This window comes from Acartia tonsa, chromosome 14 (genome assembly GCF_053477335.1).
Source record: "Acartia tonsa isolate MP-2025a chromosome 14, ASM5347733v1, whole genome shotgun sequence".
Lineage (NCBI taxonomy): Eukaryota > Metazoa > Arthropoda > Copepoda > Calanoida > Acartiidae > Acartia > Acartia tonsa.
Window position 1 is genome coordinate 35,426,911 of NC_137273.1, and position 72,089 is coordinate 35,498,999.

General features: G+C 32.9%; 2 protein-coding genes across 2 annotated transcripts; both read left to right on the plus strand.

Moving 5' to 3' along the window:
* The first annotated feature begins 11,421 nt into the window (after positions 1-11,421).
* On the plus strand, positions 11,422-16,726 carry LOC145305682 (putative ascorbate peroxidase). Its single transcript, XM_080147393.1, has 9 exons — positions 11,422-11,500; positions 11,782-11,845; positions 12,448-12,587; positions 13,299-13,499; positions 13,638-13,718; positions 14,432-14,515; positions 15,048-15,141; positions 15,671-15,765; positions 16,495-16,726. The coding sequence occupies exons 1-9, from the start codon at positions 11,436-11,438 to the stop codon at positions 16,577-16,579; spliced, it is 909 nt and encodes a 302-aa protein (XP_080003519.1). The 5' UTR covers positions 11,422-11,435; the 3' UTR covers positions 16,580-16,726.
* Positions 16,727-20,509: 3,783 nt separating this feature from the next.
* On the plus strand, positions 20,510-30,388 carry LOC145305973 (putative ascorbate peroxidase). The gene is made up of 10 exons (XM_080147884.1): positions 20,510-20,550; positions 20,911-20,982; positions 21,817-21,887; positions 23,302-23,442; positions 23,827-24,027; positions 24,269-24,348; positions 24,679-24,766; positions 25,337-25,505; positions 28,357-28,451; positions 29,553-30,388. The coding sequence occupies exons 2-10, from the start codon at positions 20,920-20,922 to the stop codon at positions 29,644-29,646; spliced, it is 1,002 nt and encodes a 333-aa protein (XP_080004010.1). The 5' UTR covers positions 20,510-20,550; positions 20,911-20,919; the 3' UTR covers positions 29,647-30,388.
* Positions 30,389-72,089: the final 41,701 nt, after the last annotated feature.

Here is a 72,089-nt window from a genome sequence, read left to right on the forward strand (position 1 = left end):
TTAAAATACACTGAAGGGACTGCGACTTTTACAATATTCAGTAATGTTTGGTTTCTATACTTCAACTTAACAAAATCCGTTGGTACCATTTGTACCAAAGAAAGATAAGGAGGGGGGACGGAGAATGGAAGAGGTAAACACGAGAATGGCCAATGTAAGTGAGTGAGTGTGTGTGTTAGGCTGCGGGCTGTAATGACAGGTATTTATTTAAATTCGACACATTACGAGGATTATTTTACGATGATAAAATGCTTATTTTTATGTAAATACTATAGAAACGCGCTATATTTTATGCTGAATATGTGCAGCAAATAATATTTGTTTATTCTATTTAAACATTTCAATTCTTAAATATCATTCTTTCTACAGATTTAAACAATTTTTCTTTTGTCACTATACCTGCATAAACAAAGCGGTATTTGGTTAATGATTTTATATAATAAACCAAACTTTTTCATTACATTTTAGAGAAAGTTCAAAGATAAATATTAATAGAGATATATTACAAAAATATTTTCTAAGTATCAATTTTTTTGTTTTTATCTGCAAGCAAAGAAATGGCTTATTTTCTCTTAGTTTAATTGTTGCTCAGATTTTAACATTATTTTCATGTGGAAATACTCTCGGCATTTTAAACTGATTTTTTTCTAACTTAATTGAACTTTTAAGGCATAATTCTTTAAAAATTACTTAAAATATAAAAAAAGGTAAACGAAAATGCATTTTGAAAAATTAAATTCGCGATCACTTTAAGTATTGCACCACCTTTGTATGAAAGTCCTAACTCTTGTTGTTTTGGGCCTTAAATCTTACAGTTAATGTCATGCGTCTTATATATCAACAGTAGGTGCAACTTTTAAAGTTTTGGTTATGACACCTTCAAAGCTAAGTTTTAAACCCAAATATTTGATTATGAGCAGGTTTGTTACATATGCCACAATTTTTTTTAAACCAAAGAATAATTAATACTATCAAAATTTAATCAATATTAATATTTCTTCAATGTTTGTATTTTTTCAATATCTAATGTATGTTTATAATATCTTACTTGCACTTTAATTCAATTAGATAAATAAAAATTCTTTTGTATAACTAATTAATTATTTAGGATCTATTTACATAACAATTATTTTGTTTAATTACTCTTTCTAATTTATTTTACTAAAATATGTCCAAAAAGGATATTTTAAAACAATAATAGATAAAGATAAATAATTTAATAAATATAAACAAAAATATAATTATGTCCAATTAGTTGCAGCTGCAGCAAAAATCATAATGAACAGAAAACATGACACATTAATTCAAATAAGATTTTAAAATTGTAGTTCTCTCTAGAGCCAATATTCCCCAGTCCACAAAGGTCAGGAAAGAGAGACCAAGCCAGGTTCCAAGGGAACTTCCTGAATTTAAAAATGCTTTAATATTGGCCAGAAAAAAAAATATTATTTTTTTGTCCAAAATCAAAGAGGTGTAACTGAATTCAGAAAAGTAGCTAATTAGTATTATGATTTTAAATTTTATTCAAAATGAATTAGATTTTTGAAGTTTTAAAATAACTATCTCTTTAATATGAAAAGAGTTTCCTAGTGCAATTAACCTTTTGATAAAGGTATAAATAATTGTTGTTACTAGACTTTTTTTTTAAATTTTAAACTGTTTTTAACCTATTTTTGAATCGGGTGTCAAAAATATACTAGGACACCTATAGAATCAGACTGCAGAGCCCAAATTTGAATTAAATCCCTAATAAACTTTTTTTGGGGGGGGATTTAAAAATTAATTTTTAGTGTTGCTGTAATCATTTTGACTGGAGCAAAAGCCTCTTTTTTTACTTCGGGTAATATTGTGGCTTACAGAACATTTATATATAATTCACTTTATATTGATACAATAAAACAAATAATTCTGAAATCTAACCAATAGGAAGTCTTGTTTTATTTCAATTCTTTACAATTCAAAAAAAGAGTGTTTTCACAAAGTGACTTATTTCCAATGTATTTAAATAATTTTTATTTAATTAAAATGAAAAGAATGAAAACCATAAATGATACATACTTTTTAAAACTATTTTAAAAAATAAGTTTGAATAATCTTATTTTATAACACATTTGTATATGTGACAAAAATAAATTTGTTGTATTGCATAAACATTTGTTGTCATTTAACCCTTTACAGCCATTTTTTATGTTTTTAAAATAAGTGATAGAACACAAACATGTTAATGTTAATTCATTGATATATTATAAAGAATTAACTTTTTAGTGAATTTTTAAAATTTAAAATCATAAGGCCTAATTTTACTCTATACCAGAATACAATATTTATGAAGCAAAACACTCTAAAAGCTACGAATTTTACCCAAATAAAAAAAGACCTTTTGCTCTGGTCAAAATTATCATGGCAACAGTAAAAATTAATATTTAAATCCCCTCAAAAAAGTTTATTGGGGACTTAATTCAAATTTAGGCTCTGCAGTCTGATTCTACTGGTGTCATAGTATATTTTTTATATATGTTTTATAAATAGGTTAAAAACAGTTTAACATTTTCTAAATAGGTATAGGAGAATAAACTAAACCAGTAATGTCTGTATTGAACTAAAACTCAAATTCTTAGCCAACTACGACCTGAAAATTAAACTTTAAGTCTTATCTTAATAAAATGTCTAAAATAAGACTTAATTCAAATTTAGGCTCTGCAGTCTGATTCTACTGGTGTCATAGTATATTTTTTATATATGTTTTATAAATAGGTTAAAAACAGTTTAACATTTTCTAAATAGGTATAGGAGAATAAACTAAACCAGTAATGTCTGTATTGAACTAAAACTCAAATTCTTAGCCAACTACGACCTGAAAATTAAACTTTAAGTCTTATCTTAATAAAATGTCTAAAATAAGAATTTGAAAATATTAAATGCTTTACCTACATCCACAAGAAAGTTAAACTCATTATAGTTTGGGTACTCCTTGAACTTGATGACTTTATTGTTGAAGTCAATGCACACATAAGTACTATTAAGACTGTGTGGAGATGGCTCTCTAGCATTTACTTGTATACTCTGAGTTATGCAAGGTTTCTTGCACGATTTTTCAGCTGATGTCTTAAAGAAAAAACTGTAGGGAACAATGTAATCATCCCACAACTCCTTGGTATAATTTCCTCTTACACAGTTGTTTCTAAAATTGTAATATTCTTACTGTCATTTAAAAACAAATAAATAATAATTAATAATAACAGCATCTTTTCTCAAGATATAAAAATGTACAATTATAATATAACCAGTTTTTTTTAACCCAAAGATGCTGAGGGCATGGGCTAAGAAAATATAATATCATGAGAACCGGTTCTAATACACAGGATATTAGTTGGTTTCAAAGCAAAACTTAAAAAGTTATTATGAACATATGGATGGATAGGCTTAAGTGGAATTTACCTGCTTGATAGCCAGGGTGGTGTACAATTCATCTTGGGAACTAATTCTTGGTGAACCATATCATCAACACATTCATTGTATTCATAGCTCTCTGAGGCATTACAATTGGATTTCTCTGCTGAAAGGGTGAAGTCATGTATGTTTATGTCTATTGAATATGAGTAGACAGAATAACTCTCTGTATCAATCTGGATGTTGTCACCTGAATATTAAGACATTCATATTTCCACAAAACTTTATTTCAACTTTGGTTACCTTTTTGTGAAGAGAAATCAATGCCAAAATAGGTTTGAGTTGCATTGTCAGTTACAAAAATAGATATATCCTTAAACCTATTTGTTGCAACATCAGATATATCAAAAATCATGGTTCTTTCTAGTTTCATTTCAATACAAAAACCAAATCTGGAAAATATTCGCTTTTTCAGTTTTTTTCTGCTTATTGTATTGTTGGTGTTGGTAACTTTTTCCATCATTTGTGCATAGGAGAGATTTCTATGAGAACCCCAAGAAGTTCCAGTGATGTTGTCATGCTCAGGAATTCCTCTCCAAAAATGTACTTCGTGTCCATAGCCATTCTCTATCAGATTTTCTAGCCTTTGTAAAATATTTTAAAAATCAAGAAAGGTATTTTTGATGCCTATTCTTATTTTAAAAAGTATTCTAGGTTAGGTTAGGTAATTGTTAAAAATTTCAGGAAAGTACCCCTCAGAAATTAGACCCTGCAGATCGATAGCTGGGACATTAATAGTTATGAGTGTAAGCAACCATTTTTTGGTTTGTCATTTTATTTTACTATTTAACAGAATAATCATCAGTGAATCAAGGGAGTGAGGGAAGGGACAATGGACTATCATTTCATAGATAACACTTTATTGTGATATTTGTGTAATGAACAATCTAAGAACCTTTAAATTTAATTCTTGTAAAAGTGACATTTCAAAATATAAGAATATGGGTTGAACGAGTTCCAGGGATTTTTTTCTAGTAATTAATTACAAAATGGTTATGTCAGTCTGATGTACTGTTAATCTAATTTTTAAATGAATCCACTTTTTCTTGGAACTTTTTTCTTATTTTATAGTTTTCTAAATCTAATTAACACACCCTCAACAATTTCCTTCAAACTTTCTGAATAAATCTGGATTTCATGGCCTTTCAGCGAAAACTCTTAAATTGAATTAATTGTCCATCGTCCACTCCTTTACTCCCTGAATGAACCAGCTTATCATACCTGTACTGTTTCATTGGGCACACCAGTATAAGCGGAGGTTGGATATCATCCATGCTCATAACTTCTGTTGTCACAACATGTTGTGGATTTCTAAAAGAAAATATTGGTAGAATTGATTATTTTTAACTGATAGATATATGGATAGAGTAACATTGCTACATATTAATAAAACTAAAATTTATTAATTCTGGTGATGTAACAGACATTTAACATCTCCTTATAATCACCAAAAAGGCCAAAATGTTACTGCCTTCCTGTCTGTCTTTATGTCTGTTTTACTTGTAACGCTTGTTTATTTCTTAAATGAAAAGAGTTCGAAATCAAGTTATTTTTTTTTAAATATTTCTTTTAGAAATTACTATTACCTTACCACTATAACCCTGTAATTTATTTTCGGCTGAATTCTATATCTATGGTTTCTAAGAATTAAAGATTTTTGGAGACCTGCAGGATCATACCTGATATCTGAAATTGACTTGAACACCTATATTTCATATCAGGATTTTGTACTAGAGGACAATTTTCTTACCTTAAATTATCTATTGCTTCATTCAATGAGATTATGAACATTGTACTGGCTAAAATACAAAATAAAACTTTTATTGCCTTAATTCCTTTCATTTCTACAGTTCTATTCTAACTAATGATATCAATTTTCTTTTCATTCAATTTTAAAAAAGAAATATTATTGCATAAAAAATAATTTATTTTTGGAAAAACTGAATGCAAATAACATTTAAGCAATTATTTACATAAACCATGCACTGTTAAAAAGAAACTTTTTACAGTAATAAGTATCATTACCAGTTATTTCTTCTGATAGGATAGGCCATGCACAATGGTTCTCAATTTTGCACAATTTTAGGCATCGCTGAGAGATGATATTTTCTTATATTTAAGTTCACATAGGAGTTCCCTCCTCCAGGTTGTGTTTGAACTACCTGGTTTTATCTTTCCTTGGGGATACCACTTTAAGGCTTGATTGGTTGTGTCATCATGTACTTTTTATGGTAATAACTTTCATTCAAAATGAAACATTTATTTCCCTAAACAGAAATATGTAAAAGTGTATTATTAGAGTTTGTTAATATTCTGTACAATATTCGTTTCAATTAAAAGTATTTTATAACAGAGTCGTACAGAAGGGGGATGTAGGGGTGTGTATCCCTCCCCTCACTAGCAAAGTTTAAGAGAGTGGATGCACCCTCCTAGGTGTCAAAACCCCATAACACCCCATTATGTCCACAACCCCCGTGATTATTTTACTTTGGCCATTTAGGGTAAATTATCCAGTGTCTTAAAAATATCTTAATTTTATTCAGTAGGAGGTGAGGGGATAAAGTAAATGGTATGGGGCAAGTATCGTATTTTAGCCAGATGGGAGTATCACTTTATAAGAGTACATAAAAATCTGGTAAAACACAGGGAGTAAGGAAAGGGACAATGGGCAATTAATTCAATTTAAGAGTTTTGACCAAAATTGTAAGGGGATCATGGTAATATAATTTAGAACAAAATTAGTTCTAAGAAAAAATCATTCACTTGAAAATCAAATTACCAATACATCACAATGTAGTAAACATTCTGTAACCAATCACTAGAAAAGTTGTGTTTAGAACTTCGTCAACCCTTTTCATACATTTTTTACTGCAACATACATTAAAGGAGTTCTCAGATTGTGTAATACATAAATATCACAGTAGAGTTTCTATATATGAAATGAAATTTTCTTGGAAATAATATTTGTTAAAACCAGCCATCTTTTCTGTCTGCTATATTCAAAAAAAACTCAGCTAGTTAGCGGGGCATTGATGCGCTAGTACCCAAAGTCAGTCAGAACCTGCTGAATTCTTGCACATTCCCTTTAATTAAGCCAGTACCCAAAGTCTATGACTCTTAAAAATTGAAAATATTCGATTTATTGTCCCTTCCCTTACTCCCTAGGTGAAACATCAAAGTGATTATATATCGATTTTACACAGCCACTTAAGACTCAGCAGCATTCATCCACCAAAAGCTGCAGCCGGCGCCACCGAAAATTTAAATTCAGCCGCCAACATGTACAAAAAAATGATTAGTGCTATAATGGACAAGTAATTTAATAAATTACCATAAAATTATATATAAATTTATGTAAATGTTATAATAAATGTAAGCATTGAATTTCATAAATTACAATAATCAATCAATTATAAAATTTTGCATTGAAATATCGAGTATTTCTTATCAAAATAAAAGTATTTTTAGTATTTATTTAATTCATTTTATTAATGGTCTTTTCACATATACAAGTTAAATTCAATAGAACTAAATTTGATATCATTGTGTACATTTAAAATTGGTTGTTTTAAAACAAGACCGAAAATGGTCACATATCTTTAATACAAAGTAGCTTGATGTCTGTCCGTCCGTCTGTCTGTCTGTCTGTCTGTCTGTCTGTCCGTCTGTCCGTCTGTCCGTCTGTCCGTCTGTCCGTCTGTCCGTCTGTCCGTCTGTCCGTCTGTCCGTCTGTCCGTCTGTCCGTCTGTCTGTCTGTCTGTATGTCTGTATGTCTGTATGTCTGTCTGTCTGTCTGTCTGTCTGTCTGTCTGTCTGTCTGTCTGTCTGTCTGTCTGTCTGTCTGTCTGTCTGTCTGTCTGTCTGTCTGTCTGTCTGTCTGTCTGTCTGTCTGTCTGTCTGTCTGTCTGTCTGTCTGTCTGTCTGTCTGTCTGTCTGTCTGTCTGTCTGTCTGTCTGTCCGTCTGTCTGTCCGTCTGTCCGTCTCTCCGTCTGTCCGTCTCTCCGTCTGTCCGTCTGTCCGTCTGTCCCTTAAGATCTTGGTAACCACTGAACCGATCGGATTCTACTCTTCAGGGAATATACCTACTGGTCCTGTGGTGGTTTTAGGCAATTTTCTTGGGGGGTGGGACACCCCCAACCCCCTCCAAAAATAAAAAAAATCACCCCCATTTTTTTTAAATAGAAAGTAGTGGGGGCACCTTATTGGGGGTACTTCATTTTTTTTTTAAACAGAAAGTAGTGGGGTTACCTTAGTGGGGGTAATTATTTTTTTTAATTAGGGGCGAAACCGCTAGTTTATCTATAATACAAAGTAGAATGATGTCTGTCCGTCCGTCTGTACCTTAAGATCTCGGTAACCACTGAACCGATCGGATTCTACTCTTCAGGAAATATACCTACTGGTCCTGTGGTGGTTTTAGGCTATTTTCTTGGGGGTAGGGACACCCCCCCCCCTCCAAAAAAAAAATCCCCCCGCCAGTTTTTTTTAAATTATTTAAAATAGTGGTGGAGTAGGGGATCTTTAGGTAATAAAAGATTTATTAGTTTATGATATAGCATAGAATGAATACCATGTATTGAATATACAGAGAAAGGGAAGGAGGGTTTATATTGATTTGATTTTTGTTTTCCTCCCCCCTCCGGGAAAACACTAAAAATGTAAAGAGTAAAGGGACAATAAGAAAAAGAGAAAGAGATGATATCTAACATTTAAGCAATTATACTCTATTATGGTTAAATCTAAGGGAACTCTATTGGCATTTACTCTAATACCGTTACACAACATTATTTAGTCATTGAGGCAAGCGGATATTTAGAGTTGCTACGCATCTAAAACTTTATGACCTAGATCTGATTTAGTGGCTTGCACAAGGTTTTGCCTGGGGGTGTTAAACTAAAATGGAAAGGGGTGTAAGCTTTGGGGGGTGTAAAATAATAGACAATAAGAAGGGTGTTATTCTCATTTTAGAGGGATGGATCATTGGATAGTCTACCCTCTCACCTCTGATCCGAGTCTTTTCCACTGCACTGTATCAAGCCATTATAAAAATACGCATGTAAAATAGACAGTTTTATGCGTAAATTATCATAAAGATTAATTAATCCCTGTTTTATTAACCCATTCCTTCGGGCACTCATGTCATTTCAACTTGTAATTTGTCCTTGTTGTACTTTTAAAAGTTTTATTCATTAAATGAATTTTAGTTAAATAAAATTGAATACTTTTAGTGACGTTAAAATACCGGAAATTTTGATCAATATATATCATACATTTTGTATAAAAGTGGCCACTTTTTGGGTGGAATAAAACTATTTTCTACACAACAAACCTTTTTCTAGTAGTGCAAAACTTTTGCTGCTAAGAAACCGATTGATAATAACGTTTTCTTGTTCGTTGGTTTAGCAACTTTGGGGACTTGAATCAAGTTGAGTGTTTTAACCTTAAATTTTAATCTACAAAAGGGGTAATTATGTATATCATCATTGAGGATATACAATATACATTGATCTATGGGTAATTGTCTTATCCCTTTAGATTCCTAATTATTGGGTAACGTTTTGTTAAATTAAAAATCTGTAGTAGTATTTAAATTCTGGCACTTTATACAGGCTTAATAGCATTTTCATAATCAATTCTAAATAACCAACTACTTTTTAACGTTATACTGTGATTATAAAAATTTAAATAGGTAGACACAAGTGTTAAAATATATAAGAGCTCATTTTTAATGTATAAAAATTAGTGTAACCCAATTCCGTCCAGTTATTTTATAAACTTCTGAACTATAATATTTATTCTTATATAAAAGTAGCCTGATGTCTGTCTGTCTGTCTGTGTCTGTAGCGAATGATCTGAACCGATTCGGTTCTCCTTTACAGTGAAGATTCTTATAGGTCCAGAGAAGGTTTGTAGAGGGTAACACAACCCTTACAAGTATACTTCCCCTAGAAAAAAAAACAATTCCACCCCCCCCCCCAAAAAAAAAAAGAAGGTTCTGTTTAAAACTAACATTAAATGAGGATGGTCAACTACACCTTGAGTGACTTCAGGGGCTTAACCGCTGGTTACTTACATACATTAGTTGTATTTGTATTTTTTTAAAATTTAATAGTTATTTCTCGCATCGTATTTCCGTGGATATAAAATGTACAATTACATGATTAAACCAAGTTTTTTTAGCCCCAAGGTGCCGAAGGCTAGACATAGTTTTTTCCGCTGGATTAGAATCGGTTTTGAGCTATACTGAAAAATAGTGTATCGTATCATATTATTGGCAGTTTTCTACGAATATCAAGAAAAAAATCCTTAAATAATAATTTCAGTTTTAAACATATATTCTTTATTTTGATATCCGCGGAAAGCTGTCTATAAAGCAAAAAATTCAGGTACCCTATGCCCTCCCTCAAGGGGAGAAACCATTGAAACATAAAATACTAAATTTCTTAGGCTAAGTAACTTTAAGACGTTCTCTTATTTAATTTTAATTGGTTGTTTTCAATTTAATGTGTTTAAATTTCTCGGCCAATTTTCTGACGGGGTAATTCTGTTAATCAAATTGGGGGTTTATTAATATGCAAATTTATTGTCCATTGTCTTATCCCTTAAGATCCCTAATGACAATACATATTACGTAATATAACACCTGCATTTTATATTTAAATAACTCCGCCCCCTTAAACCTGAAGAACTTTAATGAGCCTTAATTAAAAAACAAGGATGACAACATCCATTATAAGCGAAGCTCTGTAACTGTATGACAGACGAACATTAACTCTTGTAGAGTGTCAAAACTGATTTTACGTAAATTTGTTGCAAAACTTCTTAAATACAGAATACTGTTTAAGGACATTATGACATTTTTATGACTTGATTATAGAGATGCTTTACCTATAATATTTTACCTTATTGTAAGAGGAATCAGTGCTCTAAAAATCAGATAAATCGGATGATTATATCACATGAAAAATTGTTGTTAAAAAGTTTTATCATCAAAAAGTTTGAAATCGATAGGACAATTCTTACATGCCTAAATTAACGAAAAAAGCTATCCGTTACAGACGGACAAACGGACCGACTCTAATTCTAGAAAAACTTTGCTTTTAAGTTTTAATTATGCGCAACTGATACAGGACCTTTCTCTTTTTTATATTTCATCCCTTTTTTCAATTATTGGGTTTAACATACAAAGTTCATTTGATCCTCAGTATTATAATAATAGTGAAAAAGATAATTTATATCTGTATAATTTTTACATTTAGAAACATTTCTACAGTACCTGGACAAAGTGTCCCTAAAAATCAGCCGTGTAACGTCATAAAATGAGGGATTATCCATCTCTTTTTTAGGGGTTTTCTTTCCCTATTCTCTTATCTCTGTCACTTTTATGACGTTACATGGCTATTATTTGAGACACTTCCTCCAGCTATATTTCTACATATTGTTTCCTAACCCTGCTGGGCTCACCTAATACGACCTAACCTACATGACTTAAAGAAATAAACAAAGGAAAATCCACAATCCTCTACTCTCAATTTTATTTCAAAGTTTGGACTATATTAGTTGGAATCAACTAATAAAGATTTATTAAAGAAACCCTAAAAGTTTTAAGCAGACGATTCATTCAACTTTAGCTTCCAGACATTACCTTTAAATCTACAGAAGGGGTATTTTTATTTATTATCATTAGGGATATACATTAGGGCACCCCCCCCCCCTAAGTTAGTTTTTTATGCCTAAACCTTGCGGGGTGCCTATATTTCGTACTTGTTAGCCCCTAACAAGTACGAAATATAACCAAACATAACCTTAACTTATAACAAAATAATAAACAAATGAAAAAACACAACTAAAAACTAAACGAATGAGAAATAAAACTTTGGGTACCAGTTTGAATAACAGTCCAATGTACCCCTCCCTGATATACAAATGTTCAATATGATAATATTATAGATAAATTGTATTCTATTTTTTTTCAGAATTATAGTATGCTGCTTAGAATAGTTTTTATTGTCATCTGTCTGACGGCAGCAGTGCAGTGTATAACACCCAGGTTAAAATTAAAATCAGTCAAAATCATCTTTAAAAGTTATTTAACGCATCGTATTACAGATAGCTTTCTGCGGATATTAAAATAAAAAATTATGAGATTAAATCCAGTTTTGTTTTAATATTTGATGAAAATTATCTATAATACGATCTTTTATTCGTGATTTTTCAGTATGGCTGAGAACCGGTTCTAATCCTGCGGAATTAATCGGCTACGAAGCCATACTGAGAAATCTAATTACTAAAATTGCTCTAATGACTGAATTTTGTTTACTATTTGAAAAGAGACCTAAGACGAGTAGACAAGGCTATCAAAAGTTTAGCAAGAAAGAAATCCGCAACATTACTTAGGAAAATATGATTATTTAAACAATAAATATAGAAATATAGATATGTAATACTGATAGCCACCTGGATCTAGTGTTGGGGACCCTTTTCTGCTTGGTTGTATCATCCGAGACTATTGGCTGATATTTAAGACCCAATTGAAAGTCGGCACGGGGTGGAGACATACAGTTTTAGCTTTACCCCTTCCCCCTATATTTACTCTAATATTTAGATGCCCAGCCAAAGAAGAATTGTGCTATAGAAATATTAACAACCCGACAAATTTGTCTAGACGTATATTAGATTTTAATCCCCCCATTTTACCCTCAAAATTCAACCCCTTGGTTTTTGCGAGTCAGGTAAATTTTTTGGACATTTCACAACAAAAATGAGAGGTTTTACCCCCAAAAATTAAGCTGGGTGATTCACCCTTTTCCATGTTACATTTACCCTCAGGGGGTAAATATTTTTGGGGGTTTACGAATTTTGTTGCGCCTTTCAAGACACTTACCCCCCCCCCCCCCCCCCTCCCCTCCATTTTAAGATAAACTATGAAATTGCTTATGGACAGAATACTATCCAATTTAATAAAAAAAATAAAGTTAAAATCATAATCTGATGGACAGACTTGCTTTCCATGACTGTATTGGTGGCTGCGACGGCTGCCTCAACTTCAACAACAAAGATAATGCTGGCCTTCAGGAGGCTGTTAATTCTCTAGAGACTATTTATATTAAGAATAGTTTCAATACTCTGCTATCTAGGTAAGAAATAAGTAACTGTGTTTAATAGTGCCCTTGGAAAATGGGGACAGATGTCACAGCTTTGGGCCTACCTATTCTATTGACGCCATAGTAGAGGGAAAAAGAAAGGGAAGGGGGAAAGAGACCCCCAAGAATGAGATGGGGTAAAGTATATTTCCTGACGTCAATAGAATAAGTAGGCCAAAAGCATCTATCCCCATTTTGCTAGGACAGTATAGAAAGCTACATGAAAATGAAATTATATCCTGCACAACAAGATCTTGCTAGCTAACCACTGGACCGATATGGTTCTTTTTTACAGTGTAGTTCCTTTCTAAAGGTCCAAGGAATGTTATTAAGTGTATCTCCACCGTCCCAAAGGAAATAGCTTGTGGAAAATATTAAGAAATATAAAGTAGTAACATTTTTGTTTGTTTGTCAGTTAAGAATTTCCTAACCACTGAACCAATTGACTTCTCTATTTTACAGAAGCTTCATACAGGTCCCTGGATGGTTTTTGGCTATTATAATTTTTCATTTATGTCTTGGGAAGGCTTTGGTGATTTATCTTGGAAGGTTGGTTGTCCCCACCCCAAAAATAGTTATAAACCTTTCCTGGACCTATGAGAAGCTTCACTGTAACAGAGAACCATATCGGTTCAGTTGTAAGCAAGATCCTCCACTACATACAGGCACAGAGACATCCTCTTACTTTTATATAACCTTTTCCAGAGCTGATTTCTGGGCCTACGCGGGCCAGGCTGGACTAAGACAAGCCATTAGCCGAACTGATGGAGTTGAACAAGCTGATCTGAAGATTAGTTTCCAAACTGGTCGTGTTGATTGTCCTACTGCTCCCTATACAGATGTTGATGTTAAACTGCCAGCTGTTCATCTCAATTATGAAGACCTTGTTGGATTCTTTGCGGACAGGTATGAAGCTATATTTTAAACATGCAAAACATTTTATTTTGAATGAAGAACACTGAACAAGCTGTAGCTCTAATGGGAGCATATATTCTTGTAATAGCTAAAATATTCCATTTCTACTGTATAATACTTTATTGTTAGGTTTGGTATGAACGAAGAACAAGCTGTAGCTCTCATGGGAGCACACACTCTTGGGGGCGCAAAGAAGAAAAATTCTGGATTCAGGAATGTAGACATATTATCATTATATCATTACATTTGATATGTTCTAGGGAACTTTAGGTTGGTCATGGATCTATTTATAAAATTTTGGGTCCCAGTGTAATTTAAAATCCAATGTCCTCTTCCACCTTCATATCAGCGCTATGATATTGTTCTAGAAACTTATTCCCTTTTTTTTCTTTTGTGATAGGGAAGCAGCCGAAAATATTTTAATCTCAAAGAGTAAATACTTTTATTAGACAGGGAGCTACATTAAATATTCTAATACCTAAAGAGAAAGAGAGAGAGACAGAGAGAGACAGAGAGAGACAGAAAGAGAGAGAGAGAGAGAGAGAGAGAGAGAGAGAGAGAGAGAGAGAAAGAAAGAGAGAGAGAAAGAAAGAGAGAAAGAGAGAGAGAATGGGAGAGAGAGTAAAAGAGAGAGTGAGAGAGAGAGAGAGAGAGAGAGAGAGAGAGAGAGAGAGAGAGAGAAAAAAAGAGAGAGAGAGATATAGAAATATAGAGAGAGAGAAAGAAAGATAGAAAGAGAGAGAGAGTGAGAGAAAGAGAGGGAGAGAGAGAGAGAGAAGAAGGGAGATATTGACTATAGATGATTCCTTTTCACAAATTTCTTCCTTTTGTAGCCTAAAACTTTTCAGGGGGGAGAAGTTGAAATAGTTTCTAATTATTTTTTGTCTGTTGTCCTATCACAATTGAATATGTTTACCCAACGGCAGAGGTTCCTGGACATCCGGAGAGGGTAAACTTTTCAACAATAACTATTACAAACTTATGCTCAGCCAATCTTGGAGACAAAGGTAGGTTTAATGCTATTTATACGGGATTTTATGATTCTCCAACCCTTTGATTTCACAACCTTTGTCTAAACGTTTAAACACTTTTAAATTTTATTTTATTCCTGTAGAGTTGTTTAGGATAGGTGAAAGTAGTGGAATCCCTAATTGCTAGAAAGAGCTTCCTGCGGGGGTTAGAAATACACTTTTTATTTCTCAGTGTTTATAATTGTGTGTAACGCAAGTGTACATAAAAAAGCATTGAATAAATCTGCGTTTTCCCTCATAATAATACCTTGTTGAGTATCAATACCTTAACCCTTATTTTGAAACAAAGTTAAAAGTAAGTTTAGGGTTTGCACCCCCCCCCTCAATCGGAGTTGGTATAAAAATAAAACTACCGCCCTAATTTTTTAAAATTTAATTAAATATAAGGGGTGATTTCCGAGCTCGCTAGTATCTTTGAGGTAACGCACCTGAAAACTCTAAAAAAAACTTCCGCTTAAATAATAGTGAAGCTATTCCTCATATAATGTATGCCTTTCTGTCTGTCTAGGAATGTCGGAAGCCAGACGGATCCGAGATGGCAGTGGAATGCTGACCAGAAGAAGACTGGAATGATGCTGAATGCTGATATCTGTATGCTCAAGGTAAATACAGACAAATGTATAGAGTTGCTGCGCTTTAAACTTCGTAGAGCTTAGCATAGGAAAAAATATCCACTCCTTTTATTTTCATTTTTCTAAATAAGGGGTGGGGAGGGTTAGTGCTCGATATGACGTAAAGCAAACAAAAATCTATTTCAATCTGTAGTAAAATTGTAAATTGTTGTATATATTTAATGACGTTTTTATAGCGATGCTGTGGTTATAACATTGTGTCTAATTGTCCTAGGAATCAGTATCTTACAAATATGATGACTTGAAAATGTTTGATGTAAAAAGCCAAAATACTAATGTAATGCCTTTCTGGTTTGAAAATGATTAAAGTCCCTCCACAGATTATGACGTCATACAAAAGAAGCCAATGAGAGGCCAGTATACAATGTAATTGACCAATGGTAAAATGTGTGCTGGCCTCTCATTGGTCATTCTATCTTATGACGTCATAATCTGTCGAGTGACTTTAATTATCTTCTTCTGGTTTTGATTAAAGAATTGATATACATTTTATTTTTAGTATGTTGAAATTGACGACGATGGTAAAAGTTACTGTACATTTGATGAATGTGGGCCTTCGGATGGTGCTAATCTGATTCACAAGTTTGCTAATAGGTAATCCTTGTAGAAAAGTAATAGGATGTCTGTAAGGCTGTGTGTCTGTTTGTACCCAAGGGATCTCGCATACCGCTGAACCAATATAGTTCTCGTTTCACAAGGATGACAACATTCATAAATCCGACGGCCAGAGAAATAAAGATTCTTATACTAAAGTAACATGATGTTTGTCTGTCTGTACCGAAGGATCTCGCTAACTGTTAAATTAATATGGGTCTCCTTTACAGGGTAGCTTCTCAAAAGTTCTGGGAAGGTTTACACCTATATTTGGGAAGGGTACCACCACTCTCTTGAAAAAATGTCAAAAAAGGCCTAAAAAGCATACTATAATAACAGTCGAGGAAGTATTAACTCTCCTTTACAAATCACTTCCCCAAGATAATACAAACAAAACAAGTTTTTAAAAATGTAATCATGAATTAGACAATAAAAAAGGACAGCTTATATATTAGCCGAGTAAATCAATTTTCTCGCTTAAGACAGACGAAAAAACAAAGTGAGTTGCATAACAACATCCAAAATTGAGAATAATATCAGGGCTCGGCAGCTGCGCGTCAGACACAAATGAGCCTTGAATTTAAGCCCCTTTGGATGTTTTGAAAAGAGGTATTTTCATATTTGGATCGGTTTAAAATTGTGAAAGGTCGATTTCCCTCACGCTTGCGGCTTAAAGATGGGTGAGCCAAGAATTATTTCATGTACAAAATTAATTTATTTTTATTTCAGTCAATCATCCTGGTTGGATACTTTTTCCGAAGCCTTTACCATCATGCAAGCTACTGGAAATTTTACCCTTACAAATATACCTTAATCCTATTGTATAAAGTAGTAGGTTTGTTTTTGTCTGATGCTTGTGATCTCAATAACTTCTGAACCGATTTGGTTCTCAATTTTAGGTAAGCTTCACATAGGTCTTGTGATTGTTTTAGGCTATTTAATTTTTAGAATTTTAGTCTTGGGATGGTTTTCTGTTTTTTTTCTAGCCTTTATTTGTCACTTTGAGTACAGAGCTCCTTGATGCTAGGGGCGTAGCCGCTAGTACAACATAAACAAGCCTTTACTTTACATCATGCAACTGGAAATTTTACCCTTACAAATATACCTTGATACAAGTATAATAGAATTAAAGGATTTCTGTGTGTCTGTCTGTGTGTCCAGAGTAGGATCTCGCTAACAGCTCACCGATATGGTTCATTTAATTTTTACTGTAGTTTAACATAGGTCCTGGGAATGTTTATATCTATTTTGGGGGAGGGTACCACCACACCTCCAAGAGAAATAGCCCCTAGACCCCCCCCCCCTACCTAAGTGCCTCTAGTGGCCTTTAGGAGAGTAGACGCTAATACAAAATAAACAACGATAAATAAGTAGCGCAGCAATATAAAAAAAAACATAGAATAAATGAATGAGAAAGACTACTTTTTAGAACTTTTTAGTCAAATGAATTTTCAAATTTTTGTTAATTAAAAAATAGTTTTGTCAATTTCCCTAACATCATTCGGACAGAGTGACGCACAGACAGACAGTACCTGTTGTGATAGACGTCCAAGCTTCAAAGGTTCGAGTAGGGTAATCTAATGTATTTTTTTAAATCTAATGGCAATTGTTGGCTGTTGTTCTATTAAAGATTAAAATGTTTTCATTTCTTTATATTTATCTATAGCTATGCTCCTAGAGGCATCTAGGGGCACTTAAGGAATGGGTGGGAAAGGATCTTAAGTGTCAGACAGACATCCTGGTACTTTTATATAACTATTGTTCTTATTTCTTTTTATTAATTTTAGGCTTATTATTGCTTAACTTATTATAAACATATTTTTCTTGATAAAATGTAAAATAAATAAAATAGATCTAAAAATTGTTATTATATTCTGGACACACAGAAAACTTTCCCGAATTTGTATAAATTTTGAGGAACAAGACTCCAGTGACGTCATATTTTTCTTTCCCGAAAAAGGGAAGGGGGGAAGAAAATCTCTTCAAGGGAAAACCCCCTTTTCTCCCATCTCTTTTTTCTTCCCCCCTTCCCTTTTTTTTCTTTCCACCTTCCCTTTTTCGGGAAAGAAAAATATGACGTAACTGGAGTCTTGTTCCTCAAAATTAATACAAATTCGGGACAGTTTTCTGTGTGTCTTATATTCTGTATTAAATATATATTGTATATAGTATTTTCTTTATTGATAAATTTGTTATTGTCCTTTATTTAATTTTTTTTTATTTTTTTTTTTTTGGGGTGGGGGGTTAAAATCCAACAATTGTTGAAATAACAAATTTTCACCTGATTTGTTATGATTAAAGGATTTGAAAAATTTAGGTTGCTTATAATAACCAAATTTATTGGCAAGTTCGTTCCTACAGTAGAAGGGGAGGGGATGCGGTGAATTGGGTGGGGGTAACGTTGTTTTAGCCAGCTGGGAGTATTATTTTATTAGGGTACATTAAAATTTTTTGTGACATTCAAGTAATTATTTATCACCTATCCCTTTTCTAACTAATGTTCATTTACACCCATTTTTAGAGCTTAATTTAGTCATATTATTGCCGTCAACTTTTTTCGCCCCAAAGCTTTAACCCTCACCCCCCAAACCTGATATATCCCTCTGCACGCTTCTGACTGAAACACAGGTTTTTACATCCTAACTAAAGGGTTGGTTGTCTGTAAAGTAATGTAATAATCAACAATTAATCGCTTTCAGGATAATTTTGTTGTTTGTAAATAATTTGTGATTAAATCCTATCAAGGATTTAAAAGGATTTAAAAGTTCTAAAGACAATGGCCGTTAAATTGATGTACATCCTCAATGATGATAACAAAATTATCCCTTTTGTAGATTACAATTAGTAGTTGAAACGTTTGTACACTCAACTTAATGAACCAACAAATCTTAATTCAATAGATGTCTCCAACGCTGTTTATCCAACAGTATTATAACTTTGGGGACTAGTGTAATAAACAGCCCATTGTTCCCTCCCTAATATCATCATCATTTTTTTCTGCATGTTTTTTTTCTTTTTTTTTATTTTTTTTCTGATGTAATATTTATTTTTTGTCAATATCATTACACAATAGTGTTCCTTTTTTTGGTCAGGGATATGGTAGTAAAGATAGATAATCTCCCCGACCCTAAAACTAAAAGTTTATCCTTAAAGTTTGGGAAAAAGAAGGGTTGTCAATTAATAAAACTGGCATTGTCCCCTCCCTCCCCTCCCTGGTTTTCATGTAGTTTAGTTTATCAGCGTAGCTACTCAGTAAGTTAAAATAATGCAAAATCATGGAAATTTGCTTTTCTTGGTGCTTTCCCAAAAAGTACCTTGTTGAGCACTCAAAACATTGTCCCCTTTTGAAACATTCAAATATTCAAGATCAGGGAGAAAAGGCGGTTTGTTTGTTTTGTTTGTCAGGTTAGGTTATGTTATATTGGGTATTGGGTAACCCTTAAGGTTAGGTCACCGCAGGGATATAACTCCAAATTGGTGTAAGGAATAAGAAATACTATCACCCCCCCTCCCTATCCCTCCACACCTTTATCTTTTTTCAAATTCGAAATTACTTAGCTGCTTTTGAACAAAATAGTTCTTGTTTTATTATTTTTTGCAACAATAATAAACAATGCACATATGTGCAATTTACGTAAATTGTCAAACAACAAGGATACCAACATACATAAGTGGCGAAGCACAAAAAATTATGGATAAGAATGCGAAAAATGTAAAAATAGATAAGAACCTGCCTAGAAGCAGTCCGACCGCCATGGACGTTTTATACTTAATTGTACTTCATATTGATGGGAGTGTTGACAATAAGTTTCAGCCTTTTATCTTTTATAGGAGCCGAGAAAATAACGTTTTAGAGGGACAGACGGACATTTTAAATTATAGAGTTGCTTCGCTATTAAAAAGGTAAAAAAATAAGATAACACACAAAAGATCATTGTTTAAATTTCATCTGTTTTTATTGTAGAAAAAAATTGGTTGACGTCTTTTTTTATTATTCAACAACATTCATTTTTTAACTGTATTGGCTACGGCCCTAGCCTTTGATACTATGAAAAAAGCTTCTCCGAAAAAAACAAACTATTATATATTTGTTAGCTTCATTAAGGAAACTAGATTTTTCAACTGCTATTTTAAATGTATTTTCTTTTTTTGTGAGCGTTTCCCTTACCAATGAGTATTCTTACTTTAACTTTAAGTCCGCCAGTCTGTCGGCTTGTCAGTGATGCAATGAGTTAATGAGATTATCGAGAAGTTACTCCTTGCAAATTAGTTTTTCCTATATCAATAATTCACATGGTCTAATATTATGCTTTTAGAACTCTGCATCCAATCTGTTACATAATTTGCTGTCTGTCTGTTAGTCTGTATGTAAGAAATTTTAATATTTTTATGTCTTTGCCTTGCTGCATATGGATGTTCTCATCCTCTTTTGATAATTACCCTTATTGGAAACAAGATGCAAATAATAAAATCAGCTGGTTTTATTTACAAATTATTTGATCAAAAGACACATCATACGATTCTAATTGAAACTACACTCTATATCGAAAATATGTGATAGGTCAAGTTTAAAACGAGACAACGTTTTCTCAGTTCACTTTCGAATACCCAACTATATTTTTTAATAGACTTTATATTTTACAATATATACTAAAATTATAATCTAAATCCTAATCTAAAGGCAAGACAAGTGTAAAATATTTATTGATTAAATTGGGGTATAAATATGAATCTTATACTTTCTTCAGTGCAGTTAGTTTTTCTGAATTCTGGAGAAAAACATTTGTAAGTACATAGCTTATATTCTTATTACTTTGTATATGAATCATTAAATTAATTCAGATACAATGAACCTTGTCTATTCTCAATTAGTGGGTAAGGCCCCGTAGAGGCCTCCAGGGGCACTTGAGGAAAGGGTTTGCTTTTAAAAAGGAAAAATAGAAAAACAAGTGGGGTAATCTTGGAAGCATGGATGTAACTTATCTAAAAAAAATTTAAAACCTTCACTGGACCTAAAAAAAAGCTTCATTGCGAAGGCCAGAGAACCATATTGGTCCAGAAGTTGGCAAGACCCTAAGCTACAAACATACAGACCCACAGATAGACCGTCTGTTACTTTTATATCCTAATTGTGTTAATTTATAGATTTTCTGAATGATTTTGAAAACTTTGCTGGTAGTCAGTTGCTTAACTGTAGCTGTTCAGTGCATTACACAAAGGAAAAAGTCAAAACATCATTTGAATATAAATAAGGAAGTAGGGTATAACTAACTTGGGTGCTTTCCCTTGAGACTAAAAAGTACAAACACCCCATCCCCTAATTACTTTAAATTAATTTAAATATTTTTCTTTATACTGACCCTGAAGATGACCCTAACCATGCGTGGCTCAATGCTTGATTACCCCCCCCCCCTCTTTCCTTATTTATAATTTCTTTAAAATAAAGGGAGCCAGGGCTAAAAAAACTAGTTTTAATCTTATGATTGTACATTTCTACATTCATAGAAAGCGGTTTATAATACAATGCTAGACATAGTTTTTTCGTATTGATGAGAACCGGTTCCTATCCACCGGATTCAAATGAATACGAGAAATATCATTAGGATGGAATATACTATGAAAACTAGTTTTAATCTTATAATTGTACATTCTATATCCGCGGAAAGCCGTTTATAATACGATACGAGAAATAACTATTAAATATTTATCTTTATACTGCCCCTGAAGATGACCCTAACTATGCGTGGCTCAATGCTTAATTCCCCCCCCCCCCTCTTTCCATATTTATAATTTCTTTAAAACAAAGGGAGCTAGGTTTTCTGTACTTCATAAGGCACTTGGAGGAAACCACCCCATCAATCTAAATAATTTAGAGTTAGATAATAAAAGGATTATCATTTTATTAATTGTTATATTTTAATTTTTACTCTAAAGATGATACACCCAAAATAGATCATTGTATTTTAGCCAAAGTTGAAAGATTATTGTACAATTTTTTTGGCTTATGCTGAAAACTTTCTATTGAAATGATGTTTAACTGTTTTACTTACTAGTGAACTGAATAAAATTGATGAAGCCCTACAACCTCTTGTTTCTTCAAGAAAATCTGCTCCAGTCTTAGTCAGGATAATTCATATGTATCATAAAACGTGAAGGATTTCATAGTAAATTCCATCCTAATGATATTTCTCGTATTCATTCGAATCCGGAGGATAGGAACCGGTTCTCATCAATACGAAAAAACTATGTCTAGCATCGTATTATAAACCGCTTTCTATGAATATAGAAATGTACAGTCATATATCTAATAATTATTCTATATCCGCGGAAAGCGGTTTATAATACGATGAAAGAAATAACTATTTCATGATTTTGTGTGATGTAATATTATATCCATATCTTCAACTGAGGGTTATACAATTTTTAAAAGCGAAGCTTTTCTATGATTAGGGTCGGTCCGTACGTCCGTCCGTCCGTCCGAGATAGTTTGCATTTATTCGTTAATTTAGGCATGTTAGAATTGTCCTATCGATTTCAAACTTTGCATGGTGATTCCTGTAGTAGTTAGGTACGATTTAGAAAGCATAGCAACTCTATAATCGTTACCAGAATGTTCCTATGTCCATTTTAAACATGTTGATTTTTTTTAACTTTTTTAATAACAATTTTTTATGTGATAAAATCATCCGATCGATCTGATTTTTTGATTACTGATTCCTATTACAATAAGGTACAATATTATGAGCGAAGCATCTCTATAATCAAGTATTAAAATGTCAGTATGTCCTTAAACAGAATTCTGTATTTAAGAAGTTTTGCAACAAATTTACGTATAATTTTGTCAAACCTTATATTTTCATATTTTGTATATTCAGTTCTGACACTCAACAAAAGTTAATGTTCGTCTGTCATATCGTTTCAGAGCTTCGCTTTTATGGATGTTTTCATCCTTGTTTATTTCAAAACAATAGGATCCTCGACTGAAGTTAATGATTAAGTTATTATTTTCATTTAGGTTATAAAAAATTTTTCTTCTCACAGATCTTTGGTTTTAGAGAGAGAATTATAATAATCCTATTATATAGAATAGTAAGCTTTTTTTGTTTGTAGCAAAGGATCTCGCTAACCACTAAACTGACCTGGTTCCCATTTACAATGAAGCTTTGTATGGGTCCTGAGATGGTTATAGGCTATTCTATTTTTTTTTATAAATAAGTCTTGGTATGGTTTTAGGCTATTTTTCACCCTTCAATACACCTTCAAAAATATAACTCCTAGATGCTAGGGGTGCAGCTGCTAGTATCCTTATACAAAGATAAGGATATCACAATATATGCCATTTGCTAATGCAGGGATAATATTTTAAAGATTTTCTCTCCAAATCTTAAAAACTTTTTCCTGGATGCAAAATAGTTCTACAAATCTTATTGCAGTCTTCAAGAGAATAAGAGCAATCAGTTTCTTATTTTATTTTGTATACCTGAATATCTTCTCGAGGACCACAAAAGACATATATTATCATATTTATTGAAATTGCAGACTTGCTTTCCATGATTGTGTTGGTGGATGTGATGGCTGTATCAATGTGAACAATCCTGACAATGCTGGCCTTAAACCAATTATTCAAGATTTGGAGGCCATCTATAAATCTAATGGCTTAAAGTTTGTATTATCCAGGTCCAGCAATATTGGCCATTTCAAAAAATTAAAAATACTTATACAAACTGACATAATTGTAGGCTTTTAACACCAGATCAGCAGAATCTTCATATGCTTTCACGTAGTAATCATTAGAAAAAACGGCCTTCAATTTTTTGGAACAGCCAGGACTATATAATTACTATGTGGGAATATATGTAGATTCAGTTAAACAGATGTTTTATAATTTAGGAGGTTCTTAATTAGATAAAATCAAATTTTATGATCAAAAGGAGCTATTTCTCATCTAATACAGAATTTGTCACTTTGAACTATTCAAACATAAAACATTAAAAGCATTATATTTGGGAAGTTATTCTAATATATATATGTAACATGTTCCTAAAAGCAATCCTTTTTCAGAGCTGATTTTTGGGCCTATGCTGGGCAAGCTGCATTGAGACAGACTGTTGACTGGACAAAGGGTGTTGAGCAATCTGAATTGAAAATAAGCTTTCAAACTGGTCGTGTAGATTGTCCAACCTCTCCCTATACCAAAGCTGATGTTGAACTTCCTTCTTCTAATCTGAACTATGAGCAGCTGATAGAATTCTATGATACCAGGTTAGAGCATTTGGATTATTCACTAAAAGTCCATTGGGACTACTAGTGAAGCCTCCAACCCCTTCTTTTTATAAAGATTTGCAGCAATAGATTACCACTGGTTTAGACCCTGAAGCATAAAGGGTTAGTGCTTTTAAAGTTAAGATAAGAAATAGATATATACATTAAACTTTATATGCCCACAAATATTAGGATAACAATGTAATGATTTGAATAAAATAATAGCTGTATTACTTACAAGGTTTGGTATGACTGATGAACAGGCTGTTGCACTGATGGGTGCTCACACTCTTGGTTATGCTCACAGACAAAATTCTGGATTCAGGAATGTAAATTGTTTTCTCGTATTTGAATCCAGTGGATAGGAACCGGTTCTCATCCATACGAAAAAACTATGTCAGATATCTAATTCCACAACTTGGCTTGGCTAAACAGTTTGATTGACAAAAGGATTATGACTACATTAAGAATTTGCAACAATTTTTAGGTCCAAATGCAACTTTTCTCATTTTGGCTTATCTTAAAGTCTTAGGATACTAAGTAGAGCTTTTAACATTGTTAAATATTATTCATCCAGCATACAATAATAATTTAAATAATTGGAGATCAATACTTGCTATATTTATTATTGAAACAATGACATCCGATACCTCAGTGGTATGTGGGTACCAAAAGAAGAAAGTTTCCAATTCAACAACAACTATTACAAATACATGCAGGAACTACCCTGGTGGCAAAGGTGAAGGCAAATTATAAACAAAATTTAACATCTAAGCACAAAATCATATCAAGGATTTTCCTAAATGTACAGAGAATTATATTATTTTTTGCCTTTCTGGGTAAATCTTTAGAAAGTTATTTAAACAGCAAATTTTACCACTAAAGTTAAGAGGATTTGATTTTAACAACCCATGGAGAGAGAGGACATAAGACTGCATATCAAGAGTTTTAATAGTTATTTCTTGCCTAACAGTATATACAGCTTTAAAAAGTTTGAAATCAGATATTTTATTCCCGAGATTCCGAACAATATCCAGTGGATTAAAACTGGTTCTCATCCTTACAAAGAAATATGTCAAGCATTTTATTATAAACAGTTTTCTACAAACATAAAAATGTACAATCATAAGATTAAAAATGATTTTTTTTAAGCTCATGCCTTTGGCATCAGGGGGCGAATAAAATGGTTTAAATCTTATAAATGTTCATTTTACATCCCTGGAAAGCTGTTTATAGTACGATGCAAGAAATAACTTATATCTCATTTGTTGGCTACAAATAAGCCCCAAGCTAAACTATTTAATCATAGGAATGCTGGAAACAACACAGATCCAAGATGGCAGTGGCAAGCAACAGTGATGGGAACCCAGTCTGCTAGTAGGCTAGTTGGGGACCTTGGAAAACCCACCCGGCGGCCAATTAGAGCACCAAAACCAGAATATTTAATGAGTCTAAATGCGGATTTTTGTATGCTAATGGTATGTACCTGGGCTTAGGAGATACCTATTATTTACTAAGTATATTTGCGATTACTTTTATTTAATGAAATCTTCCAATTTTTAACATGTTCAAAACGGCCTGTGGTATTGCATCAAGATCCATGACAGATCTATATAGGAAATAAACGTCTATAATCGAGCTCGAATCTTCCAAGCTTATGGTGTATAAAACTCATAGTGCTCCAATAATCCCTATTAAATTCTCATTGACCAGAACATTAAGACCCATTATTCTACTTTTAGCATCATAAATTCAGTTTTTTAATTCATGTTGCTATTTAAATAACATTGAAGTATTTGATTTCTATTCATAAAACAGAAAACTTAAATTTATAATATAGTAAATCTAAGAAAACTTAGTTTTAAAATGAAATGATTCATGCGACACTCCCGTAATGTGGTCAGATATTAAACTAAACATTTCAACCCTTTGAGGATGATAAATTGAAATGAAGAATATTAGGATTTCAATCTTTAAAATAAGATAAAAAAATGGAGCAAAACGTTAAATCGTGTATTGTTACATTGGGTGTAAATATAAAACTAATAATTACTGATTAAATATATATTAAAAAGATATTCTAACGTAAAATGAAAAGTCGAATCATTATGTGTAACGTATATATGAAGAGAGAGAAAAAGAGAAGGAGCAAGAGAGATAGAAAGAGAAAGGGGGGAGACCGAGAGCAAACGGGGGAATGAGAGAGAGAGAGACAGGTTTGGGGAGGGGGGAGTGAGAGAAAGAAAGAGAGAGAGAAAAGAGACGGGGGGGGGGGGGTGTAGTAACATAATGAATCATAGGCATTATAATTTTATTACAAGCTGAATTTGAAGAGATGATAAAATGAACATTTAATTGAAGAATAGGAGAATAAAATTTGTAAGGCAAAGAGCGATAGTATTTAAAAAGAGTAATTATCTCTGATAATTAATAACATTAACAAGGATGACAAAATCCGTAAAAGAGAAACATTAATCAATTCTACTAAAGAACATTTAGATTTCAGCAAAAATTTAAGTAAATATGTCATTTAATAGCTTAAATAAAAGTTATTTTATTTGGACATACTAACGTAATGGTGATAGGGCTATCAGAACTATTTGTTAGGGACGTACGGATGGACAGATCAACCCCCACTGTAGAAAAGTTTGGCTTTTAACAAGAAATAGATCATTAACATTATACAACCCTTTTACCCCATTTCCTTCCCTCTTACTGAATGAATTAACTGACCAATAAATGAGGTCCATACTGTCAAGCTATAAAGGGAATATTAACACAATTTTCAGCCATTGAATAGCAAATGAGAAAATCACTTTTTCCTCTAATCCTAGCCAACAGACGAACGGACGGACATTTTGAATTATAAATAAGCAATAAGCAATTATAATAACAAATGTCTATTATAATCTTGATTAAAAATTTACGCCATCTAATTTTTAAAGCAGCTGAGAAAACAAATATTTTAGAGTGAATTATAGAGTAAGAAGGATAATTTCAATTCCAAAATTTTTTTCCTCAGGGAAGGAGGTAACATATGACTGTAAATTACACTGTTAACCAAAGTTTAGTAACCACTTTGACTAAAAAACTTAATCAGTGTTTCGTCAGTTCTAAACAAGAAGATCCCTGAGTTTAAAAATCATCAACAAGGATGATAATGTCCATAAGTAGCAAAAATCCTAATTGTAAAAGTAAAACACAAAAGCAAAAAGAAGAAAACGCGGCATAACCGACAGACAGACGAACGATGATCAGTGTAGTGGTCATACAAATCTTCACACAAAATATTAGTAGACTTTAGACAGAATAACGGACTAAGTAAGGAATAAAACTTTTAAAGTTTAAATTAATTGACTTCGCTACTAACATTTAACAGGTAAATAAGGATGACAACATCCATAACAATAGAAGCTCTTGAATTAAAAAAAAAAAAAAAAGGCAAAGCAAATAAAAGCAAAAAGGGTGCACAACATACATACATATAAAGTAATGATGCATAGTGAATCTTTACACAAAAAAAGATCTTTGATAAAAGCTGGGAAAATTATTTAAGAGCATTACCGATAGACCGACAGACAATATTATTCTTAGAGTAGAGGTGCATTGGTCAGCAAACATAAAATAAGTCTTTTGTCTAAACCCTGAAAGATCGGGCCCTCTACAAATTCTTAACTGATCGGATTTTATACCTTAATAATTGCATTAGCCTTCTACCTTTCCAGTACGGATATTTAATATTCTCAAGAGCAATACAGACCAGCGAACAACGTGAGCTGTAGGCTAGTTATAGATATCCAACACCATTATCAGCAAGTTATACATATGTGATAATCATCTGTAAAGATGCAGATCAAAAAGCTGTGTTTTTAGATCACCGAAATCTGTTTCTTTGTATTAAATTTTTAAGAAAAACACATTTTTCAATCCCTTAATTATATAGGAATAGTAGACAATCTTTGCTAATGACTATATCATGGCATCCTTCTCTTTATAAGGAAATTTTAAAATTCTACTTTCTCTTAAACCAAATGGGTGTGGAAAGAAAAATACACCTCATCCCTATGACATTGTTAGGATTTAAGTGAATTTGAATTTAAATGTACATTTGTTTAAATCAAAAGATCCTATGATACTAAATTGAAGAATGTTATAAAATTTCACATTATGTAAAATCCTGAAAATGTTGTAGGGATAGATTATACTATTCTAGCCCTAGGGGGCTCTTATCCTGTAGGGCTAAAAACTACTAAATAATGCATTTTTTTTACAGCTATCCACTAAATTAATATCTTTGGAAACATTCTGTCTATATTCTATAATTTTAAGGATTTGAAACTTAATAAAGATGGATTTAGCAGTTGTAACATTGGCAATTGTGGCTTTTCTGATGGTGCTAACCTGGTCAAAAAGTATGCTGAAAGGTAAAGATAGGTTCTCATCTTACATTAAAGCAACAGGATGTCTGTATCTTATTTTTGTAGCAAATTAAACAATTAGGTTCTCCTGTCCAGCAAAGCGTCTTATAGGTCTAGAGAAGGTTAAAATAAAGCCTAAAAAAAAGGAGAACCCTCCAGGACATTATGAGATCAACAAACTGCTTGAATATAAAATCTAGCATTTTAAAGAAGATTTTCAATAATATAGGCATAGCTCTAAACATTCCAAAACCTACTGAGAAAAGTTTTGTTTAATTCTTTTTGTTAAACATTAAAATTAAAGTTGGGTAGGTAAGAGTCAATACTCCAGGCACTCGAGGCAAATCCACATATGTTAATATTAACAATAGCTTAGACTCTAGCAAATAAGGACTAAAGCTTATAAATAGCAGGGTGATGGAACTTCCAATTACCTTATTTAAAGATTAAATAAGTTAGATTTTAAAGTTTTTTCTTGTGAGGGTGGAAGAACCCTTCCTCAAAATAAAACGAGTAAGAATTTTTTGACTGAAAGGAAACAATTTCGATTCAGCGTTTTATGAGACTCTTTGAAACAGACACACAGACAGACATCCTGTTACTATCCTATATAAGAATGATATACTATATTAGTTGAATTTGTGATCAAATTTTTTTAAGCTGAGCCAATTACAAAATATCCTTTTAAAAACATTATTAATAAGTATAGTTTTTGGAAGCTCTTTAAAGTGCCTAAACGACGTCATATCAGACTATTAATATATGGTTTAATTTTGGATTTTTCGGTCCATCTGTTTTTAAATTTATCGCCCTTTTTTAGGCACTAAATTAAAAACCTTTAGGCCGAAAAATCCAGAATTACGTCATTTTAGAATAATGGAGAACACAGCTCAGTAAAAGTGTCGGACTGATTATGACGTAAAAAAAATTATCCAATGAGAGGCCACTAAAAATTTTACCATTGGTTCATAATGGCTTCTCATTGGCTAATTTTTTTTACGTCATAATCAGTCCGACACTTTTAGTGTGTTCATAATGGATTATTGTTATATATGACGTCATTTTCTATAGGCACTTTAAAGAGCTTCTTTCTTATTTTTGTTTTAGTCAATCACTGTGGTTGGAGAAGTTTTCCGAAGCATTCACCATCATGCAGTCCAATGGTGGAACTGTTAAGCTTTGGCCCGTCAAACCAGTCTAATAGTTATTCATCGTATCGTATTATAGACAGCTTTCTGCGGATAGTAAAACGATAAATTGTAAGAATAATGCTTGTTTTGTTAGCCCCGAAGTCCTAGGGTAACAAAACTGTTAGTAATATCATTATTTTTCATTTTACTATTCTTAGAAAATTGTCTATAATATGATGTGATACATGATTTTTTTAGTATGGATGAGAACCGGTTCTAATCCAGTGGATATTAATCGGTTTCGAAGCCATACTGGAATAATAATACCTTGGTTTTCCTTTAGATTTAAATCTTCTTTCCTTCTCATTTTAATTCAGCTTAGTCATTGATTGTTAAACCAAAAAAGAAACCTATTTTTCCAGAATGGCTGCAAAACCGATTGATGTCCGCTGTAGTAGAAGCGGTTCTCAGCCATACTAAAAAATCATGTATAGCAACATATTACAGACAGTTTTCCATTAATATTTTAAATAATCATAAAATTAAGACCAGTTTTGTTATCCTAGGCCTTCAGCCCCTTGGGAATAACAAAACTGGTTTAAGCCAAAAAAAATATTCTAATATCCGCGGAAAGCTGTCTATAATTCGTTGCGATTCATAAATATTCCTTTTCCTTTTTATTTAGCAATAGTCTTTTCGCAAATATCCTTACATAAAAATCTCGAAACCTTTCCAATTGTTTATTTCAAATTATGTTCCTTTAACATTCATCTTTAATTGTAATTTTAAATTTCAATAAAATTGTGGCAATTTTACAGTGTTTTATTTTAAAACAAGGATTATAACGTTCACTAGTAGCGAACCATAACATAACACAATCATTGAACGAATATTAAAAAGATGACACAATTCGTAAAAAAAAAGCAAAAAAAATAGTAAAAACTATTTTCTTATTTTCATAAAAAAATCTTTATGTGAAAATAAAATAGCCTGAAACCAGGGCCTATGTTAAGCTTACCTAAAACAGAGAACCTAATCTGATCATTAGTTATTGAGATCTTAAGCTTCAGACAAAAAAGCGTACTACTTTATATGTATAATAACTAGTGGCTTTAATTTTAGTGTTAAAAGAAATAAATTTTCTTTTTTTGGGGTGGGGGGTATATTTTTTGTGGGGGGGGGGATTTCACTCACCAAGAAAATAGTTTAAAACCAACGCAGGACCAGAATGTATATTCCCTGAAGAGTAGAGACTAATCAGATCTTAAGCTTCAGACAGAAAGATGGACAGACAGACAGACATCGTTCTTCTTTGTATCAGAGATAAAAATTTAATTTTACTCTGAGCGTGTTACAAATAAAATAGCGGATTTTTTCCACTTTCATTTATTCATAATATTATAACATTGCATTTTTTAAATATTTGAGCCAATATAAAGTTTCACGATGTATCGAAACAAAATCACTTAAAAAGGCACTCCGTAGTTTTAAAAAAATTCTCTGTTAATTTAAAATCCTCTTGTATTAGCTTTTTTATATCCTATTTTATAAAATAGTAAGGGATTTTTGCAATAAGCTTAAGATCTCAATAACTGCTGAACCGATTAGGTTCTCTGTTTTAGGTAAGCTTCTCATATGTCCAGTGATGGTTTTAGTCTTATATATTTTCAGATTTTAGTCTTGGAATAGTAATTAGTTCACCCTCAGCCTGTTCGAATACAGATCCCTTGTATGCAAGGGGCGTAGCCTTTAGTATTTAATACCTCTTGTAAAGGTTGATAACAACTTCAGGCCAGAACTTTATAGCAGGGTCTTAACCAATAACATCCTTTTGATTGCAGAACCTTTTTCTAGAAGTCCTAACTCTACTAGGAAATGTATGAATTTTGTGCCTTTTTTGAGCCAAGGTATATATTCTACTCTTACTCTTAATGTTGCACATCTAACATAGCAAAAGTAGAGAGGGCCATAGACAGTTTTAAAATCTAACTTACTAAGAATGTTTTGCCAGGATGTAAAGACACATTTTTGCCATAGTAGGGAATTCACGAATTTTGAGAAATCTATTTCACTTATCTGGGGTCAAATCTCGGTCTGCTGAATCCTAGTTTCCGATTGTGTACGTATCACCCTCATCCTATCTTAATATTTACTACTAGCTAAAAAAGCTTCAAACTTCCAACAAACAAAAAAAACTAGAAAAATTAAATTTTAAATGTATAATTTATAAATTGTTTATACATTATACATATCGCTTTTCCCTTCGGATATTGGGGAACAATTGGGTAATCAATGTTTTGTTGATTCAAATATCTCCTTAGAGTGTTGTACAATGTACACCATGGAGGGAGGGGACATTGGACTGTTTTATTAACTAGTTTATATTAACGTTTTCGTATTTGTTGGCTTAACAACTTTGGGGACTTTTATTGAATTTGGATTGGTGCATTAGTTGAGTGTCCACAGTCCAAACCACTAATTGTAATTTACAGAACGCATAATTTTATGTATCATTATTAGGGATGTATATTTATTTATCGGCCATTGTCTTATCCCTTTAAATCCCTGGCTGTACACACTCTCTCTTTCTCTATATGTCTATCTATTTTTATAAAAACAAGGATGAAAACATCCCTAAAAGTGAAGTTCTACTACCAAAGCGAAGACAAACGAACTTTAACACTTGAAGAGTGTCAGTACAAAATTAAATAAAAATTTATCGAAAATTATTGAAATACAGGATACTAATTAAGGACATAATTTCATTTTTAGGAATAGCTATCTATCTATCTATTTATCTACTGTTATAATGCAATGGGGAAAAACACAATTGTCCTTGTTCTTTTTTTATTCATTATATCCTAGTTAAGGACTCACTTTTAAATCAATAGCCTACCCCGGGAGGAACGGAACAGGTACCAAAAATTTTATAATTTATGGCTTTTAAACTTTGGGGACTTTATAAAATCTTTGTTAGTGAGTAAAAACTACCATTAATCTATAAAAAGAGAACTAGTACTCCACATTAAGATATCGTCCACTGTCTTATCCCTTTAGATCCCTGAGTTAACCTTTCTTAGTGTGCATTCTCTTTCGTACAATTATCACATCAAACAAATCATATTATTACAACAGCACACACACTCGTATCTTTCCCTATTTTCTTCATTTTTAGAGCAAAATAGACGTAGCCCAAGCTGTACCACTTTTGCACCACTTTTGATTCCTGTGGCGTCATATTCTCCATCTCTTTTTTTTAGGGGGGTTCTTTCCCACTTCTCCTCTCATCTCCCTCATTGTATGACGTCACAGGAATTAAAAGTGGTGCAAAAGTGGTACAGATTAGGCTTCGTCACAAAATATGTTAAATTTTTTTGTAGTTATGTTTTCTTCTTCAAATATAAATTAACCAGGGATCTAAAAGGAAAAGACAATGGTCAATAAATTGATGTACAGCCCGAGTGATGATATACAAAATTACCCCTTCTCTAGAGTACAATTAGTGGTTGAATCGTTTGGACATTCAACTTAATGAATCAACAAATTCAAAAAATTCAAGAAAAGTCCCCGACGTTTGGTAAGCCAACGAATAAGAAAATGTTCTTATAAACCTTTGGGGACTAGTGTAATAAAAAGCCCAATATCCCCTCCTTCCTGTGAATTAATACGTTTATTATAAAACTTTGGGGACTAGTGCAATAAAAAGCCCAAAGTCCCCCCTTCCTGTGAATTAAAACATTTCTGAATTTAATTAGTATGAAAGTGAAAGCACACCACGTCTCTCTTTGGTTTTGTTTAAATGAGTGTCAGAAATGAATTATTAGGTAGAGATTTTCTTTATAAACAATAGAATTATTATTATTGAACGTTTTTAGGTTTAGGCGCCAATAACTGACAAGTACTACCCACCCTTATTTTGGAACCTCGTAAAAGTGTCGAACTATGACGTCAGAAAAAAATAGCAATTAACCAATGAGAAGCCAGTATTTACTGTAATTGACCAATGGTAAAATATATAGCGGTCTCTCATTGGTTAATTGTTAATTTTTTCTGACGTAATAGTTAGACACTTTTACTGGGTTCCTTATTTTGAAAATAAGGTGGATGGGTAGTTTTTTTTTCATAAAATGTCTAAATCCCTGCGGTGATAATAATCCTGCGGGTCTACCCAGTACCCAATATAACCCAACCTAACCTAACCTAAAGTAATAAAATTAAAAATAAATATCAATGCTCAACTGGGTACTTTGTGTTAAAGCACTCGATAAAAACTGGTTTTGAACTGTACAGAAGAAACTTGAAAAGTAATTTTTTGTAAATATTTTTCTCGTATTCATTCGATCCGGGGTATAGGAACCGGTTCTCATCCATACGAAAAAAAACTTTGTCTAGCATCGTATTATATCCAGCTTTCTAGGAATATAAAATGTACATTCAAAAGATTAAATACAGTTTTTTTTGCCGGAGCCTTCGGCACCTCGGGATAAAAAAGCGAAAAGCCGTTTATAATACGATGCGAGAAATAACTATTACATAAATTTAAAAATCTCTATTTATAGAACTGCTAACGCTGCGCCCGTAATATTTATCTAAAGGAGTAAATATAGAGGAAAGTAATAGCCTTTAAAAAATCAGTAAGCACTGTAATTGACCATTGGTAAAATTCATGCTCGCATCTCATTGGTTATTTTATCGTATGACGTCATAATCTGTGGAGGGACTTTACTCATCTCCTAAGACCTATTTGAAGCTTCCATAAAACTGAGAATCAAATCGGTTTAATAGTTATAAATAAAAAAAAAACCTTACTACTTTTTATTAAAGGATACTAAAATTTAATGCATATTAGATATTGATTTAGAAAGTAATAGATTAGTCAGTTATAACTCAATTTTAAAGATTAAAAAGTAGATAACTCCAATTATACTCTATATTCTGGAAAATCAACATTTCAAAATTTTCAAAGTTGGTTTACAATAGTTATCTTTTTAGTTTTCTGTCAGTCAAAAATGATATTTTTTGTAATAATAACAGATAGACAGAACTCGAAGAAAAGTTATGTATCGTTCCAAACTACAAACAAAACAGCTGATATTGAAATAAAACATTGTTAGCCCCGAAGGGCCGAGCTCACAAACCTGGTTTTGATAGTATAATTTTATTATTCGTGAAAAATTGTCAGTAAATCGATGCTTAACATGGTTTTTTCAGTAAGGCTGAAAACCGGTTAGATGGTTTCGAAGCCATACTAAAAAATGAATTTTAATGAATTTTTTTGTAAAATCAAATAATTGATTGTATTATAAAATCTTTGAAAATTATGTCTTATTAAATGTATTGATGAAATACTATAGCCTAAGGGCTAAGGCATTGGAAAAGAGACATTTATTTAGTAATTTAAAAAAGGCTCATCACCACGCTCGCAGCTTAAAGCAGCCGCAATACCAGCTCAGCTGCGACTTCTATTTGCTGTTTAGGCTCTAACTACTCTCCTTCCCCTTATTTTCAATTTATTTTTTAAAGGGGGGGGGGGAGATCAGTGCACAACAACCCTGTCAAAAATGGTGTATGTAGTTTATAGTTATATAGTGTCATTATACTGTCGACACATTAAAAGTATATTGACACTATATTGAAACCCGTGGTATTAGCGTATTTGGTAACGTGTCGGGGAGGTGTATGGGCCACTCGGAATCATACTAGAGACGTGAAAAATGTTACATGCAACTGCTATATCAGGCGAGTGCCATCAAAAGTAAGAGTATCGGGGAATCTTGGTCCATAAACAGGGCCAACTTATTACCATGCACAGTTACGATTTCCAGACAAAGATCCGGCAATCAAAGGGTTGGTTGTCTATCGAGCGAATGGACGCATTACACCGCAATTATAATATGCTTAGTATGTTTCAAGGTGAGAGAAACAAAAAGACCTTAGAGGCCATCATATTAACACTATATCTCTGACAGGGTAAGAACTTTTTGTGAATGCATCAAAAAAAAGGTTCTGATTAGATTTGTTGAATATAATTCTCTCTCCCCCCCCCCCAGGCCATAATCTTTATTTCTTAATAAGAGTTCTTCATTAAAATTTAAAAGGTTAGAGAAATGGATTTAAGGTAGAAGTCATTTTATTAAACTGTCTTAGTTTTATAATAAGTATTTCTCGCATGGTATTATAAACGGCTTTCCGCGGATATAGAATGTACAATTATAAGATTAAAACTAGTTTTTTAGCCCCAAAGTGCCGGAGGCACCGGCTAAAAAAATGGTTTTAATCTTATGATTGTACATTTTTATATTCGTAGAAAGTTGGATATAATACGATGCTAGACATAGTTTTTTCGTATGGATGAGAACCGGTTTATTTCCACCGGATTCGAATGAATACGAGAAAAAAATTTACTTTAAAACTTCAAACAGTTATAGAATTTTATTTTGAATCAAGGTTTGCTTTACTCAAAAAATCTAACTCATTTTAGAAAATACATGAAAAGCATGGCTCTAAAGGGATAAGACACTGGCCGATAAATTGATGCATAGCTCCAATGCTGATACACAAAATTACCCCTTCTGTACATTACAATTAGTAGTTAACCGTTTGGACACTCGAGTAAATGAACCAACCAAACAAAATTTAATAAAAGTCCCTAATGAAAACGGTGTTATAAGACTTTGGGGACTTGTGTAATAAACAGACCAATGACCCCTCCCTCTCTTCATGAAAAGTCACTTTATTTATAGCCATCCCATCTTTTTCACACTGAAAATGATATTTATCTTCTTCTGATTGGTTTCAAGAAGTATACCATATCCTTTCCCAATGAATGTAAAATATACATGGTGCATTATTTGCCAAATGTACCACTTTTCTGCACTACCTCTCCGATTTTGTTAATACTCTATATTTTGGTCCGTTGGGTAATTCAAGGATGCTGGATGGCCAAAAAAAAGTTTCAGAGTCCCTGGATGTCTAGATATCTAGCTATCTATGAAGGTAGGTAACAAAAATTTAAAAAACACCCATTTTTACACAATTTTAAAAATTAATTTTTTCATCAATCTTACATCTAACCTATACATTTTATACACCAAAATGATCGTTTATTCATGTAAAAAGCTCACATAATGCTATTTTGGCCAAAACTCTAATTTTACAGGGTGTCCAACAAAAAGTGTATTTTGGATATCTAGCGTAATACCCAAAATACCTGTCCGAAAAAATCATTTTTTTTGGCTAAAATCCTGTGTTTTATCTGTGGGCATATGTGGTATATAACGGTTCGGAGGACCCGGGACTATAAGGTTGTCAAATTTCATTTTGGAACACCCTGTAAATGTGATTTTTGTGTCTGTAGAGCTAAAACTTGGTCCAAATTGGCTATTTTTTTCAAATTACTCTAATATGTGTCTTAGTATGGTTGGCCATAGTGTTTTCTGACCAGATCAATATTTTCCTATTTTTTGGACACCCTGTATTTTCAAAAAAAGAGAAAATTTTTTTTTGTTTTTTTCAAAATTTTTTTTCTATTTTTAAGTTACTTAAAACTGTCATATAGATACAAATTTTGACTAATAACAATAATATTTGCCTATTTTACAAATTTTTACACTTTTGGGACACCCTGTGCATGTTTTTGAAAAATGATGGTTTTTGCCCATTTTTGGGAGGAAGGAGTCGTTTTAAGGCCATAGACTATTTCTTCATTTTTGTAGAACTTTTCAAGATACATCATTTGTTATTTATGCAAAAAGCGCAAAAACCGAACCGTTTTGCCGTTATTCACTGCCAAAGGCGGAATTTTTTACGTTTTTTGCCGTTCCCGAGGATTTAATGCGCATTTTAGGTAGGAAGACGTTGATTTTTCAAGATAACTGTAAAATACTTTTATTTAGGCATTTTATTTTACTAAATTTCATGTGAAGTAAAATTTTTTGTATATCCAACCGATTTTTGTCAAAAGGAATTTCGAATGCACATGGTTTATGTTTCTTATATTACTTATGTTATAGCAATTATTTATATTATATACACTTCATTTTCTTGTTTTAAAAATTGAAATCCATCTCGACGAAAAATGGTTAGCTGCACAAAAAATTTGACTTAATATGAATTTTAGAAAATTAAATTTCCTAAATAAAAGTATTTCAGAGTAATCTAGAAAAATCAACATCTTCCTACCTAAAATGCACATTAAATCCTCGGGAACTGCAAAAAACGTAAAAAATTCCGCCTTTGGCAGTAAATAACGGCAAAACGGTTCGGTTTTTGCGCTTTTTGCATAAATAACAGATGATGTATCTTGAAAAGTTCTACAAAAATGAAGAAATAGTCTATGGCCTTAAAACGACTCCTTCCTCCCAAAAATGGACAAAAACCATCATTTTTCAAAAACATGCACAGGGTGTCCCAAAAGTGTAAAAATTTGTAAAATAGGCAAATATTATTGTTATTAGTCAAAATCTGTATCTATATGACAGTTTTAAGTAACTTAAAAATAGAAAAAAAATTTTAAAAAAACCAAAATTTTTTTTTCTCTCTTTTTGAAAATACAGGGTGTCCAAAAAATAGGAAAATATTGATCTGGTCAGAAAACACTATGGCCAAACATACTAAGACACATATTAGAGTAATTTGAAAAAAATAGCCAATTTGGACCAAGTTTTAGCTCTACAGACACAAAAATCACAATTACAGGGTGTTCCAAAATGAAATTTGACAACCTTATAGTCCTGGGTCCTCCAAACCGTTATATACCACATATGCCCACAGATAAAACACAGGATTTAAGCAAAAAAAAATGATTTTTTTCGGACAGGTATTTTGGGTATTACGCTAGATATCCAAAATACACTTTTTGTTGGACACCCTGTAAAATTAGAGTTTTGGCCAAAATAGCATTATGTGAGCTTTTTACATGAATAAACGATCATTTTGGTGTATAAAATGTATAGGTTAGATGTAAGATTGATGAAAAAATTAATTTTTAAAATTGTGTAAAAATGGGTGTTTTTTAAATTTTTGTTACCTACCTTCATAGATAGCTAGATATCTAGACATCCAGGGACTCTGAAACTTTTTTTTGGCCATCCAGCATCCTTGAATTACCCAACGGACCAAAATATAGAGTATTAACAAAATCGGAGAGGTAGTGCAGAAAAGTGGTACATTTGGCAAATAATGCACCACATGGATATTATGATAGGGGAAAATTGGTGCTTGCTTACATGTGAAGACCGGAGCACCGAAACCCCCCCCCCCCGCTTAGTTTTGACAAAAATCAAAAATAAGGGGGGGGGGGTAGTTTTTAACCCCCCCCCCCCCTTAATTTGTGCGCACAAAATTAAAACCTTTTACTGGCCCCCCTCCTCCTTATTTTCTGTTCAGGGATACATCAATTACTAAAATAAATAAATAAATAAGGAAATTATGCCCCAAAACATGAATATCCCTGTAATAAGGTTTCCCCTCTGGTATACTGGATTTACTTGATTTACCTCACTCAACTTTCTGGCGTGTTGTACAGTGAAAAAACTACCCCCCCCCCCCCCTTATTTTTGATTTTCTTCAAAATTAAGGGGGGGGTTTTGAACAAAAAGTCTTTGCCTTTCCCTTCACTTTTCCTCCTTGCCATTTTCCAGACATTAAAAAACTACCCCCCCCCCCCCCTTATTTTTGATTTTTGTCAAAACTAAGCGGGGGTGGGGGGGTTTCGGTGCTCCAGTCTACCACATGTAAGCAAGTACCGGAAAATTTGTTGCCAATTTAGGTAAAGAGGGTTGAAGGAGACAATCGTTATTTTAGCCTGCTTGGTGTTTATTTATTTATTATTATTAGAGGATATGAAAATCTGGTGTAAAATCCAAGTATAAATAAGTCCATTCATTTCCCAATTTTTTTTTTTTTTTGAAGATTCTCAATTATTCTATAATTAGGGCATGTCAGCTACTTCGTCACAACCTAAAAGTACTTTTAATTGCAAGGTTTTGTAGTTTGTAGTATTTTTATTTATTCCAATATACTGCATACTTTCTTAATCTTTCCTACTTTTTTTAATATAATAATTTACTGTTATTTTTTCATTAGATCTATAGTTAACTTCCATTCTAATACCAGCTGTTTTAAGAAAATACTACAGAATTCCTCATGGAGGAAGGGGACATTAGGCTGTTTATTATGCTAGTCCCCAAAGTTTAATAATAACGTTTTCTTATTCGTTGGCTTAACAACTTTGGGGACTGGTTATGCATTTTGATTGGATTAAGTTGAACGTTTCAACTATCAATTGTAACCTACAGAAGGGGTAATTTTGTGTATCACCAATGTTAATGTACATCTATTTATTGGTCATTGTCTTGTCTTATCCCTTTATATCCCTGAGAAATTCCTGACATACTTGGAGGATGCTAGAACATTCATTATATTAGCACCATCCACATATCATTACTATTATTATATAGATGGTGTATTATCATTACCGTGTAAATATAGCACAAGTTAAAAAACCACCAAAATCTAAAGAATCTGCATAAGAAGCGTGCAGAGGGTTTTGACATGGAGTGTATATCTTTAAGGGGTGGAAAATGAGGCAACTAAGACCCTCCTCATTTTTCTTCATTGTTATTAGATCTACCAAAAAAAATTTAAATCATTAATTATTAAACTTTAATAGCCGTTGTTTTGTTTCTTAACATTACTTTAGTTTATAAATTTGTTTTGCTTATAATTGATTGATATTTATAAAAGTATGTATTATATTATCAAAGTTCTTCAAATAATAGAATTTTGCATTAATATAATCAGAAGATATTTTACAGATTTTGCGCTTTTTATAATCTCTGACATTTTGATTATTCTGACTTTTGAAACTTGATAAAATCTTTTTTTTTGTTCGTAATTGAGGGACCATATGATTATACACCATCCTTGTTTGATTAAACCCATCAAATAGCAGGGAGGGAGGGGATATTAGCCTGTTTGTTACACTAATCCCCAAGGTTTCATAAAACTTTTTTCTTATTCGTTGGCTTAACAACTTTGGGGACTAAATTGAATTTTTATTGGCTAGTTCAATCAAATATTGATTGGTTATCCATCTAAACTTTCCATCTGTTAATTTAGAAACACAGTAAGGGTAATTTTGTTTATAATAATTGGTGGTTTATATAAATTTATCGCCAATTGTCTTTTCCCTTAAGACCCCTGCATTCTATCCAATACCATACTTTTAAATAGCGAATACTGTTCCATTCCATTATACTTCATCCTATGAGAAATCTAATGGTATAAGACATCGGCCGATAAATTGATTTACATCTCCAATGACAATACACAAAATTACTCCTTCTGTAGATTACAATTAGTATTTGAAACTAAATCAACCAAATGAATCAACCAATCAAAATTAAAAATTAAAAGTCAACAATGTTGTTAATCCAACGAATTAGAAAACATTGTTATAAAACTTTGGGGACTAGTTTAATAAGCAGCCCAATGTCCCCTCCCTCCCTGCCATCCCATATTTCTTACGCTCATTTATTAGATTTGATTCAACCCCTCACGCGATTTTATTTCTGGGGGGACTAGTCTATCAGCTAAATAATCAAATAAACAAGGCAAAATGAACGATTTGAACAGTTATTTTAAAATTTAACAAATACTTTAATAACGTTATGTTAACTTTGACTAATTATATTTAATACCATACCCTTATATAGAAGAAACATGATTTCTGTCTGTCAGTCTGTGAATACGTAAGGATCTTGATAACCGCTGAACTGATATAGTTTTCCTTTTCAGTGGATTTTCCAGCGAAGTTTCATGAGAGGGTACCACCACCCTCCCAGGAGAAATCGCCCCCCAAAAAATCTTTTCAAAAAATTAAAAATGAAGGGGCAATTGCACCCCCTCCCCCCAATTTCTCTTAATTGTAGCTCTAAGCTTTAGGGGCGTAATAAAACAATAAAATCGCGAGTCTACAAATGTTTTTGTTTTAAAAATAAATTGATAGACTGACCCTAATTTTCTCATATTTATATTATGTATTTGTATTAAAATAGCGCCAGAGATGCTTTCAAACTAGCAAATCATTCTTTTAAACGAAGCTTTTGAATATAAAAATCTAAAAGTTTTACTGTACAACACAATATTATTATAGTAATCAACAAAAAAGCATAAATATCAAGTAACTTCATCAGTTTGTTCAGTGTTATTTATTGCACCTGTTTTGTGCCCATTCTTGTTTGTCCAACCCTATCTTCATTTAGAAATAAGTGGGGGATGGGTTGCGCTCGCTAGTCACTTTAAGGAAAATACCCTACTATTTCGTCACTAGTATGTTTTTTTTTTGAAAAGCGAAGCTTTTCCATAATTAGGGTCGGTCAGTCTGTCCGTCTGTCCGTACGTCCGTCCATCTGGAACGAATAGCTTTTTTCATTAATTTAGGCATGTTAGAATTATCCTATCAATTTCAAACTTTGCATGGTGATTCCTGTAGTAGTTAGGTACGGTTTAGAAAGCGTAGCAACTCTATGATCATTACCAGAAAGTCCGTACGTCCATTTTAATCATGTTGATTTTTAACTTTTTTAACATCTAATTTTTATGTGATAGAAATATCCGATTGATCTGATTTTTGAAATGCTGATTCCTAGGACAACAAAGTACAATATTATGAGCGAAGCATCTCTGTAATCAAGTCCTAAAACATTATTCTGTACTTAAAGGAAGCCTGCAAGAAATACCACGCTTTAACTGCTGAAAGACTGCCACAAGTAGACCAAATACCCCAAAGAAGTTGTATCAACTTTTTTGCTTTTTATTTAAGATAGCTAGCCGGTCCTTTCAGTAAGTAGTAGATGTAAAATTTTTCATAGAATTCAGATATGCAATCGGTTTTTTTGTAGACCTCTTATTTTTTAAGTAATTTAAGTTTTTTAAAAAAATAATTAAGTCGGTTTTAAGGTACTAAAACACAACAAAATAAAAGAAGAAAATGGCCAGTATGAACAAAAATAGTAAGATCTTTAATTTGACACCTTACTTTTAAAATTCTGTTGAGTAATTATTGAAAAAATCTATTTTTTTAACCTCGGTTTAATAAAAACTTTAGACCTAAATATTTTCTCAAACAGACATAAAAAACATGGGTTCATATATACCTTTAGAATCAGAAAAATATTACGAATCTATTCTAAGCAAAATTGAAAAAGTTTTATAAAACTATAATAAAAAAATAAGTTTATTTTAAGAATCATAATTTTCGGCTTTAAAGGGTTAGCTTAAACCAAACCTGAAAAAAAACCTAAACAAAAGACAATGCAATGTAGCAGATATTTTTTAAACACAAGAAACAATAATGTATTTTTAACTGCATTGTTTTGAAGTTTATAAACAGACTGATGCATATTTGTTCATAATTTTTCATTCTTTACATGTTCTTTAATATCACTATATTTATTGTAGTATCTATTGTATATATTGTATGAACGTTCTCCTTTTTTTCTGGCAATTCTATAGGTTAATTTTATAGATTAAGCTTCCCGATTCGTCAATTTTTGCGATTTGTGATTGGCTAGTTTAGTAGTTACAATTATTAAAATAACTTTTTTATTTTTTCTATTTTTTATTACAATTTTTTTAAACTTTTTCAATTTTGCTTACAATGGATTCATATAATTTTTCTCATTCTAATGGTATATATGAACCCATATTTTTTATGTCTGTATGAGAAAATATTTAGGTTTAATGTTTTGATTAAACCGAGGTTAAAAAAATTGATTTTTTCAACAATTACTCAACAGAATTTTAAAAGTAAGGTGTCAAATTAAAGATCTTACTATTTTTGTTTATACTGGCTATTTTCTTCTTTTATTTTGTTGCGTTTTAGTACCTTAAAACCGACTTAATTATTTTTTTTTAAAACTTAAATTACTTAAAAAATAAGAGGTCTACAAAAAAACCGATTGCATATCTGCAAAAAAGCAAAAAAGTTGATACAACTTCTTTGAAGCCTTTATCTTCCATAACAAAAAAGTTCTAGGCATTTTAAAATGACATTTTATGTACATAAAAATTTTGAAAGAATTGCAATGCTCATGTTGAAAACTTTGAAATTAAACTACGTGGCCTAGAAACAAAATTATAAGCTTATTTTTGTCATAAATTTAGGTTTCCAGTAACTAATTATATTTTTACAATAAAAATACCCATTTTTATAGCCAAAATCATTAAAAAAAATTAAGTTTTACTTGCGTTGTACCGAATGTACTGTAGCCAATCAGAAGGCTGAATCAGCTTAACAACCAATCACAGCTAAGCTTGTATTAGTTTACCCCTTTGTTTCCGCTATGATTTTCGTTTTAAAATGCAATCTAAATTGAATTTTTTTCATAGATTTTGACTATGAAATGTGGTGTTTTTATTGTAAAAATGTAATCAGTTACAGGCAATCTAAGTTTTTGACAAAGATAAGGTTATAATTTTGTGTCTAGGCGACGTAATTTAATATTGTTTTTTCTTATATGAGCATTGGAAATCTTTCAAAAATTCCATTGTACATAAAATGCTATTTTGAAATGCCTAGAACTTTTTTGTTATTGAAGCTGAAGGCTTTAAATTTGGGGTATTGGGTCTTCTTGTGGCAGTCTTTCAGCAGTTAAAGCGTGTTATTTCTTGCAGGCGTCCTTTAAGCAGTTTTTCAACAAATTTACTTCGAATTTTGATTCGACATTTATATGTTCTGATTTTTCAGTTCTGACACTCTACAAGTGTAAATGTTCGTTTGTCCCACCGTTTCAGAGCTTCGCTTTTATGAATGTTGTCATCCTTGTTTTTTTAGAATGCATGTATTTACCCTTGTGTGTGTATACTTTGGCTAGTATAATGAAATTTCTGAAACTATCCTATTAATCAAAATGATAAAATCATAAGAATTTAACACTCTCCTTAGCAAGGGCGTAATTAGGGAGGGGGTGGGGTATTTTTCTTTATCATCAAACAAGTACAAAAATATTCAAAATGGCGGACGGAAAAGACAATCAGCTAATATTGAATTACAGCCTCAATTTTGATAAATAAAATTACACCCCTGGTATTTATAAGACTATTGGTCTAAAAGTCTGGACACTACTAGTCTTCACCAACAAATTTATATAAAGTTCCCAAGGTTTTTAAGGTAATTATAAAGAGAACAAGTTATAAAACTTTGGTTACCATTATAATTTTTAGTATGCTAAAGCGAAAAGGTTTTGTAATATTGTAATTTAAGTTTGAAAATTACGTCCCGTTTTCTCACCATAATAATTAAAAATTCTAACTGTGCCCTTTAGATGTATGTGGTTGTTTTTTGGGGTTTATATGAAAAATCCATGTTTTTTTATGACACCATAGATACAGAGAGAGAGTGGACAATGGGCTGTTTAATACTCTAGTTCCCAAAGTTTTATGATGACGTTCTCTTATTGGTTGGGTTAATAACTGTGAATTTTGATTGGTTGTTTTATTATTGCAACGTTTCAGCTACTAATTTTAAACGGTACACCGACAAACGTCCTAATACGACAAACGTCCTAATGCGACAAACGTCCTAAACGACAAACCTCCTAAACGACAAACGTCCTACCGCGACAAACGTCCTACTGCGACATCTCTTTAGTAAAACGTCCTAAAAAATTTCAAAAATTATGAAATAAAAAAAATCTTCCAAATTTAAGGACAAAATCCTCTAATTGTAAGAATACTTATCAATATAAAATTCAAAATGGCGATAATTAACACAGGAAAATAATCTTTAACTGAAATTTATTTTTTGAATAACTTTAACCATAGGCTAAATTTTAAAAATCTGTCCGACAGTTTTCCCAAAGTCTGTGTTGGCTATCAAATGGTATGGTTTCGAACCCGATACATCCTTGCATTACAAAATTCGACCTTTAAATTTTTAGGACGTTTCACTTAAGAGATGTCGCAGTAGGACGTTTGTCGCTTAGGACGTTTGTCGCGGTAGGACGTTTGTCGGTGTACCATTTTAAACTACAGAAGGGATAATTTGTGTATCATCATTTGGGATTTTATCGGACATTGTCTTATCCCTTTAATAATAGTAAAGAGCCAATAATGATTTATTTATGTAAATTCATAAAAGGATATTCTATGTTATAATCGATGTAATTATTTGGATATTGCACCAGATTTACGACTACTTTAATAAAATGGTGTTTCCAGCTGGCTACATAACCCCATCCCCTCCAACTGGAGGAACATATTGACAAATTAGATAAGACTATATAGTGGCAACCAAAATTGACAACAAGATTTCCCAAGTCGTAATATCCACGTATACTATATCCATTTATACAATACAATAGGGTTATCTTCTTGGAAGATAGGTTTGATTGTAATTATATCATTAATGTTTGTATAATTTCAAAAATTTTGATATAAATTTTTCATTATATTCCAAATCTTTTTGACTGCACAGTGTAAAATAAGCATATTTGTACAACATCAACTTAGTTCTTGAAGATTAAGGAAAAACTTTTTTTGTCAGCCGTTTGTCAGATCTTATTCTACACACGTCAAACATCCAAACCCTTAGTATTCTCAGAAAGGCAGGGAAAATTATACTGCAAATTATACTTGTACCCACAGTTTTATCTTATTTTTTTCCTATCCCTGTGTATCCCTGACAAAAGTTAGAAATATTCATCATTGTCATATCCCTGTGTATCCCTGACAAGAACTATTCATCATTGTCATATCCCTGTGTATCCCTGACAAAAGTTAGAAATATTCATCATTGTCATATCCCTGTGTATCCCTGACAAGAACTATTCATCATTGTCATATCCCTGTGTATCCCTGACAAAAACTATTCATCATTGTCATATCCCTGTGTATCCCTGACAAGAACTATTCATTATTGTCATATCCCTGTGTATCCCTGACAAGATCTATTCATTATTGTCATATCCCTGTGTATCCCTGACAAAAGTTAGAAATATTCATCATTGTCATATCCCTGTGTATCCCTGACAAGAACTATTCATCATTGTCATATCCCTGTGTATCCCTGACAAGAACTATTCATTATTGTCATATCCCTGTGTATCCCTGACAAGAACTATTCATCATTGACATATCCCTGTGTATCCCTGACAAGAACTATTCATCATTGTCATATCCCTGTGTATCCCTGACAAAAGTTAGAAATATTCTCCATTGTCATATCCCTGTGTATCCCTGACAAGAACTATTCATCATTGTCATATCCCTGTGTATCCCTGACAAAAGTTAGAAATATTCATCATTGTCATATCCCTGTGTATCCCTGACAAGAACTATTCATTATTGTCATATCCCTGTGTATCCCTGACAAGATCTATTCATTATTGTCATATCCCTGTGTATCCCTGACAAAAGTTAGAAATATTCATCATTGTCATATCCCTGTGTATCCCTGACAAGAACTATTCATCATTGTCATATCCCTGTGTATCCCTGACAAGAACTATTCATTATTGTCATATCCCTGTGTATCCCTGACAAAAGTTAGAAATATTCATCATTGTCATATCCCTGTGTATCCCTGACAAGAATTATTCATTATTGTCATATCCCTGTGTATCCCTGACAAGAACTATTCATCATTGTCATATCCCTGTGTATCCCTGACAAGAACTATTCATCATTGACATATCCCTGTGTATCCCTGACAAGAACTATTCATCATTGTCATATCCCTGTGTATCCCTGACAAAAGTTAGAAATATTCATCATTGTCATATCCCTGTGTATCCCTGACAAGAACTATTCATCATTGTCATATCCCTGTGTATCCCTGACAAGAACTATTCATTATTGTCATATCCCTGTGTATCCCTGACAAGAACTATTCATCATTGTCATATCCCTGTGTATCCCTGACAAGAACTATTCATCATTGTCATATCCCTGTGTATCCCTGACAAGAACTATTCATCATTGTCATATCCCTGTGTATCCCTGACAAGAACTATTCATCATTGTCATATCCCTGTGTATCCCTGACAAGAACTATTCATTATTGTCATATCCCTGTGTATCCCTGACAAGATCTATTCATTATTGTCATATCCCTGTGTATCCCTTACAAGAACTATTCATCATTGACATATCCCTGTGTATCCCTGACAAGAACTATTCATCATTGTCATATCCCTGTGTATCCCTGACAAGAACTATTCATCATTGTCATATCCCTGTGTATCCCTGACAAGAACTATTCATTATTGTCATATCCCTGTGTATCCCTGACAAGAACTATTCATCATTGTCATATCCCTGTGTATCCCTGACAAGAACTATTCATCATTGTCATATCCCTGTGTATCCCTGACAAGAACTATTCATCATTGTCATATCCCTGTGTATCCCTGACAAGAACTATTCATTATTGTCATATCCCTGTGTATCCCTTACAAGATCTATTCATTATTGTCATATCCCTGTGTATCCCTTACAAGAACTATTCATCATTGACATATCCCTGTGTATCCCTGACAAGAACTATTCATCATTGTCATATCCCTGTGTATCCCTGACAAGAACTATTCATCATTGACATATCCCTGTGTATCCCTGACAAGAACTATTCATCATTGTCATATCCCTGTGTATCCCTGACAAAAGTTAGAAATATTCATCATTGTCATATCCCTGTGTATCCCTGACAAGAACTATTCATCATTGTCATATCCCTGTGTATCCCTGACAAGAACTATTCATCATTGTCATATCCCTGTGTATCCCTGACAAGAACTATTCATTATTGTCATATCCCTGTGTATCCCTGACAAGATCTATTCATTATTGTCATATCCCTGTGTATCCCTGACAAGAACTATTCATCATTGTCATATCCCTGTGTATCCCTGACAAAAGTTAGCACTATTCATCATTGTCATATCCCTGTGTATCCCTGACAAGATCTATTCATTATTGTCATATCCCTGTGTATCCCTGACAAAAGTTAGAAATATTCATCATTGACATATCCCTGTGTATCCCTGACAAGAACTATTCATCATTGTCATATCCCTGTGTATCCCTGACAAAAGTTAGAAATATTCATCATAGTCATATCCCTGTGTATCCCTGACAAGAACTATTCATCATTGTCATATCCCTGTGTATCCCTGACAAGAACTATTCATTATTGTCATATCCCTGTGTATCCCTGACAAGATCTATTCATTATTGTCATATCCCTGTGTATCCCTGACAAGAACTATTCATCATTGTCATATCCCTGTGTATCCCTGACAAAAGTTAGCACTATTCATCATTGTCATATCCCTGTGTATCCCTGACAAGATCTATTCATTATTGTCATATCCCTGTGTATCCCTGACAAAAGTTAGAAATATTCATCATTGACATATCCCTGTGTATCCCTGACAAGAACTATTCATTATTGTCATATCCCTGTGTATCCCTGACAAAAGTTAGAAATATTCATCATTGTCATATCCCTGTGTATCCCTGACAAGAACTATTCATCATTGTCATATCCCTGTGTATCCCTGACAAGAACTATTCATTATTGTCATATCCCTGTGTATCCCTGACAAGATCTATTCATCATTGTCATATCCCTGTGTATCCCTGACAAGAACTATTCATCATTGTCATATCCCTGTGTATCCCTGACAAGAACTATTCATTATTGTCATATCCCTGTGTATCCCTGACAAAAGTTAGAAATATTCATCATTGTCATATCCCTGTGTATCCCTGACAAGAACTATTCATCATTGTCATATCCCTGTGTATCCCTGACAAGAACTATTCATTATTGTCATATCCCTGTGTATCCCTGACAAGATCTATTCATTATTGTCATATCCCTGTGTATCCCTGACAAGAACTATTCATCATTGTCATATCCCTGTGTATCCCTGAGAAAAGTTAGCACTATTCATCATTGTCATATCCCTGTGTATCCCTGACAAGATCTATTCATTACTGTCATATCCCTGTGTATCCCTGACAAAAGTTAGAAATATTCATCATTGACATATCCCTGTGTATCCCTGACAAGAACTATTCATCATTGTCATATCCCTGTGTATCCCTGACAAAAGTTAGAAATATTCATCATAGTCATATCCCTGTGTATCCCTGACAAGAACTATTCATCATTGTCATATCCCTGTGTATCCCTGACAAGAACTATTCATTATTGTCATATCCCTGTGTATCCCTGACAAGATCTATTCATTATTGTCATATCCCTATGTATCCCTGACAAGAACTATTCATCATTGTCATATCCCTGTGTATCCCTGACAAAAGTTAGCACTATTCATCATTGTCATATCCCTGTGTATCCCTGACAAGATCTATTCATTATTGTCATATCCCTGTGTATCCCTGACAAAAGTTAGAAATATTCATCATTGACATATCCCTGTGTATCCCTGACAAGAACTATTCATTATTGTCATATCCCTGTGTATCCCTGACAAAAGTTAGAAATATTCATCATTGTCATATCCCTGTGTATCCCTGACAAGAACTATTCATCATTGTCATATCCCTGTGTATCCCTGACAAGAACTATTCATTATTGTCATATCCCTGTGTATCCCTGACAAGATCTATTCATCATTGTCATATCCCTGTGTATCCCTGACAAGAACTATTCATCATTGTCATATCCCTGTGTATCCCTGACAAGAACTATTCATCATTGTCATATCCCTGTGTATCCCTGACAAGAACTATTCATTATTGTCATATCCCTGTGTATCCCTGACAAAAGTTAGAAATATTCATCATTGTCATATCCCTGTGTATCCCTGACAAGAACTATTCATCATTGTCATATCCCTGTGTATCCCTGACAAGAACTATTCATCATTGTCATATCCCTGTGTATCCCTGACAAGAACTATTCATCATTGTCATATCCCTGTGTATCCCTGACAAAAGTTAGAAATATTCATCATTGTCATATCCCTGTGTATCCCTGACAAGAACTATTCATCATTGTCATATCCCTGTGTATCCCTGACAAAAGTTAGAACTATTCATCATTGTCATATCCCTGTGTATCCCTGACAAAAGTTAGCACTATTCATCATTGTCATATCCCTGTGTATCCCTGACAAAAGTTAGCACTATTCATCATTGATGAAGCAGATTAAAAACTTTCTTACGGTGTAGTCCAAACATTAATCTTGGTTAAAAGGACTGAGAATCAAATATTTTTCTAGTCAGAAAATATCGCATATGGATGATGCTCTATGAAAATGTAACTGAGAAGTAAATTAAGTACTAATCATTGTTGAAATTACCGAAAATTAATTTTTTATCTCGTTTATTATTAATCTTAGTTAAAACAACTGAGAACAATTTTAAATGAAGAAAGAATAAATATTGATTAAAAGAACTTACTTAGAACTTATTATTTATGCATATATAAATCTGGTTAAATAAACTGAAATATATCTTTTTAAGTCCATGGGATAAAAATACTGAAAATTTTAATGTAGAACAAACAAACTTGGTTAAAAGAACTAAGAACTAAAACTTTTATGGATAACTTTAATAAACTAAACGAAACAAATCAAAAAATTTATTGATCACTCTATGTTGCGTTTAAAAAGCGAGTGCGTATGGCTACAGAATATCTTTAACCATACTTAACCTAACCTATCTAATTATTTTTCTAGTGAGGTTTGAATACCCCTCTTTTGATTAATAAACAAAAACTTTTATTCTCGCTTCTTTGGCAAAGGGTTGTGATAAAAATTGTGTCTTTTACATTATACATAGATTATCTATATCTATAATACTAGATATATTAAAGAATGGATGGACAGTTATAAAGTATTAGAATGTCTGTATGTCTATCTATTATACATAGATTATCTATAACTATAATACTAGATATATAATTAAAGAATGGATGGACAGTTATAAAGTATTAGAAGACACCCTCCCCAATAATAGTTTAAAACCTTCCCTGGAACTATATGAAGCTTCACTGTAAAGGAGAACAATAACAGTTCAGCGGTTAGCGAGATCCTTCGGGACAAACAAAAAACGCTTACTACTTTATATTATAGGATAGTAAGTTTTTTGTCTGTAGCTTAAGATTTATAAACTACTGAACCGATTGAGTTATCTCTTTTGGGGAAGCTTCACATCGGTCCTGTGATAGTTTCAGGCTATTTTATTTTTAGATTAATGTCTTTGAGTGTTGTCAGACTATTTTTCTGCCCATCCTTATCCCTTCGCAGTCGCTTATTAACCATAAACCAATAGAATGTCATTTTATCTGTTAGATTACAAATTTTATTGAATACTCTAAAATGAATACATAATTTAATTTAGATAGACCTAAAATTTTTTACGAATTATATGATTACAAACAAGGATGACAACATCCATAAAAGCGAAGCACTGAAACGGTAGGACAAACGGACATTAACACTTGTATAGTGTTAGAACTTAATTATCATAATATAAATTTATAAGAGTCAAAGCAAAATTGTAAGTAAATTTGTTGTAAAACTGCTTGATACAGGATAATTTTTATGGACATACTTACATTTTTAGGGCTTGATTATAGAGTTGGTTCGCTTATTACATTATACTTTGTTGTCCCAGGAATCAATATACAAAAAATCAGATCAATCCGATGATTTGATCACATAAAAATTTGTTGTTAAAAAAGTAAAAAAATCAACATGTTTAAAATGAACGTACGGACATTTTGGTAATGATTATAGAGTTGCTACGCTTTCTAAATCGTACCTAACTACTAAAGGAATCACCATGCAAAATTTGAAATCGATAGGACAATTCTAACATGCCTAAATTAACGGAAAAAGCTATCCGTTACGGACGTACGGACGGACGTACGGACGTACGGACGGACCGACCTTAATTATAGAAAAGCTTCGCTTTTAAAAAGATACTTTATATGTTATTTCAACGAGTTTCCAACTGGTTTGTCCCCAAGTGAAAACGATAGGATTCAAAGCCATGGTATTATAATAGCTATTAGTTATAATTTATCTGCTAGTGAAAATTCATTTTCATCCCCAATGACGATATACAAAATTATCACCTGTGTAGAATATTATTATTAATTTAAAAAATTTGGATACTACTAGTCTTGAACCACCAACAAACCACAATTCATAAATGTCCCAAAGTTTTAAAGCAACCTATAAGGTAAGTAGTTATAAAACTTTGAGTACCAGTGTAAATTACAGTCAACTGTTCCCTCAATACATTGTGAAGAGAGATGAGTTGATAGAGACGTCCTGGAAGTTTAAAACTCATTAAGTATGATGAATTAAATTCTTTACAACTTATCTCCTATCACTGCATTTTTATCTATTTCATACATTACTAGTGACTCCGCCCTTAGCCTGTAATGACTCCGACTCTAACCAACATCTTTAAATAAAATGGGATGGGGGAGTATTATCTTCGGGAATAGGAGGGAGCGACCCACCCCCCCCCCCTCCCCTCAAAAAAGCCAAAAACATTCCTTAGACTAATGTAAAAACCCCTCTGTAGAACGATTATTCCAGCCGTTTAAGAGATCGTAGCGGACATACATACATATAAACAAAAAACATCCTGCTACGTTGATAATAATTGATATTTTAAAAATGAAATACCGCAACATGCCTATCTATACATATATACATATACCTATGGCTACTTATAAAGAAAACTATTATTCATACATTTCTTTCTAAAAAAATTGTATATATATTAGCAATTGAAATGCCACTGAGAATGTAAAATAAAAAACTAAAATAGGTTAAAATTAGTTTTGAGAATAAACCGTATTTTCATTCTGAATTCATGTTAGGCTAGGTTAGGTTAAGTTGGGTTAAGAACTGTGCATTTTTATCATTATATTGGGAATGCACATTGATTTATTATTTATTGTCTTATACCTTAAGATCCTTGGTTAAAGATTCATTTTTTAAGGGTTTTTTGTCTGAAGCATAAGATCTCAATAACTACTCAACCGATGGGGTTTTCTATTTTAAGTAAGTTTCGCATATGTCCTTTGATCGTTTCAGCCAATTTATTTTCAGATTTAAGTCTTGGAGTGGTTGTAGGTTATTTTTATAGCCCATGTTTGCCCATATAATTTCAGAGTCTCTATATAATAGGACGTTGCCTCTAGTTTAAGATAAAAAATGTGAAAAATTTGTTGTACAAGAAAAACACCACCTCAGTATAAAATAATTAATCTTGGTTTCACATCCAACTGTCCAGTCTATCCAGGGATCTAAAGGGATAAGACATTAGTTGATAAATTAATGTACATCCCCAATGATAACACACAAAACTACCCTTTCTGTAGACTTAAATTCGTGGTTGAAACGTTTGGACACTCATATATATTAACCAACAAATAAAAATTAAATAAAAGTTCCAGAAGTTGTTAAGTCAATGAATAAGAAAATGTTATTATAAAACTTTGGGGACAAGTGTTATATACCACCCAATGTCCCCTTCCTCCCTGAGTCTATGCTATACACAAACTAAAGGGACACTCATTCAGAAACTCTTAGGCAGTGGCGTCCACAGCGCTTTGCCAGGGGCATTTTGACAACCTACTTTATGATTTTTTAACACACCCCTTAATCCAAAATTGAGTGGGGGGGAGAGCTATAATACAGAGGCTAAGAGTGATGTTATTTCATTGTCAGGGGGGTGAATTTTCAGGTGTATATTCAAGAAGGTATAGTATGTCCCTTTGAGAAAGTGGCATTTTAGTAAGTTAACCATACATTAAAAGAAAATTAAGATATCTAAAATGGCAGAATTTTGTAATTTATCCTTTACAGAGAAGTTTAATATTGTTTATTTAGACTTTCTTAAATTCAAATATTATTTGCTTTTATTTATAAAATTTTTTGAAGCTGGAATCAATTAAAATTTCTGGCATATACAATTTTGAATTTCTTTACAAATTTTCGTTTTGAAGTTGTAAGTCACACATATGCATACAATCCAATTTTTTCTAATTTAAGATTTTAACCAATCTTTCCTAACTTACGAGAAGTCCTATATTTTTAACATAGAAAAGGTCCAAAAAATTGTTCATAAATTTGCGTAAATACAGAATTCTTTTTAAAGACATACTTTCATTTTCAGGACTTGATTATAGAGATGATTGTGTTGTCCTAGCAATCATTATTCCAAAAATTAAATGAATAGGAATATTATATCATACAAAAAAATTACAAAAAATCAGCATGTTTTAACCGGACTTTCTGGTAACGATTATATAGTTACTAAACTTCCTAAATCGTACCTTACTGTTATAAGAATCATTATATAAAGTTTGAAATCCAACATGTCTAAATTAACAGTCAGCTATCCCTTTCGGACGGGCCGACCCTATTTATAGAAAGCTTCGCTTTTAAAGAGGTGTGTATTAAGCCATACATATGTTAATTTTTATGGCTTGACCTTTATCAATTTATAGAATAGTCTGTACAATAGACTTAAACTAGAGTAATCAGGTATCTAAAGGGATAAGACAATGGCCGATAAATTGATGAACATCCTCAATGATGATACATAAAATTATCCCTTCTATAGTTTGAAATTAGTGGTTGAAATGTTTGAGCACTAAACTTAATGAAATAACTAAATAAAATTTACTAAAGTCGCCAAATTTGTTAACCAAACGAATAAGAAAACGTTATTATAAAAATTTGGGGACTAGTATAATAAACAGCGCATTGTCCCCTCTCTCTCTCTGAATCAGAGATATGTTTGTCCAAAAAAAGCAAAGCATTAGAAATTTATCAAAATTAAACTGTGTCTGTATCATATTAAATTGAAGCTTTCCCTCAAAGTGCATAGTAAACACTGAAACCCCTAGCCACCCTCTCGCCTATTTCTTTAATGAATTGAAAATAATGGAAGGAGGGTGTTTTTTACAATGTTTAACCCCCGTGGGGCCTTTAACTGTGGTGTTCTAACACTGCGAGGATCCCCAGTACCAAACAAAACCTTACCTAACCTGTCCTAACAACGTAATAAACACACCAACAAAAAAATAACATCATCCCCTCCCCCTCATAATGATTTAACCCTTGTTTGCAGGTGTTTTAACCCGTTTATGATTGGTCTATTCTCCTTAAAATTTTTATCAATATTTATCTTCTAATATTTTTGTAAAGAATTTAACTATAGCATACCACCTCGTATATATATATTTAGCTATTCCATTAAGTAAAGTTGCAATTGAAGACAAGGATATAAAGGGATAAGACAATGACTGATAAATTGATGTACATCCCCAATGATGATCCACAAAATTATCTCTTCTGTAGATTAAAATTAGTGGTTGAAACGTTTGAACACTTAACATAATCAATAAACAATCAGAATTCACTAAAGTCCCCAAAGTTGTTAAGCCAACGAATAGGATAATGTTATTATTGGACTTTGGGGACAGCTAGAAATAATGATTGTAATTTTTAGGCAAGCTTTGAAGTGGTTATTGAAGCGTAAGGGATAAAAGATAGGTAAGGAGGGGACTTTGGCCTGTAAATTATACTTGTAGCAAAGTTTTATAAACACATCTTCTTATTCTTTGGCTTTCAATCTTTGGATACATATTGGTTGGTACAAGCTACCAGTGTTCAAATTTTTCCACCATTAATTTTAGTCAACAGAAGGGGATAATTTCCATTTATCGTCCATTGTCTTACCTCCTAAAATTCCTAGATAATCCTAAAAAATGTTATGCTTCTTTAATTTATAAGAATGGATTTATTATTACTTGGATCCTACACTAGATTATCATGTACTCTAATAAGGTTTAACTTATAGCAGGCTATTATAACGACCCCTCCCCCCTGATACACCCCCTAACCGCATCACCTACATTACTACTGGATGAACAAACTGACCAATTAATTATGTCCATGTTATCAACCTAAATTGTCGACAATTTTCTCCCTGTCATAATAACTACGTATGTTCTACATCCATTTTTTAAAGTCCCTCCCCTTCTAATGAATCCGCTAATTTAAATAACACCTTTATCTTTCATAGAAAACTGGGTTAAAACCTATCTGATCTTTTGAACTTGAAAATTCTGCATGACTTTATCGGAAATTCAAAGTAAAGGGATAAGTATATTGACAGAAAATTGTCTCTTAAGATCTTGTAAACGGCTATACCTGGCTATGTTTTCATCAATTTTTTTAGGGGTATATCCAACTCCAATGAGAAATCATCACAGAAAATAAAAGTAAGTTCGACAAAGTAAGGTGTGGACATTGGACTGTAAATTTTAATGTTAACAAAAGTCTTATAAACACGTTTTCGCATTCGTTGGTTTAATAACTTTAGGTTATTTAATAAATCTTGATTACTTTGAATAAGCAACAGTGTCCGAACTTTTGTACCAATAATTTTAATCTACATAAGGGGTAATTTATTGTATCATACTTGGGAGTTTGCATCACAGAATCATCCAATGTCTTTTCCCTTAAAATACTTTTTATCCTTATACTAAAGTAACAGGATGTGTGTTTGTCTGTCTGTGTGTTTGTACCGAAGGATCTCGCTAACCGCTGAACCGATCGGGTTCTCCTTAACATGGTAGCTTCTCATAGGTCACGGGAAGGTTTATAACTATTTTGGGGAGGATACCACAACCCTCCCAAGAGAAATCGCCCCTAGAAAAATCCCTCCCCCCCCCCGAATATTTTTTTTACTTTTTCTTTTAAAATCTAAAAAAATAAATTTGGTTATCAAATTCGACTCTCTCCTCCTCAAGTGCCCCTAGAGGCCTCTAGGGGCGTAGCCGCTAGTACTTTATATTTTAACTAGCGGCTTCGCCCCTAGCGTCTAGGGGCTTTGCCCCAAGAGGTGATCAAAAAAAATTAAGGTGAAATTCGTAAAATTCGTTTTGGGGGGGTTGGGGGTGTCCCACCCCCCAAGAAAATAGCTTAAAACCACCACAGGACCGATAGGTATATACCCTGAAGAGTAGAATCCAATCGGTTCAGTGGTTATCGAGATCTTAAGCTTCAGACGGACGGATGGACGGACAGACATCAAGCTACTTCGTATTATAGATAAAATATGTTAATTATCCAAATGCTCAATTGTTAAGATCTATTTTTAAAGAATTTAAGTATTTTTTCCTGTTCCTTTTTTCTTGTTCCTTTTATCCCTGATTTTAGCATTTTTGCTATACTTGTTTCCCATTCACTTTCATGCTAAATTTATCTTATCATATAAGCAGTAGGTTTTTTTTGTCTGTAGTGAAGGGTCTCGATAACCGCTGAACCGATATGGTTCTCCTTTACAATAAAGCTTCTTATAGGTTCCGGAATGGTTTTGGGCTATTGGATTTTTATACCTAAGTTTGGGTTCAGATCAATTTCCTCCTTTCCTTACTCCTTCGATTACAGAGCTCCTACATGCCAGGAGCGTAGCAGCTAGTCCTATAACATAAAGTAGTAAGCTTTATTTAGTAGTAAGGATCTCGCTAACCGCTGAACCGACATGGTTCTCCTTTACAGTGTAGCTTTTCAAATGTCCTTGGAAGGTTTGTAACTATTTGGGGGGAGGGGTACCACCAACCCTCGAAGATAAATCGCCCACGGAGAAATGATCCCAACCCACCTCCAAAAGAATTTTTTTTTCTTTTTTCTTTTTAAAACTACAATTGAAAATGGGGGAGAGGGGGTGTCTACGTCTCGCCTTCAAGGGCTCTCTAGATGCCTTTAGTGGCGTAGTCGCTTGTAAAGGTATAAGGTGATTTCTTTTAAAAATGATCTTGTCTGTGTCAAAGATCGAAAATAGTATAAACAATAATGACAAAATCCATAAAAGCGGAGCTCCAAAGTTAGACAGCAGGAAAAAGGAATATTAACATTTGTTATTATGTGTATTATAATAGAAATTCTTAAGATTAAACAAAATTTTTGGTAAAATTTTTCCAAAATTGGTTAAATCAGAAAAAAAACTGTATAAGGACTTAAGTAAAATTTTGATTACAATAGTGTAATTTATCGACCTAGGAACTATCATTCCAAAAATCAGATGATTAAGATAAATATAAACCTAACATAAAAAAAATATTTCAATAAAAGTTGAAAAATTAACCCAAGGGCTTTCTGGTAACGTTATACAGTTACTACGCTCTCTAAATCGTACCCACATGTTACAGACATCATCATGTCAAGTTTAAAATCGAAAGGATAATTCTAACATGCCTAAATGAACAATAATAGTTATTTCTCGCATCGTATTATAAACAGCTTTCCTTCGGCATCTCGGGGATAAAAAAAAAACTGGTTTTAATCCTATAATTGTTCATTTTATATTCGTAGAAAGCTGGATATAATACGATGCTAGACAGGGGCGTCCAAGCTTTTTATTATTGGGGTAGGTAAAAATTTTTTTTTGGGGGGGGGGGTAATTCGTTTTTGGGAGGGGTAAAACGCCGCAAATTTCCCCCCCCCCCAATATTTTTACCCCGGGGGTAAAATTTGCTTAGGGGGGGTAATTACCCCCCCTGAAATCTGTTGGCAGGGGTAAATTTAGTTTACCCCCCCCCCTAAAATTTACCCCCGGGGTAAAATTTTTTTTGGGGGGGGAAATTTGCGTTTATTTACCCCCCCAAAATTATTTGGGGGGGGGGTAAATACCCCCTACTAAATGGTTAGGGGGTGCCTACGGCACCGCCAGGGTAGGGGTAAATTTTAAATGGGGGGGGGGGGGTAAAATGAAAAAATTTGGTTGGGGGGGGGGGGTAAACGCCCTATTACCCCCCCCCCCTTGGACGTCTATGATGCTAGACATAGTTTTTTCGTATGGATGAGAACAGGTTCTTATCCACCGGATTCGAATTAATACGAGAAAAGCTTTTAAACATTAAACGCTGCATATACTTACTTATCCGCGTCTTGCTGTTTCAGCAAATTCGGCCACTACATGTCTCCAGGTGTTACGGTCTTTAGCTTGCTTTTCTGCTTCTCCCCATGTCATCTCCATCTTTTCCAGCTCATCTTCTACACTCTTTCTCCAAGTTGTCCTGGGTTTACCCCTGCTGCGCTTACCAGGAGGTTTCCATCTCAAGCATTTCTTGGGGTTTCTTGACATGTTCATTCTAAGGACATGTCCTAGCCACCTAAGTCTTATAATCCTTATCTGTGTCTCTAAGTCCTTCTCATTTGTCTTAAAATGCAGGTCTGGACATCCTATATTTCTGTTACTGAACTGAATGAGATATTTCTATCCGTCAGACTGTATTTTATCTACAATTGTCTTATTTTTTCTCATACATCAATGGTTAAAGTAGAATTACGGACAGGTACCTTTTTTGCTATGGTTTTCAAGAGCCTAACTTTTTCCTGAAGCTAATAAAAGTGACTGACTAAGATTATGATGTCAAAAAAAAGTTTAACCAATGAGAGGCCATTATAAATTTTACTATTGGTCAATTACTGTGTAAACTGGCCTTTCATTGGTTAATTTTTGATTACGTCATAATCTAAGTCAGCCACTTTTATTAGGTTCCTTTTTCCTACATGTAATTTTAAAGTCTATATCCCTATCATCTAGGGGCTTTGATTCTTTAAAGGAAAACTCTTCAAATAAATAAATAAATCTGTTTTTAAAAATGCTGCTTTATCTTTAGGACTATCGGCTACGCCCCTAAAATCTAGGTACTTTGTATATAAAGGGTTAGAGAGTATCTCTAAATATAGAATAAAACCACCCCAAGACTTACATCTGAAACTAGATTAGCCTTAAACCATCACAGGACCTATGTGAAGCTTACATAATATAAAGAACCCAATCATTCAGTAGTTATTGATATCTTAAGCTTCAAATAAAAAAAATCCCTTCTAATTCAATAGAATTAAAGAACAAACTATTTAATTGTACGCCTTTTTTTTTATAGAAGTCTTAACTGAACAAGGTATTGAATAATGCCTGTTTAAGGGCCATAACATTCCACCTCCTCTTTCCCTGACTGTCAGACTTTCAACTTAATGTTCTATGTTTAAGTTAATCTGATTTTAGAAATATATTTCGTGTCCAAGTCATTTTCATCAAATTGTCTCATGGCACAGTTTTTAAAAAAATTACCCGGGCCGTGGCATAAGCATGGATGAAAGCGTGCCTGTGTGCTTGCGGAGGAGGTGTCGGGTTTGAGTCTGGTCCACGTCACTTCGTATTAAAAAGTTAAAAATTGTACATACTGCTGCTATATCTGGCACGTGACACTAAAATTGAGGATTGGGAAAATCCCTTGGCCCGTAAACAGGCGCAAATCATTACCATGCACAGTTAAGACTTCCAGACAAAGGTCGTGTAATCAAAGAGATGACTATATGTTTGGATGTCTAGCTTTTCTACATGATAACTTGAAATCGAATGAGAATCCTGCCCTAACGAGGTATGATTTTTAAATATTTTGAGTATTATAAGCAACGTTAATTTATTAAGTCTTGACACTAGAGGGAAGGAGGAGGAGAGAATTTGTTTATAAAACTTTGGTTCAAATTTGATTTAAAGTCTCATGTCCCTACCCTCAAAGAATAAAAAAAAAATATTTGAAAGATTGTTTAAATACCAGTTCTATTCGGGCTGAGGGAGGGGACAATGGCATGTAAATTACAGTGGTACCCAAAGTTTTATATTTTCGGCTAAAAAACTTTGATTACATTTATTAAAACTGGTAGTGTCCGAACTATTCAATCAATGATTTTAATCTACATAAGGGATAATCATGTTTGACATCATTGGGGACGAATATCAAATTATCGGCCATTGTCCAATCTCTAGAGATGCCTGCTGTTACTGGCTACTACTGTTACGATTGTGGTAATGTTGGCTATTATTCTCTGCCAACAAAACAATGGCGTACTAACTTCTTAACATTGTTCTCATGTTAATCATAGTAAAAAAAGGATGACAACATCCATAAAAGCGAAGCACTGAAACGGTAGGACAAACGGACATTAACGCTTGTATAGTGTCTGAACTGAATAATCAGACTATAGAAGTATAAGAGTCGAAGGAAAATTATAAGTAAATTTGTTGAAAAACTGCTTGATACAGGATAATGTTTATGGATATACTTACATTTTTAGGACTTGATTATAGAGTTGCCTCGCTTATAATATTGTTCTTTGTTGTTCCAGGAATCAATATACAAAAAATCAGATCAAATGGATAATTAGATCACATAAAAATTTGTTGTTAAAAAAGTAGAAAAATCAACATGTTTAAAATGGACGTACGGACATTCTGGTAATGATTATAGAGTTGCTACGCTTTTAAAAACAAGGATGACAACATTCATTAGTAGCGAAGCATAAAAGTATTAGTGAAGGGAAAAACAGACTAAGTGAGTTATAGTGCAGATGTTCAGTTCTCATAACAATAAAAAAAGATAGAAATATGCAAAACCTTTAAGAAAATCACAAAAGCTTTCAAAAATAAAGTGTATGTGTTTTAAAGCATGACTAACAGACAGCCGAACAAAGCGATGTATAGATTAGATCCGCATAAATCATAGGAATCTTCACTTAAAATTTCAGCTGTCTATCTTCAGAACTAAGAATTGAGACATAGGTAACAAATAAACATTTACCCTTTGTTAGACCCGGGCCTAACAAAAAATTCGGTCAATGGAGAGCCATTTAAAATTGCTGGACAACTGGAGGATCAGGACCAGCAGGATCATACCTGAAACCTGAAATTGACTTGAAATTGAACTCTATCTTACATATTATGATGTACTACTTTAGGATAATTTTTTAATTTGGTTACCTGCTTTGTTTACTTCAAAACAATTCTCTTTACCTGGATGACCCTGCCAGGTTTGATGACATCCTATGCCTGCCAGGATGGAGATATTTTCAAAATGTCAACTCTCAGTTATGTGTAATACCCACATTAGAAAAGTCAATTATTTATACCACTATATCTTTCACACACAGAAAATGAGATAGAAAAAGTACGCGAAGAAAGTCGCCTCAAAAATCAGAACGTGACGTCATAAAAATAAGGGATTATCCATCTCTTTTTTTAGGGGTTTTCTTTCTCACTTCTCCTCTCATCTGCCTCATTTTTATGACGTCACTTCCTGAAGGGGAGGTCAACACAAGATACATAGTAAAAAAGATATACCTATATTTATTATACATATATATATATATATATTCATATATATTTCTTCTGGTCCCTCTCTTTATTTATTTATTTGCAAAGATATGGTTAGATGTATCAATAGATTTCTGTAAATTGGTGAGCTACTTTACTTTTTAACGACCTTAGTTTTATTAAAAATACAAATTGATCTTAACATTTTTATGCTTTTAAAATCTAATTTAGAATTGTGTAATATGCTAGTGAGTGCCTGTCTGTTACAGCACCATCAGTTCCCCCCCCCCCCCCCTTTATTTTATGAATAAATTGAAATAGGTATTGGATTGGTTATTTAAAGCCATATAACTGCGGTGCCATAACCCTGCGGGGAATAAAACAAATAGAATAAAGGTTAGGGTTCGGAAGCCTAAGTATCAATCAAAACTCAGCTAGAAATAGCCGAACCACACACCTTTTAAGCACTCAAATCTAAAGTAGTCCATTTATGCATCAAGCTAAGATATGTGTGCTAAGGTATATAAATTCACTAATATGACATATATTTCATTTCCATAATATAGGTTAACTCACAAAAAAAATTTAAAAAAATATTTACAAATAGCAATATACTTTGTTATCCTTAGTTAAAAGGAAGCTAATTTATATATTTCTAGTTGCTTCGCCCTTAGTCTCTAGTGAAGGGCAATAAAATAGCCTAAAACCACCTAAAAGTATCCATAAAGCTTCCCTAAACAGTACAACCCATTAGGATCAGCAACTTTCAAGATCTTCACTTTTAGACAAAAAAAACCTTAGTGATTTATATAATAGAATATGTAGTTAATATTAGTTATTATGGCTTTTTACTGTTTTATAGTTAGTTCATCTTTTCCAATGAATGCATTGTGATACTGCTGTTTTAGATTAACTTGTTCTATAAGATAAAGTAGTAAGGTTTTATTGTCTTATACTTGAGATCTCAGAAACTGTTATTCAGAATGGGTTGTACTTTTCAGGAAAGCCTGATAAATGATATAGGATAGTTTTAGGCTATTTTAGAGGCACGGGCAAGGCAACTAGTAGACATAAGAATTATAAGAGTTTTTTGCTAAAAAAAAAATTCTTCATTGTATAAACATTTTTTCCAGGAGATTTTCATATGATTAAGTCCCGCTGCGCTGTACTTTTTTTATTTACAGGTCTGAATATATCTTTAAATTTATATTAAAAACAAAACTGTATACTATATTTCAATATCTAAAATATCATAAAATGAAAAATTTTTATTATTTTTTATATCTTTCCCTTAAGAAAATGTTTATCAAAGTAATATAAAACTGAAAAATGCTTTTAGGGTGCTTTAAAATGCCAGTTGATTTTTTCACTGACTTTTTCATTCTATCTTATTTCTTAGGAAAGTAGGTTTAATGTATATACATCCAATAGATCTCGAAAATGGATCAACATTTGTTCCAGGACAGGTTTCAGGCTATTTGGCAGAGAAGACCATTGACCCTCTTCCCGCCCCCACCCTAGAGGATAATGGCGAAGCAAATAATTACTTCATTGCCTGTTCTTATTTATTTTCTAGATTTATCAGTGAGAGAAAAAGTGCAAAGTTATATAGCTACGTACTCACATCCGTTGGCTTTATACTTTTGGGTACTTTAATTAAATCTTAATTGGTTGGTTGGTTCATACTTTTTAACACATTTAACATCATTGGGAATGTACAATGTACATCAATTTATCGTCCATTATCTTATCCCTTAAGATATCCCTAGAATTGTGATTATAATAATAATTTATTTCGGAAAACAGAAGAATACAATATTGCATTAGAAAGATAGCCACAAGGCTATACGGATCGAATAAAAACACTATAAGTGCTGTTGTCCCATCCGTTTACAAAATACACTTTTACAATTTACAATACAATTATAATTTATTCGTTATAGTATAATTGTATCCATACATCATGTATCGACTGGTTGCCTATAGGGGATGTCGTGGTTGTGATAAAATCACACCAATCACTGCTGTGATTATGGTCCATAGGACCGACATGCCGTTTGGTTAGTTCACACACCGTGCTGTCCTTATCCTGAAAAAGGCGTCATGCACCAGATCCAAGCGTCAAAGAGCACGGTGTGACCATGTGACCGTTGGTTTCCCAAGGGTGGGTTTGCGGGGGTTGCTAGGGGGGGGGGGGCTAGAGGGTGGGGTTCCTAGGTTAATATGTTGGTTTAATTTGGCACGATCTTTGCTATTCAGAAAATCTGTAGCGATGATCGAGCCATGACCCACAGTGTGTCAATAAGTAAATTATGAAGTAATAAAGTCGATTTCAAAAATTCGAAAAGACATCGCTAAGACATTCTTTAAAAATTATTAGAATTTATATAGAAACAAAAAATTGACCTTGGACTTGACCATTATTAAAGTATTTTGAAAATTTGAGAATTTGAGAAGAAAAAATTTATTGAATTTCAATTTAACATTTCCAGGAATTTAGAAAATTTGAGAGTAGTATAAGTGATGATGATAATAATGGGGTGGCATAGTTATCGCGCATAATTGGGGAGGTTGAGTAGTCTTGGTGGCCAGTGAGGCATTTTCATACGCACCAACAAACATATTATCTATTATCAGACACCAAATATCTGCGACGAACATACAAAAACCATATGTTATAGGCGTGCGTTGTTGTTGTTGCTAGGCTCCCGGGAAATGCATCCTTTGCATCCCTTCCCCTTTTTATTCCAAGTGGCAGCAATACTAAGAAGTCATTTGAGGTGTCAGTGAGGTCAAAGGAGCCGATAGTGTCGTCTTAGAAAGGTGGTTGTGCCGGGTGGTAAAAAGGGGGTGGAAAATTGAGTACTTTTTGGGGAGGAAGTTGCCTTTGCGCAAGTTATGTTCTTTGACCCGGCCGGTTTTGTCTTTGTTAATTAATGTATTTAATATGAAAAATAGGGGTAAATTGAACCTATTTGTAAAGGCTTGCCGGGACATGTCACGTGACATGATTAATTCTATTTAATTGCGTCTTTATTGTTAACTAATCATTGTTCTTCTGGTGCTCATACGATAACCATCCATTTACGTTTACGTTTATATTTACTGTTAAGTTAAATATTAATTTGTTGATTCTGCCATGGCTGATCATAGCAACCTGCTGCTCTTAATCGACGCCGCCGAAGAGGTCCTAGCGCCCCCTCCCGAACCCGAGATTGGCGTCCAGGTTCCTGCCCCCATTCCTTTCGCGGTTCCAGATCCAATGCCAGCTCAGCCGATAGTGTTCTCCAGTGAGATGCCCGACTGGTATTATTTCGGGAAAGGCCTGCGCGCTAGCTTCCGCGACGCTTGTCGCTTAGCTTTCCACGCGGGCCTACAAGAGATACCTAATCGTGAATCTCTCAATCTCGTCAACGAAGGCATTCGGCTGCACCGCCTTCTGGGCGACGCAATGCCCACTGTCGACCGATCCCGTGAGGAAAACATACATGAGCTATCTGTCCTCGAGGCTCAGTGCAATGAGTACAAGGAGGCAGTCTTAATGGCTACCTCCGCGTATGATATTGTGCTGGACCTCGAGTCGACTATCGAGATCAGTGACAGTGAGCCCGATGTTGATGGCCAGGACTATGATGAGTGGTCTATGGAGTCCGAGACTGGATCCGCCGGAACTAGGTCTGACGTTGGCGAAGCTGGAGACGATGCCGCCCCCTGAGCCGAATCAGAGACTTCCGATGGCCCAACCTTCGAAGAAGACTCCGAATCCGACCACGAGGAGCGTCGCGATCCTAGCGTCGAGATTCTAGATTAGTTTAATTGCCATCAAACTTATTTATGCATTTATAATATATACACTTAAAAATATTGCTCATGTATATGTATATCCACCATCCTAATATGTGCACAAATAATTAAACTATTTTTGAATACTCCAGTTTACTTGATAAAAATAATAATAACAATAAAGACTTAATCGGCTGAAACTAGTCATTCCTCAATATTCATCTTTTTTGGATAGATAGATCAAAGGCTACTCTATAATTATAACTTAGTCCGTTAGAACTGAAAAATTTGTTATTGACATTATATAATAGAAAGATATAGAATAATAATAATAAAGACTTAATCGGCTAAAACTAGTCATTCCTCAATATTCATCTTTTTGGATAGATAGATCAAAGGCTACTCTATAATTATAACTTAGTCTGTTATGTTAAAGAGAACTAAAAAATTGATCATTGACATAATAGGATAGAAAGATATAAAGTAATTGCGTTTTCGACTGTTTGAACTGTTTAAATTTGGTAAATTTGATAGAAGTGTGGTTAACGAAAAATTTACGTGCGATTTTAAATATGGTTATGTGCTATTACTCTAAAATTTAAATGTATGTCTATTTACGACATAATAAAATATAAAGATATAAAATAGTTGCAGTTACGACGATTTATGCTGTATAAATTTGGTAAATTTTTAAAGAAAAAGTACGTGCAATATTACATATGGTTTTGTGCAGCTACTCTAAAATTTAAGTGTATGTCTGTTTATTATGGGAAGAGAGTAGAGAAAAAAAGTATAAATTACTGCTATTTTAAATCTATTTTTATTTGCTATTATTCTAGAAAATTCATGAGCGTGTCTGCTAATTATGCGCGTAATAATTATTAATTTATCCGATCAAATAAAGCTTTTTTTAAAAGTTATTATTACCATATGCATAATGATAGAAGAAAGAACTGTAGCAAAAAATGAGATGAAATTGCACTGTTTGTTTCCTATCGTAATAATAAGTGTAAAAACACCTTCCTGTTAAATTCGTTCTTGTTTTCTAAAGCTTTAATGTCTGCTGGTAAATTATTCCAGATTACTGGAAATCGAAAAAGCGGTAATGCTTTTAAATAGGATCGGTTAGTAAATTGAACATGATAATCGTTATCATTCCTTAGTTCTCTATTTCTAACGTCTCTATTTAATCTCCATGTATCGTCAAAAGTTGCTGGTACCTTTTTACTTTTGTAAAGGTACATGAATCTGGCAGTGTTAAATATAATTAATTTCCTAAAGGGGAGTATTTGTAGGTCTATAAATAAATCCTTAGTATGAGCCCTATTTTCTTTCCTGCATATTATTCTTACTGCCTTTTTTTGGAGATTCATAATAGGTTTAATATAACTTTCCAGAATTCCTACAAATAATGGAGAACAGTAGTCCAATAAACTTTTCAAATATGCGTTGTATATTAAAATCAAATGGCGTTTGTGTAATAAGTTTTTCATAACACCCTTTAGTTTTGTATTCTTTAAATGTAATTCAGAAGTCATAACATGGCATATATAGGCATCCACCTCTGCAGGGGGGTGCATCCATAGCGTTTTTTATCATACAAACCCTTTTTTTGGGGGGGGGGGGATGTGCGAAAGAAAGACAAGAAAAAGGACAATGGTAGAATAATTTGAATAAATAGTCTGAATATTTCTTAATCTGTAAGCTTTATTACCTAACAATGTTGTCAACCTTTTATAAAATAATTTTCTATCGTCCTTAAGTCCGCATAGGTCCTGGAAAGGTTGTAATTATTTTGGGGAAGTTACCTCCAATCTCCCAAGAAAATTCGCCACTAGAAAAAAATCCACCAACAACAACAAAAAAATTCAAAAACAAAATAGAAAATGGCCCTAGAGGCCTCTAGGGGCGTAACCGCGTGTATTTTATAACGTAGTTAGTTTTTTTTGTTTGTTTATGATCCCGGTAGAAATCTCCATTTAAGGAAAGCATCATAAAAGTCCTGGGATGGGTTTTTGGCTATTTTTTCTGCACCCATCATCCTACTCCTTTGAGCGTGGGGCTCAGCTAAATGCGATGATAAAAAGTAATACATATGAATGAAGAAAAAACATGAAACACAGCATGACCATGTGAGATACAAAATAACTGATGGGTAACAGTAGAGTTATATTAGAGGGTTTTATGCTATTTTTAAAAGAATTATTGAAGACTATTTTCTACTTTAAGAGTCTTAACTTTTTGTTGAAAAAAGAAAAACATTGTTCATAATTAGCGCAGTAACATTAATTCTACACATCTAAAAATCATTATGATTGGTCTAAAGATCTCCAATCTAAAAGAAGGGTTGAAAAAAAAACTCACAGTAAACATGAGTAAAAAGATTTCAAGATTAATTTTTAAATTCATGGATTTTTTACTTTAAATTTAGAAAGTAAGGCAATATAAGGCTAGTTTTTTTTTAAGTTCAATAAAAAAATTTATTAATGATTTGATGAAAAACTCGTTATAAAAAATTGTAACTATGCTATACTATTTAAAAGCTAATATTTTAGCAAAGAAAGCATCATCAATAGATACGAAAAATAATCCACTCTATTAAAAGAATCATAAATAGTATGATAGACGACTGACATTGTTAGTTATAGAATATGTACTTATTGGCTAAAATAATTTTATAGTATATAAGATTTTAGGATTTACTAACATTCCAGCCAAGTAATTCCAGTTTTGTAAGCCCTGTGGGGCCGACACCCCCTGAAAAAAATTGAAAATAAGAGAGGGGTTTGTTTTTTGTTTATGATTTTAGGTCAGGTTAGGTTAAATTAGGTTAGGTACTGACTACTGAAGGTATTGGTCCAAAAAGGGCTAGGATCACCGAAAGTGTAAAGTATAGAAAAAATACACATTTCACCTATTTCTAAAAATATTCTAAAAAGGGATTCAGTGTTTAACATGCATTTTGAGGGAAAGTACCTTTTTCCCATTACCTCTGAACTAATTAAGAAGAAAAATGTCATTATTTGACCAATCATTTGTTAATCTTTAGGTCAGGACATTAGAGTAAACATAGACTATTTGACCAATCATTTGTTAATCTTTAGGTCACGACATTAGAGTAAACATAGACTATTTGACCAATCATTTGTTAATCTTTAGGTCAAGACAATAGAGTTAACATAGACTTTATGACCAATCATTTGTTGATCTTTAGGTCAAGACAATAGAGTAAACATAGACTATTTGACCAATCTTTTGTTAATCTTTAGGTCAAGACAATAGAGTAAACATAGACTATTTGACTAATCATTTGTTAATCTTTAGGTCAAGACAATAGAGTAAACATAGACTATTTGACCAATCTTTTGTTAATCTTTAGGTCAGGACAATAGAGTAAACATAGACTATTTGACCAATCTTTTGTTAATCTTTAGGTCAAAACAATAGAGTAAACATAGACTATTTGACCAATCTTTTGTTAATCTAATACCTTTTTCCCATTACCTCTGAACTAATTAAGAAGAAAAATGTCATTATTTGACCAATCATTTGTTAATCTTTAGGTCAGGACATTAGAGTAAACATAGACTTTATGACCAATCATTTGTTGATCTTTAGGTCAAGACAATAGAGTAAACATAGACTATTTGACCAATCTTTTGTTAATCTTTAGGTCAAGACAATAGAGTAAACATAGACTATTTGACCAATCTTTTGTTAATCTTTAGGTCAAGACAATAGGGTAAACATAGACTATTTGACCAATCTTTTGTTAATCTTTAGGTCAGGACAATAGAGTAAACATAGACTATTTGACCAATCATTTGTTAATCTTTAGGTCAAGACAATAGAGTTAACATAGACTATATGACCAATCATTTGTTAATCTTTAGGTCAAGACAATAGAGTAAACATAGACTATTTGACCAATCATTTGTTAATCTTTAGGTCAAGACAATAGAGTAAACATAGACTATTTGACCAATCTTTTGTTAATCTTTAGGTCAAGACAATAGAGTAAACAAAGACTATATGACCAATCTTTTGTTAATCTTTAGGTCAAGACAATAGAGTAATCATAGACTATTTGACCAATCATTTGTTCATCTTTAGGTCAAGACAATAGAGTAAACATAGACTATTTGACCAATCTTTTGTTAATCTGTATAAGGTCACGACAATAGAGTAAACATAGACTTTGACTTATTAGTTTTACTTCTCTTAATTGCATTTTTTTCTGCAAAAAAAAAACATTTTAAAAATACTATGTCGATATTAAATCAGCCAAGACCCAGGGATCTAAAGGGATAGGATAATGGCCGATAAATTGATGTACATCCCCAATGATGATACACAAAATTACCCTACTGTAGATTAAGATTAGTGGATAAAACGTTTGAACACTCAACTCAATGAATCAAACAATCAAAATTCACAAGTCCCCAAAGTTTTTAAGCCAACGAATAAGAAATCCTTATTATAAAACTTTGGGGACTAATGTAATAAACAGCCCATTGTCCCCCCTCTCTCTCTGGCCAAGACCACTTTTTATTAAATCCATATTATCGACTTAATCCATTTAAAATGCATTTTGACAGGAAAATAAACATTTAACATGTGCTTTTCCATAAAGTACCCTTCGAGCAATAACCCCCCGTACCGCTAATATTTTTGAAATATTATATTTGAAAAAAGGAAGGGGTTTCTTTTCTGTTATGCCTAACCCATATGGGATGGGGGGGGGGTCCTAACCCTATGGGGCTATTAAGTACTACCGATATGACCTAAACAAACCTGACAAAGAATTTTTCATGATAATATTTTCAAGTAATTGTGGTATGGGGGAAGGGGGTCCGATGCTCAACAAGACACTGTAAGGGAAAAACACCACTAAACACTTTCATCTGTTTTTCTGGAAAGGGGTGGGAGAGGGTTGTGACCCAAATCCAAAAATATGAGGAAATGCATTCTAAATTTTTGAGAACATGAAATCTACATCTTAATCACCATTTGGATAACGAAAATTAAGGGGCGTTTGGGAATATTCTCATATGACGTTCATACAGACGGTCAAATTGTTGTGCAGAATAGCTATGATTTAAATAAATTAACCGGTTCTCAGATACACTGAAAAATCGTCTTTAGCATCGTATTACAGACAATTTATCACAAATATTAAGATAAAAAACTTAAAGTTAATACCAATTTTGTTAGCCCTAAATTAAAGCCCCTTGGGGGTAACAAAACTGGGTCTGATCTTTCTACTTTAATATCTGGGGAAAGCTGTCTATAATACAATGCGACAAATAACTATTCCTGTACTTACTTTTAAGAACCATATCGATCTAGAATATTCTTTAAAGAGTAAAATATCCTTTTGTTAATTTATTTTTTTAGCTGTTTTAACTGATACACTTATAGATGGTAAGGTCTGTAAGACTCAATTCAAAGATATGTACAGAAATGGTTTATTTTCTAGTAAAAATATTCAATTTTATGTGAAAATTTTGAGGCAACCTTCATATTCTTTGCTACGCTAGAGAAAATGATATTA

What these genes read in the sequence shown, in the direction of transcription:
- LOC145305973 (XM_080147884.1), top strand. Translation starts at nt 20,920, where the DNA reads ATGATTTTGAAAACTTTGCTGGTAGTCAGTTGCTTAACTGTAGCTGTT. An exon ending in AAATCTGCTCCAGTCTTAGT is followed by an intron (nt 21,888 to 23,301) that starts CAGGATAATTCA and finishes TTATTGAAATTG; the next exon opens with CAGACTTGCTTTCCATGATT. An exon ending in CGGATTTTTGTATGCTAATG is followed by an intron (nt 25,506 to 28,356) that starts GTATGTACCTGG and finishes TATAATTTTAAG; the next exon opens with GATTTGAAACTTAATAAAGA.
- LOC145305682 (XM_080147393.1), top strand. Translation starts at nt 11,436, where the DNA reads ATGCTGCTTAGAATAGTTTTTATTGTCATCTGTCTGACGGCAGCAGTG. An exon ending in GTGCAGTGTATAACACCCAG is followed by an intron (nt 11,501 to 11,781) that starts GTTAAAATTAAA and finishes CTATTTGAAAAG; the next exon opens with AGACCTAAGACGAGTAGACA. An exon ending in CTGATATCTGTATGCTCAAG is followed by an intron (nt 15,142 to 15,670) that starts GTAAATACAGAC and finishes TTTTATTTTTAG; the next exon opens with TATGTTGAAATTGACGACGA.